The sequence below is a fragment of the Camellia sinensis genome, chromosome 14 (assembly GCF_055761805.1).
Source record: "Camellia sinensis isolate YWXY chromosome 14, ASM5576180v1, whole genome shotgun sequence".
Lineage (NCBI taxonomy): Eukaryota > Viridiplantae > Streptophyta > Magnoliopsida > Ericales > Theaceae > Camellia > Camellia sinensis.
The window spans coordinates 88143705-88215793 of NC_138974.1; the positions used below are offsets into that span (position 1 = coordinate 88143705).

The 72089-nt window shown below is 38.2% G+C and overlaps 3 protein-coding genes across 6 annotated transcripts; 1 reads left to right on the top strand and 2 right to left on the bottom strand.

Annotated features, from left to right (window-relative positions):
* The first annotated feature begins 11560 nt into the window (after positions 1–11560).
* Positions 11561–18496, top strand: LOC114308815 (uncharacterized). 4 transcript variants are annotated; one of them, XM_028254484.2, is made up of 4 exons: positions 11561–11855; positions 12144–14461; positions 16173–16480; positions 17939–18496. In XM_028254484.2, exons 2-4 carry the CDS (start codon positions 12189–12191, stop codon positions 18256–18258), a joined length of 2901 nt encoding a protein of 966 aa, XP_028110285.2. In that variant the 5' UTR covers positions 11561–11855; positions 12144–12188; the 3' UTR covers positions 18259–18496. The 4 variants fall into 4 exon arrangements, with proteins under 4 accessions (XP_028110285.2, XP_082761939.1, XP_082761938.1 ...); XM_082905813.1 differs by having other exon boundaries at positions 12144–14380; XM_082905812.1 differs by lacking the exon at positions 11561–11855 and having other exon boundaries at positions 11875–14461.
* A 2426-nt stretch (positions 18497–20922) lies between these two features.
* Positions 20923–29329, bottom strand: LOC114308816 (pleiotropic drug resistance protein 2-like). Its single transcript, XM_082905814.1, has 19 exons — positions 28837–29329; positions 28023–28143; positions 27541–27629; positions 27087–27171; positions 26661–26951; positions 26484–26574; positions 25060–25960; positions 24685–24949; positions 24428–24587; positions 24244–24327; positions 23998–24143; positions 23459–23791; positions 23058–23348; positions 22887–22970; positions 22645–22778; positions 22313–22540; positions 22017–22188; positions 21653–21907; positions 20923–21497 (listed from the first exon to the last, which is right to left on the bottom strand). Exons 1-19 carry the CDS (start codon positions 29208–29210, stop codon positions 21219–21221), a joined length of 4383 nt encoding a protein of 1460 aa, XP_082761940.1. The 5' UTR covers positions 29211–29329; the 3' UTR covers positions 20923–21218.
* A 12584-nt stretch (positions 29330–41913) lies between these two features.
* Positions 41914–56168, bottom strand: LOC114308805 (pleiotropic drug resistance protein 2-like). The gene is made up of 19 exons (XM_082905815.1): positions 55795–56168; positions 52886–53006; positions 52387–52475; positions 51932–52016; positions 51510–51800; positions 51333–51423; positions 45841–46741; positions 45467–45731; positions 45216–45369; positions 45026–45109; positions 44780–44925; positions 44214–44546; positions 43832–44122; positions 43663–43744; positions 43431–43566; positions 43095–43322; positions 42759–42930; positions 42396–42650; positions 41914–42241 (listed from the first exon to the last, which is right to left on the bottom strand). The coding sequence occupies exons 1-19, from the start codon at positions 56166–56168 to the stop codon at positions 41972–41974; spliced, it is 4368 nt and encodes a 1455-aa protein (XP_082761941.1). The 3' UTR covers positions 41914–41971.
* Positions 56169–72089: the final 15921 nt, after the last annotated feature.

Below are 72089 nucleotides of genomic sequence, written 5' to 3' on the forward strand. Positions count from 1 at the left end.
GGGATTCGAAGTTTACATCAAGGTTTTGGCAAAGTCTACAGACCGCACTGGGTACTGAATTGAGGCTGAGTAGTGCCTATCATCCTCAGACAGATGGACAGTCAGAAAGGACCATCCAAACTCTGGAGGATTTACTGAGAATGTATGCCCTTGATTTTCAGGGAAACTGGGAAAGCCATTTACCTTTGGCTGAATTCGCCTACAACAACAGCTACCATTCGAGTATTGGTATGGCGCCTTTCGAGGCATTGTATGGCAGAAAATGTAGATCTCCGATTTGCTGGGCAGAAGTTGGAGATGGGCCTTTGCTTGGACCCGAGATTGTTTATGAAACAACTGAGAAAGTGAGACTGATACAACAGAGACTGAAAACTGCGCAGAGCAGACAGAAGAGTTATGCTGATGTCAGAAGACGGGACAGAGAGTATGAAGTGGGTGATCACGTTTTTGTGAAAGTGACACCAATGAAGGGCCAGACTCGTTTTGGAGTCAAAGGCAAGTTAGCGCCAAGATACGTCGGACCATATGAGATTATTGAGAAAATTAATCCGGTGGCGTATCAAGTCGCGCTCCCTCCTGAAATGGAGCACATGCATAATGTTTTCCACATTTCGATGTTAAGAGATTATCTCCGGGATCCCTTCCATGTGATTGAGCCTACTCGAGTAGTGTTGAGTGATGACTACACTTACGAGGAACGGCCTATACAGATTGTAAATAGACGAATCAAGAAGTTGAGAAACAAAGAGATCCCGTTGGTGAAAGTCGACTGGCAGAACCATGGTGGCATGTATGCCACTTGGGAAAGGGAAGACGACATGGCTAAAAGATATCCTGAACTGTTTCCACTGAACCCTGTTTTCTTCCAGATTGAAGGTAACTCGAGTTTAGAGGACTAAACTCTTTATAAGGAGGGGAGACTGTAACAACCCTCACACTGTTTACCGATTAATGACTGATTAACTGCTAATCACTGTTAACCGAGACTGACTATGACTGATAATTGAACTGAATAAACTACGGAACTGGCTGACTGAAATTGGAAACCGAATTGATTGAGTATATGTTAGTTAAATTGCATTCTATCTGTTTGACTGTATGATTATCTGTTCATGCTTATATGTTTAGACTGTAAGTTGAAGGCCTTATCGGCGGCCGAATCCACAATTGATTGATGTTTTATGATCATCATAATTAATGTGAATTTATGGTATATTTATCTGAAAACTGATTAGGTATGAGTAAATTAGATTCAATTGAGTTAATTGCAATAGTTGGTCTTATTTACCAAACTAACCCTAGTGATCCACTATCTCACACATATGAGAGCCTTACACTTGAATCAAAACACATTTTGCTCAGCCATTCTCCTTGCCTTGCCGACTAGGGAGAGAGAGTAAGAGGAGTAGAGTGTTTCAACTTGATTCATCTTTAGAATTGCTTGGAATTGGAGGATTTGAGAGGAGTTCTTGCTAGATTGAACCTCAAGACTAGTAATTAAGGAACCTAGGTATGTATTTTCATCCTCTTGATTGTGTCTTTAAGTTGATTCATGCTTGGTTCATGTCTAATTGAGGAGCTAAGTCATAATTTAGTTCTAGCATGTTGAATTGGAGCTTAATTGTTGCATGCACGTCCATGTTTTGAGTGTGGGCCATGATTTCATCATGTTTTGGAAATAATTGGCTCTTTAGAGCATCAAATTAAAGCTTTGAATTGATTTGAATTCATGCATGTTTGCATGTTCTCCATGTTCATGAAAATGGTTTGAAATTGGGTTTGAATTAAACACCCTTGGGCTTTGATTTCTCAAATTGAGCTTTGAACTATGATACTCTATGTGTTTTTAAATGTTTTCCAGAAAATGGGCCCAAGAGGATTGGTTTTGATGCATTTGAATGTGAGTTGGAGCTTGGAGGTGCAATCTGGAATTCCCAGATTCTGCACTTCCGCTCGAGCGGGGGAAGTGCCGCTCGAGCGTGGAATTCGAGCATCCAGTATCTCTGCACTGTTTTACAGTCCGCTCGAGCGGAGGATTGGACGCTCGAGCGGAGTCATGTCTCAAGCTCGAGCGGGTGTCGAGCGGAGATTTCACCCATCCAGTACTTTTACAGTACGCTCGAGCGGGAAAGTTGACGCTCGAGCGTGTACCTTTGTCACATGACTGCTCGAGCGGGGAAACCTGTGCTCGAGCGGGACCCTGTTTTTCTGAAAATCTTGAAACAGTCTTCTGATCACATCTTTGTATCCTATTCCATTCTAGGCATTCTTAGGCCTAGTTTAAGACATCCTGTTGAGGATAGATGTAGAACACACCGAGGCATTAAGGGTTAAATTGTGTTATCTCGCAACTGTGTAGCTTAGTGTGTTCAATCTGTTAACTGTGTAGGGTTGGCGACTGGGGAGGCACGCTCTAGCATACTGTAACCCAAACTCTGTGAGTAACAACTGTGTAAAGATATGTTCAAAATGATTATCTTCTGAACAATTGAACTGCACTGCTTTCTGAACTGTTACTGTTAATTGAATGAATGTATGTCCTCTATTCTGAACTGTATTGTGGCATCCTTAGCAACTACTGTTACTGACTGTCACTGTTACAGAGATCTCTGTCGGTTCCCTCGTGGAACCACTACTGTTTACTGATTGATGGCCATCATTTACTGTTCGGTCTTTTAAGACCTACTGTTTACTGTACTGTTATGCTAATGGATGTACCACATATGACTGTACTGACTGAAATACTGATTGAAATGAACTGTTTTCATTACTGTAAGGACATTCATTCTAAACCCCTTTACGCTTTATGTTATTCACTGGGCTTTAGCTCACTGCTCATATATATATGTAGGTGTACAGGCACCGGACCAAAGCTAGAGGCGTCAGGGTTATTCCAGTTTTGTCAAGCCAACCACCGTGCCTCACTGCGAGGTTCCGAGTTCGCCATGCTATGGCTTGGGGTGTCTTTTCCCCCGCTGGTCCCTGTTACTGTTTTGTATTACTGTATAGACTGTTAGCCACTGTACTGTACTGTTATCAAGGGATTAGATCCATGTACTGAATGTCTGTAAATGCTTGTCTAGCCTGTACTGTTGTGAATATACGAATGCATGAAAAATCTTTTTGGCATACAGACTGTCACAGCTCAATGGACATTATTTATTTACCGTAGTGGCTTCCGCCAGGCCCTGTACTCTGTTTTACTGTACTACTGTTCTGCAGGCCTTCGGTAATCTCGGATTACTGGCCGGTTACGGTGCTAAACCCATAGGGCCGGGTTTGGGTCGTGACAGTCACTTTGCGATTCCTGACACATTGAGGAAAGTATTTTTCAAAGAAGGCTTCTTTAAATTAAGCCCAAGTCAAAGCAGTATTGGTGTTACGAACAAGCATCCACCACCGTCTAGCTTCTTCTTGTAAAGGTAGCCAGCAATACCTTGTATGCTTCGGAACACGGAAACACTTCAAATAATTTCTTTGTTTCTAGAACCCATGCTTCGGCCTTTAACGGTTCAAGGCCTCCCTGAAAGGATGGTGGCTTCATTTTACTGAACTTCTGTGTCAAGGCAATTATATCCTCATTAACATTTTGCTCCAGTTGAACTGGAGGAGGTGGGGGCTGTTGGTTCTGTTGTAGCCTCAAGGCCTCAGTTAACAGTTCAACTGTTCTTTCTAATCTTGCCATCCTTGCCTCAGATGATTCGGATTCATCAGCATTTTGTGCATTGTCCATTTCACTATAGGCAATATGGTAATAATAAACATAGGAAATTGCTTACTTAAGCACACTAGCATATTAGCACATATATTCATGTCATGGCCACACACACTTTCATGCTCATGCGATGCCCTATTTACTTTTCTAGGATATCCTATAGCTCATTTGGACACGTGTGTGCGGTATAATTCGTGCTTGGTATCGCTCTGATACTACTCTGTCACGACCCAAACCTGCTCCTATGGGTTTAGCACCGTAACCGGCCAGTAATCTGTGATTACGAAGGCCTGCTTAACAGTAATGCCAGTAATACAGAGTAAAGGGGCTGGCGGAAGCCAAAACAGTAAATAAAAGATGTCCAATGAGCTGTGACAGTCTGATGCAAAAAGACTTTTATGAACAAGTCACATTCGTAACCAAAACACATTTACATACCAAATATACATACATACAAGTTAGGGATTCAATCCTTATGCCATAACTGTACAGTAGGAGTCTATAACATCTATTACAAAACAGAGACAGAAGGGTGAATCCGAACACCCCAAAACAGTCGTAGCTTGAAAGGACTTGGAACCTCGAGGCGAGGTACAAAGGTTGGCTTGACAGAACAAGAGTTAACCCAACGCTCCTAGCTCCAGTTTGGTGCCTGGACACCTACATACATATATATAAATAATGAGTTAAAGCCCAGTGAATAACAGTTATGTAAAAAGGTTAAGAATGAATGTCCTTGCAGTAATTAAACAGTCATATCAGTCACTTAGAAACCGTAGCAGTCATATGTGGTGCATCTCATAGCAAAACAGTACAGTAGGTCTTAACAGACCGAACAGTCAGTCGATGGCCATCATAACAGTAACAGTAGTGGTTCCAAACATAGGAATCAACAGAGATTTCTGTGTCAGTAGCAGTAACAGTATAGTAACAGTAAATTGTTATGGATGCCACGAATACAGTTTACAAATAAGACAAACATTCATTCATTAAACAATAACGTTTTAGTAAGCAGAACAGTTGATCATTTAGAAAATAATCATAATTGAACATATCTTTACAACATTGTTACTCACAGAGCACTGGGCTATAAGCAGCTAGTAGGCGTCCTCGGGTGCCAACCCTACACAGTTACAGAACGAATACATACTAAGTTACACACTCGGGAATCAACAACTTAGTTCCTATCTTGACTCGATGTGGTTCTACATCAATATCCTCATTAAGATGCCTTAAACATGGCCTAGGAATGCCTAGGATGGAAAGAGGATGCAAGGATGTTGTCACACCCCAAACCCGCCCCTAAAAGTTTGGGCATGACCACCTCAGAAACGGACATAAAACCTGATATATATAATATATGGGGCCTGAATGGAAGCATTTACTATTATCAAATAACATACTTATTAACATCCATCGAGCTAATACTAACATGCCAGGATCACATACACATGCTCAGCCCCCCCTTACTGAGTATATAACCAAATAGTGGTAAAGAAATGGGTCATATACATACATTTAAACATTAGGTAAACAATTGAAGTGCAAAAGTACAAGCCAAAATCTCAACAAAACTTCACAGAAATGCATGGCTTGGTTTGGGTGCCTGGACACACTGAGGTTGATAATTGAAGGGCGAGCATCAAGGGTTAAGACGGACTTCCAAAGTGATTACCTACAGAACAGACATAACATAAAATGAGCGAAGCTCAGTGAATAATAGTACATAAACAATTTAATGCTCATCTTGATTTATAATGCATATCAGTGCGTATATAAATAGAGAGGGCATATGGTTAAGTTGATTCTGCATTAATTCCAGAACGGCCTTAGGCCCAGTCTTCAAACCCTTGAACAGAGTGGCATTAAGCCCTTGAACATAATGGCATGAAGCCCTTGAACATGTTGGCATTAGGCCCTTGAACATAATATGTATGAACTCAAGAGGTGTCTCGCACGGATTCTAGAGGTGACTCACCCTGTAGTACTTAGTTCCGTACAGCACTTTGTTTCATACCAGAGGTCTTATACAAAATGGCCATAGGCCTAACAGAGTTCACAGATTGGCCATAGGCCCAATTCTTATATGTATGGACTCAAGAGGTGTCTCGCATTACAGCACTTTGTTCCATATCAGAAAACAGTTTATACAGAACGGCATGAAGCTCTTATCATGCGTGTATGAACTCAAGAGGTGGCTCGTACGGATTCTAGAGGTGACTCGCATTGCAGTACTTAGTTTCCGTACAGCACTTTGTTTCATACTAACAGATTATACAGAATGGCTATAGGCCCAAATATTAATAAATTGGCCATAGGCCTCACAGATGTCACAGAACGGCCATAGGCCTCATAACTTTCACATCGGCTTTAAGCCTAGTTCACATGTGTATGGACTCAAGAGGTGGCTCGTACGGATTCTAGAGGTGACTCGCTTTGCAGCACTTAGTTCCGTACAACACTTTGCTCCATACCAGAAATCATTAGAATGGACTAATCCCGGAGTTATACAGTGACATACAGGTTCTTTCATTCATTCACATGAGTCAACATAACTAATTTACGTTTAATTGAGTGCTACTGATATTTACCAATAAAGGTAAGAGTGTATTACAGATTAAACGAGTCCAGAGATACATAGATACCGTTGTCTCGTAATGCACTTACATTCCACTTGTTCATCATGAATCCATACAACTGACTTACAAATAATAGTGTGTTAGTATCCATTATCAACAATAAACAGAATGTAGTACCCAACAATGCTCTTAGATTTTCCCATGGTTTCTCATAAGGTGACAAAATTGTCCCACAATAATAGAACAATAATATTAACGATAAACAAAAGGTAAATGTTCCATTACATTAATAAGAGTGGAGCCATTCACATCATAACGTGAGTCACATAATCGTGTTATTGACATTCAATTCTTTCCCCGGATTGAGTCATTCAGAGGTTAATCTGTTATGTAATATAATTTCACAATGGTTATTAACGTACAAAATAACCCGTAGTCTTATCCAATTATTCGTTGTGATGATCCACTCTAGGTGGATATCTATATCATATCGGTGTGTGCCAAATCCTTCAATGTTTACATAAGTTCACACCAATTCTCACTCCACATACATGTTAACTTAATTGTTCACGAAGAACAGAATGTTAATAATAATAATTATTAACGGTAAATAATGTACATTTATAGTACTATTACTCACAGTGGTAGGTCTCTGATAGTGGTGGAACGATGTCCTCATCTTAACCTACAAACATAATGCACATAGCAGATTATGAGAATACAACCAATCTCTTTTTATTCCTTACTCAATAACTATGGTGGTTCTAGACTCATTAGTCCTCCATAGGTTATCATAAAATAGGAGGAATCGATAGGAGAAAGGTTCATGCGAAGAAACGGTACAAACTTGATAAACAGAAAGTGAATAGTCATCACTAATTTAGGTATAACTATTTATGTACTTAGAATTTTGGAGTGAGACCACACCATTGGAAACTAGACTTTCGGGGCTTGATTTTAGGCTCAAGAATCACTCAAAACGGAGTCCGGATACAAAAGATATGCTTGTTCAAAGTTATAAGGTATAAGCTGAAACAAGGTTGGCCGCTCGTGCGGCCCAATTCCGCACGAGCGGAAGAACCCGGCCGCTCGAGCGCCCAAAAACAGAATGAAAACCTCTTTTTCTTCTTCATGTCTGCTTGTGCGGTGCCCATGGCCGCTTGTGCGGTCTGGGCAAAAAAAAAACCAGTCCGAAATTCACACAAAACCCAACTTAGAGAACACATAGCAAGGTTCAACATAGATCAATCTAACACAAACTAAAGCTCAAAATGACATGGAAACTTAATCACAAATCAACTTAAGCTCTTAATCACTTTGAATTCATAATTATAATCAATCATAATCCAATTCTATGGAATTCCTCACTTTCTCACACACACACACACACGCATATATAACCATGTGGTCATGAAATGAATTCAAGCTTAATAATAGAAGAAGTAGAATGAAATTCTCAGTAGATGATTCAAGTTAAGTTCAAACAATCAATTAACCCCAAGCACACACACACAGGGCCACAATTACAAACCCTAAATGACATGAATCAAAAGGAAATTCTTACCCCACTCCATGACTAAGGTTACACAAGATGAATTAAATTTATCTTGAGCTTGATTCTCTTAATTTCCTCTCAATCTCCCTTTTTCTTGATGAATTTCTCCTCTTCCCTTCAACCCTCTTCTTCTCTAAGTTTTTCTCTCCAGGAGATATTTTTAGGTAAGGTTCTTGACTCCAACATGTAAGGAACATAAATATATATGTATATCTAAAGGCAAATAAGGACAAAATTCAATCGTTTAATCATCCCAAATTAAAATTTCACAGAAAATCTCATTATAGCTTAAAAATCATGCAGATTCCAAATGTCAAATCAATTCCGGATTATCAAGCCTCTAAGGCTCTCAATTTCTGATTCAAACATTCTACTTGTAACAGATCTTTTTCCTTATTGAACAAATGCACATTCATAAACATAGGATTCACTTACTTAACTTAATTTAACATGGAATTTCACAATTAGCATTTAAATGTGCAGGACAAGGGACTGAAAATATATCAGAAAACATGTACGAGGGTCGGGATGCACTTTAAAACACTTTTCAAAATTTGTTGAAACAGAGGTCCACGCTCGAGCGTGGCTTTCTACGCTCTAGCGGACATGCAGACAAAGGAGCTCCGCTCGAGCATGACTTCCTACGCTCGAGCGGACTGCAAATTTCATGAAAAGTACTGGATGTATGCAATTCACGCTCGACGGACGCTCGATCCCTACTCGATCGTGAGACTCAGGTCCTCGCTCGAGCGTGAACTTTCTCGCTCGAGCGGACTGTAAAACACATAAACTTCTGGGCATGTGCATTTCATGCTCGAGCGTGACTTTCCACGCTCAAGCGGAAGTGCATGTACTCAGAGTGTACGCTTGAGCGTGAAGTCCTATGCTCGAGCGTAGGTCCAAAATCTGGAATTTTCAGATTGAACCTCAAGCATGAAATTCAACTTTTAAAGCTTCAAATTCGATCCCCTTGGGCTAATTTTCTGGAAAATTCTTGAAAACCCATAATACAACATGTTTCAAAGATCAATTTGTAAAATCAAAGCCCATAGGTAAGTCAATTGAACACAAAAATTAAGTGTAAGCACGAAGAACATTGCAAGATCAAACATGCATGAGTTCTCATGAACTCTAGTGTTTCAAAACAAGATCAAATGTAATGTTGAGCTCAAAATCATGATGAATTCATGGACCATAACAAAAATATGAACTTGCATGTGGAAATTCTCATGAAACAACTCCAAAATTCAAGAATATGCACATGCATGCAAGGAGTAACTCTAAATTCAACATTTTAAACCAATTCTTGACTTAGATCACTAATTTACCATGAACCATGCAAGAAACAATTTAACTACATAAACCAAAGGATGAATTCTCTACCTTAGGGCTTGAATTCCAAGTATTGAAGCTTCAATTACACAATCTCTCTTCAATTTCTCCTAAGTTCCAAGCCAAACTTTGTTGAATCAATTCTTTCCTTTCAATTCTCTCTCTCTCACACGTTTGGTCTCAAAGATGAAATGGATGGCATATCAAACATGAGTGAAGTAGAAAAAGAATGGTCTTGAATCAAGTCACTAAGTGGCAATTGTATAACTATTGCAACTAATGTAATTTAACTTTATTTAATCTAATTTAATCGTCCCAAATCAAATTTTAATTAAACCTACCATAAAATCATATAAATCCTAATTAGCATATAACACAAATCAATTTCTGATTCGGTCGCCGATAAGACCTTCAATTTGTAGTTCGAAATTAAAACATGAACAGATTCATTCAGAAATCAAACAGATAGAAATGCATTTAAAACAATACACTCCTACAATCAATTCAGGATTTCATTCTAATTAGTTACTTATCATGCTTAATTAGAGATTAGTACTAATCAGAGGTGAGGGTTGTCACAGCACACATTTATGTCACTTTTATAGGCTCGGCTATGAGCATTGTATATGATTCAATTCCAAGACATCTGATAAGTCACGTATTCAAACAATGAAAGTGAAATTGACATCAGTTAGTATGACGAGCCGAACCCAAATGCATGTGAGACGAGTGTATGCGAACATGAGAAATGCTAAAACACATGATGCTCTACACTACCATTATAAGCGGAGAAATAAAAGGGAGAAAGAAATAGGGTTGGAAGACATACGCACTTATTACATATTTTGCTCTCGTACAAGAGGGTCTCAATGAGCGTCCAATTGTCCGGATTAAAACTACTTATTACAAGTCCGACCGAATGAATAATAAATAAATAACTAGCTTTAATTTATTACAACAAGGATATTGTAACAATAATAATCAGAACACTAATTACAACAATATGATATTAACAATAATAATAATTATAGCAATAGTATGAACAATAATATTACAACATTAATGTATATAAAAAATGCACAAGGATTGAATGCACGCCAATGAAGGTCATTTGCAGAAACTTCTATGTCTGCCTTCTGTGCAATTGTTTTGTTTCACTCTCAGCCACTGCCCTCTGCTTCTGCCAAAAATGCACTGCTTACCAATCACTGGAGCCCGACCGGCCCCAAATAAAGCCCGCCATGCCCTATTTTTGTGTAAAACCCTGTTTTTGTGCTCTAAAGTGAAAACAATGCAAACAGAGTTATTCTGAACTCTGTTTGTCCTTTCTACTCTTCTCTGTCATGGAAAGGTTCGAGAGAAGAACAAAGTCATTGCCAAAACCTTCAATTAGCAAATTGATTGCATGATGAGTTAGGACATGATTTTGGACAAAAATCAATTAGTGCAATGAATCGATAACCACCCAATCCTCCTATCATGGAGTAAGCTCAAAGAGGGAGGAAAAATGCTTCAAGGCTCATCGAAACATCATGAATTGATGTAAAACGACCTTTGACACAAGAGACTCGGTATAACGTTCGGCCAAACCCAAGCAATATAACTTATGTTCTTTATGTTGGTTGGTTCATTTTAAGCCAAATTCATTAGTCTTTAAAATTTTTTAAAAAACTGATAATGTTCTCGATTTTATTGGATAGTTGAATCAAATCAATAAGTAAAAAGATAAAAATATTTAATTTCATGCTCTTTTTTTTTCCCATCAGTTAGTAAAATAATTATTTGAAACATTACTATACAAAATTGATAATGTTTTTAGTTTTAAATATTGAGAAAAACTGATAATATTCTCAGTTTTACTAAATAGGACTTATTAGTTCAAAAAATTTTAAATAGAACTTAAGCTACCATATTATTTATAAATATGAATTTTAAATAATTAACTCTAATTATAATTTAAATATAATATTTTAATTTATTTTTTTATTGATTATTTTAACTCAAATTACACTTTGCATACATTCCTAATAACGGAACAAATTAGATAGAGTAATGTTAAAGATTCCAAAAATTTTATTAAATATTTTATGTAGGAATGACACCCATACCATATAAGTGTCATGTGAGTCATGCACACAATCAGACATTTAGGGTTGGTTTGGGATGTTTTAAAAAAAGTATACTTTTTGATTTATTGGCTTATATGGGTTAGATTTAGATTGAGTTTGATGTGATGTGTTAGAGAGGTGACATGATTTAAATAAGATAATGTGACTTAAATAGGATAGTGACTTTTTGACTTTTTGTATTATTTAGTTTATGTCAAACCAACCCTTAATAGAATTTTTAATAAAACTTTTTGAGATGTATTTTTGAATTAGGTAAAGGCCTCTGTGATCTCGACACGTATCCCCACAAGGGACACATGCCCACAATCTATTAGTCACCCTCCCCGCTAAACTAGCCTTTAATAACTTCCATAAATAAATAAAATCACGCCAAACAAAATTTGGGATTCCATTCATGAATCAAATTTGAAGCCTTGTTTATCCCTGCAACCATTCGTTTCCCTTTCTCTCTCTATATCTATCTATCTATCTATCTATCTATTCACATATGAGCAAACCAGAATCTGAATCGATAGCTTCTCGATCTTCTTCTTCACCCCCAAAAGGTTTGAAATCACACTAAATATTATGTATATGTATCGTACAATATGAAATCATTGATTGAAAAATTGCAATCTTAGGATTTGGTTCCTTCGAATCGCATAAACACCTGTTAGATATTGCTTCGAATTGGCGTTGAGTATGGTTTTCTTCTTCTTCGGTTAGGGTTTTCTCTCTCCTAGGGTTTTTTTCTTCATTTTATGTAAAATCTGAATCTTAGGGACTGCTGGTTCTGATATATTAATATTAGTTTCCTCAAATATTCTGCGTTTCTGTATTTGGTGTTATTGAAGGAGACAGATATAGAAAGATTGTTTCTGTATCTAGTTCAGCAGTGAATGATGAGAGAGAAGAGGTTAGGAGGAGACGTTAGACTTCGGTCTCCGCCTCGTGTAACTTTGCAAGGTGGACGGGACTATTCGCTGCCGCGTGGGCGATCACGAGACCATAGAACTGGGTCTCCAATTCGATCCAGTGTGCAAGGTCGGGACTATTCGTGGCGAGAGAGGCATTCACACTTTGTTCCAGGTTTGAATGAAAGGGAGAAGTCGAGGCGGGTTTTGGGTAGTGAGCATCCCAGTGGTTCATCACAGAGAAGAGATTATAGTAAGCATTTGGATGGAGATGGAGACGGGGAATTGCAAAAACTGTCCCAGTTTAACGAAGCTTTGTCACAAAGGGACTCACCGTCCTTGAAGTTCCAGTGGAAATATCTTTTAGACGAACACAAAAGAGTGAATGATAATGTAAATCACAGCTCGAAGAATTTTCCTGATTGTGGTGTTGGTATTATTAGTAGTACCAGAGTGAATACTGAAGGGAATTATCAGGGCATTGGATTTGCAGATATGGCCCGCTCTGGGATGATGGTGGCGAAACCCATACATATGGAAATCGGAAGGGACAGAACTTTCCCTGGATACCTTCCTCCAAGTGGCACTTGGAGAAGTTCTGTAGACACAGATAGTGGTGGCCTTTTATTGCCATCACAAAAATTGAATAGCACTCTTGACAAGGACGAAGACATTCGATTCCAAGCCCACCTGCCTGCTGATAAACTACCAGCAAGAGAATTATTGAAGGAGGAAGATATTTCTAAATTCTACTCAAGGGAAGAGAAGACCCACTGCCACTCAAGGGATACTTCTCATTATGCAATACCATCATCTCAGTCCAAGACGTCGACCACTGTCCCTTTTGGAAGTTCAATGAATGATTACCATTATTCCGGTGGCAATGGTTACCCCATTCGTTTGGATGGATTCAGTAGGAGTTCAGGATTGCTTAATGATCCTATTTCCCATGAGGCGTATACTCATGATTCACATTCCAATTCCTCCAGAGACCCTACCTTGCACCTAGAAGATATGACAAACTACATGAAGGTTCAGCTTAGTCCGAAGGAGGGCACACAAAGGGGTTATGCTTATTCTGAAGTGCAAAGAAGTGAGAAGAGCGATATGGGTTCTCTGACTGATAAACTTTATGGGAAGATGGTGAGTATTGAAGATGACTATGGCTATCGAGAGTCATTAGGACCTAGAATTGTGGAACCTATCATAGACAGGATGGTTGTTACAGAAAGTTCTGGTAGAGAGCGACTGATTGAAGGCAGACTACGGGACTATCATCGCTCTTCACAAGAACAGCCAATTTCCAATTATCCTGATGCAGCTAGATCATCATATGCAAGTAAGAAAGAGGGAGAAGATTTGGGTCCTAGGAGTGTGCACCTTGAGTATGAAAGAGAACTATATAGAGGCCATGAAAACATTTACTCTAGCGAAGACCATGGTTATGGAATAGATGATCATCTTCATTCTGATGAGGAAAGATTGAATATGTCGTTGATGGAAGATTATGATCTTTGGTTAGACGGGGTTGATGATAACCATCAAGACAGATTCATAGTAGAGGAACTAGGCTCTCTTGAGCACCCTAAAAGGATGCTTAAAAGGAAATGGGATGTTGACAAGAAACTAATTAGGCAGAACCCAGGAAGTAAGTTCTCAAGTAACAGGAAGATCACCGGAAAAATTCATGATACTAAGTCAAATAAGCCACTGTTGAGTTCCTCACGATACAGAAATGTTGGAAAAACTTTCAATGGGATGGTTGGTCATAGAAATTGTAACTCTAATGCATCTGGTAGTCTGTCAGCATGTAATCCAAGGCGTTTAAAATATAGTTTTAGAGATATAAAGAAGAGACTGGGGCCTGTTCCTCAACATGTTCATATTCCACAGCCTTCAGCAAAAAAAATCAAGCTGCAGAAGTCCTTGAGAAACAATCAAGATGCTTATCATGGAAGTATTCATGCTGAAAGTATTCATGCTGAAGAGGGAGGCCCTTCAGAAGCTAAGCTCACCCCTGCAAGGTCTGAGCCACCTGAAAACTCTAAGGAGTTTAAGCAGCTGGTGCACAGTGCATTTTTCAAATTTGTCAAACAACTGAATGAGAATCCAGCGCAACGCAGAAGATTGAAAGAGCAAGGAAAAATTGGTAGTTTAAAGTGCAGTGTTTGTGGCAGGTCTGTCTTCTACATTACGGTGTTTTTTCCTCCACCCCATTGTTTGATTGAAATTATTCCTACTCATTCTGCTGCAATCAAGTAAGTACGATTTAACCTGATTATGGTTTCTTCAGCTTATGGGAACTCATGGTGAAGGTTTGCATCAACTTAAGGGTTTTGCTTCTGTTTTTCATGAAACTTCACTGTTTCATGAATATTTTAAATGTGGGAAGTATTTGAATTGCATGATTGGTAGGATCTCTTCTATTTGATGGGAGGTCAACACTGAATTTAAGATCATGAACACTTCGTTTAAGGGAAATGCCACTGCAATACAAGATGTTGGAAGGTTCTTGGTTTTCATTATTTGCTCGATGTATCATCTATGTTGCTTTTGTGCATCCAATACTCTTCCTGTGGTTGGCATCTGCTCATAAGAACTGGGTCAGGGATGACTCGTGTGTGTGTGTGTGTTGTTATTGAATTTTATAATGCTTGAATAACATAGATTAGTGAAAGCGACTCCATATGACTTTCAGATTGAGTGAATGGAAATGATGGGGTTGCAAGAAAGTGAAAAATAAATGGAAGCTAATTTCTCTTTCGGCTCTGATTTGAGCATGAAGAGGAGGTGTGACATTAAAAAAAAAAAATTTGTATAGAAATTGTGGCCATTGTGTTGTCATAGTACTATTGGCAGTGGTGGCAGGGTTGGCATGATGATGGTTTTGGTGGTAAGGTAGCACTTCTTGGGTAGCACTGAGTGGTATTGCTGGAGAGAAGGAGGCATAAGCAAACAAGAAGCCATCTTGTCATTTAGAAGTTAAATTGGGAAATGTACAGTTATAGGCTTTTGTTTCTTTTCTTTTCCCATTAGGTACTTATGCCTAGAAGTTAAGAAGGAATTTTTTTGCTCCAGCAGTTTTTTCTTTTCCAAATTATCAAGTAGTGGTTGAGATCTTCATTGCTCACCTGTGTCAGTATTTGGAGAGTATCATAGAGGGGAAACTTATGTAGGCGAAGTAGGGATTCTAGTCAATATTACTTTCATTGATAACATTGGTAGAGCTATGAGTTGGGAAAATGGAGACCTCATGAACTATTGTTGCCAATATGTTTTTGGTTGGAGAAATAACTGTTGTTAGGTATTCTTTGATGTCCACAGTTTCAATCAGGTGGTTCTTTTCTACCGCTGGCTACCAGTTATTTTGTTTGTTTCTTTGATTGTCGAGGACTCTTTCAGCAACATTCCATATGAAAAGAGGGTTTGATTGATGATTGTAATTTGGTTAGCCATGCTGCTTCAGTTTTTTTGTTTTGTTTTGTTTTGTTTTGTTTTTATTTTTATTGGGACAGTTGTTTGTTGTTAGATTAGCTCCTAAGGGAAGTTGAACCCCCAGCCTCTCCCTTGCAAGCACCTAAGTGTTGCCTCCATGCCACAAGGACATGGGAGCCATGCTGCTTTAGTTACCTCAGTTGTCTTACCCTTACGATTTATTTTTCTCTTTAATTGCATTTGGAAAGCCGTCTTTGATCTTGTTAAAACTGTCTTTAGTCCCTCAGACAACAATAGGTTATTAATGGAGAATGCTAGTGATATGAGTCAAAGTTGTACTACCCTATTAGAAAACACATGTTTCTTTCTAATGAATTGTGGATATTTGAAACAAGTTAAAGGATATTTTTTTGTCCTTCCATTTTCCACCTATTCCTTTTAAGAATGGTGCTTGTGTAGTTTGCCCTGCACACTTTTTTGTTTGGTTTTCAGTACTTAATTATTGATTATTGCAATGTGTGCCTGTTGTTTCAGCGATTCCAAAGTGTTTCTAGATACAAAAAGCCTGGTGATGCATGCCTGCACGGCTCCAAAGGTTGGTTTCAGAGCGCGCCATTTGGGTTTCCACAAAGCAGTTTGTTCCTTGATGGGATGGAAGAGTGCAGAGATCCTTAACAGTCAGTGGGTTCACCAGGTATTGCCCAATGCTGAAACGGTGGCTCTGAAGGAAGACTTCATTATCTGGCCTCCAGTTGTGGTCATTCATAATAGTTCGGTAGGAAACATTAATCCAGATGGACGTGTGATTGTATCCATCGAAGAGCTTGAGGCTATACTAAAAGGTAAGACGCTCATCTCGATGATCAGTCCTATTGCAGTTGCTGATTTTCAAATTTGTATTGTTAGGTTTCAATACTACATAGTCTTTCTCCTGATATGCATTTTTTGATCCAGTGTTACTAGAAAACATGCTTTTTTTGAACCAGTGTTACTGGAAAAAGTCTAATACCTTATCAATTTAAATTTTGATATGGACGGTCTAAAACATAGTGCGCTTTTGTTCCAAATGGGTGAATTTAGCAATCTAAAGTGATTTAAAAAGCACGAGCACTTATAAGAAAGTAGCGTGTCTGTGTCGGATACCGACACTCATTGGACACTTGTGTCCAACACTCATCAAAATGTGTCCTATTTTTTAAAATGGTTTTTTAGATTTGGACACTTTTCGGACACTCATATTTATTGCTTAAATACACGTGTCCACCGATTAGACACATGAAACTAATTATAAGTTTGAACAAAATAACTTGGGGTACAATAATAGAAGAAAAATCATGTAAATTTATAAACTAAGTGTTATATTACATTTTTTATTATTTTTAAATGATATATTCATATATATGACATATAATAAATATATAACATTATATATTTCAAGCGTGTCCCTCACGTGTTGTCCTGTAGTTTTCGCAAATTGGTGTGTCAACTTTTTTGTGTCACGTGTCTGTGCTTTGATTTTAGATTTTTTTTTCCCAATATATTCTTGTCCTTGGGAAGAAAGAAATCAATACAGGAATTAAACCCTAAGGAGAGTGGAGTTTGGCATAACAGAATGTACGAAAATGGATCATAATAGTCATATAAACTACCTATTATTGGATGTCTAATTGCAAAAAAGGTTTTTTCTCTTGTTTTTTTTTTTTTTTTAAAAAAAAAAAGAAAAAAAAAGAAGGGACAAGCTCTGGGGGTACCTTAAATTCTAGTAGTATAATCTAAACAAGTCTTCCCCTAACATATCACATTTTAAAACATGTGGCATACCATGTTCCCGTTCCCGTTCTTGTTCCTTTCTCGTTTCCTCTCCATGTACCAGAATGATTCATTTTCCAAGTAACATAGGTTTGATCCTTAAATATATATCCTCATTTACACTAGAAATCACTGTTAAATCTTGGTCAGTTTGCAATTTTTCCTAGTGATTCTGCAGTTTAAAAGTTGTCAATTATGCCCCCATATCGTTTTATTATGAAGAACTCTACTGTGACACATGTAAGCAAGGTTTCTATGCTGTGCCAGTACACTATCCATTTGGTAAATTTCTCATGCTGTCACAGATCCAAAAATGACTTGTTGCATTCCAACCTTATTGCGTACCATACTTTTTCGCACATATGTTAAATTGTAGAAATAAGGCATTGTGGCTTATGGGGTATCACTGTTTTGTTTTATTTTGTTTGATCGGTTGTTTGTTATTCTTTACTAGTTTCTTATTGTTGTTTATACTTTGCTATCTATTGTAGACATGGGTTTTGGGGGAAAGACCAAGGTGTGCCGTGGGAAACCTGCAAATCAGAGCATTATGGTGGTGAAGTTCAGTGGCACATTTTCTGGGTTGCAAGAAGCAGAGAGGCTTCACAAGTTTTTTTCTGGCAATGAACGTGGAAGAACTGAACTGAAGCAGGTCACTCCTAAAAACAACAGTAATGCTGATGATAAAACGCAGAAAGCGAACAAGGTGGAACGTGTTTTATATGGTTACCTGGGAATTGCGGAGGATTTAGATAAACTTGATTTTGAGACTAAGAAATGGTGTTCTGTGAGGAGCAAGAAGGAGATCTAGTACATAGCTGATGCACCTCTAAAAACTGAATGAAAGAGAGTAATTGCGTTGATAGCCTTGAATATAAGTAGGGTATAGATGGTTTTTGGCAATGTGCTAGTGAGTCGAAAATTTGGATCAGGTTAAATTTTGTTTTCCACTAGCAATAATCTTATGAAACAGCTCTTTTTGACTTTGAAGCTGTACAATCATGTTATGGTCTTTTAATCAATGGTTAGAATTTCTAATTTCATAGTGATATTTAATAGCCACTGAATGGGGAATTGGTATGTTTGTGCCATTTGTATTCCTTAGTTACTGTAGATAGAATCTTGACATATGTGATTGCCTGTGATTTGAAGGTAATTGATTATTGCTTAAGCTTTAGGAGGCTATTGAATTTACCCATTTGGGGGAAGGATTAGTTCATAGTTATTCTTCTAGTTAAACCTAGGCAACTTGTTCAATTGTCATGCAAGTGTTCTTTAAAGACAAAAAATACAACCACGTGGCTCGAGTCTCATTGGCTATCTTTAGGGATTGCAAGACTTGTGTCCATTAAGCTTGGGCTATCGGTCAATTCCTTGTCATTATGCTTTTGGTGAGGCTGGGGCCAGGCTATGGCTGAGCTCATCTTGAGGGAGCGATTCTAGAATCATCCGGCAGACCCCACATTTGTGGGCTCGTCTGTGCCCCTCGTATCTACTTCTCTCGCAGGTAGGGACTTTCATGTTCACTTTTAGGAGTGAATATTGGATATAATGTGCCGGTATCGTCATCCGATAAGTAATCTCGCTTTGCAGTGGGGATCAAAACATTGTTGGTTAATGGAAGACGAGTTTGGTTCATCTAAACTCATTTGTAGTTTTTTATTGGCTAGTGATACTATGTAGGATGATATCACCATTACACTATTTTTTCTATTTCTAGGGTTGTCACATACTGATTAATTACTCCTCCTACCCATTTTCACACAACAAAGAAAACGAAAAACAAAAAACAAAAAATACAAAATTCTTAACATTTTGTCTATGGTGAAGAATGTAGTGCCAAGTGTTTCTTCATTTTTTTTCATGACCTACTAGATACTTTCTGCAATTGCAGCTTATATTAATTACTATACAAGGGATATAAAGTCCAATAATTGTACAAGTATTTTAGTATTTATGTTTTCAGTCCATGTAGAGAGCTCTATAAACTGAAAATATACATCCAACTTTGTTGTTTCTAAATGAAATGAAGTGAATGAAGCCACTCTGTTCTTCTAAAGAAAGGCTATAGTTTCTTTTTTTTTTTCTTTTTTCCACTCTGATTAAAACTAAACTAATTAGCACTCATCCTTGGCAATGAATGAGTCTAAACATTCTAATACAGTCTTCAGAGTGGAAACGAAGTATTTCATCTTCTTTTGAAGTTAAGGAACTTGATGCCATAACCAAAGACAAAGAAGAGGACCCAATCAACATGGGCAACAAATTACAGATACAAGGAAGCCAGCATTGAAATTGATTTGAATTTTACAGATACAAGGAAGCCATCAATTATTGTAACATCATGCTACCAAAACTAGTCATATAACACGCATCACAAGGCAATTTTCTGAATTCTTTGCTAAATCAAACTACTCCAGGGAAGTGCATTCAGCACGGGATTCTCTACTCTCAAATTTCTCGGTCTTTTTGTTCCATACATTTCCAGTTGTGGACTTGTGTGAAAATATCAACACATAAGAAAACACAAGACATTATCCTATACTGCAACGGACTAATAGTTCTGGGATATATAGTCCTTGAACTATTTGGTTGAAAATGATGTGTATCACTTGTTTGTTTTCTCATGGAATTAAATGTCTAGAAATAATTATTTTAGTAAATCTCATGTTTGATTTGAAAAAATTAAGTATATTATTTAAATTGTTTAGGCAATACTGCATTTGAAGTATATTTTATTTTATTTTACAAAGACTACTTTTAATTTTATTTAAATATGACATTAGAAGTATATTTTTATATATGATTTCACTAATACAAAAAAAAAAAAAAAAAAAGAAGAAGAAGAAGAAGAAAAGTAAGAAAAGATTTTTATATATCATGAGATTAATTTACACCTGTTGAAAAAAATTAAACATATTAAAAAAGTGAACGAAATAAATTTTATATATATTTGAGGGTTAATTTCATCATTTAACTAGTTAATTCCGTCATTTAACTAGTTAATTCGGAGGTTGGTTAAGTCTGCTCATTTCTATCCCACACCCCCCATGGGATTGAATTATCCCACATATGGGGTATTATTAGTCCGGCCTTCATTTTTCCAACCAAACATTGGATTATCCAGTTTGTTGCACATGGAGTCCATTCCCATGCCCTAATCCCACCAAACAAACACCCTCGAAGTGTATTAAAATAGAGAAATTTGGAGACAGAAAATCCATAACTGATGTGTTAGTGCTTATATCATTCATCAAGAACAGAAATGCAATCCCTATATGTCCATTGCATTAATACACATCGGACAAAAAGACAGGCAGAATATGTTCTGTTTATTACAGGAAGTGATTTGATACCAGTACTGAGAAAAGAGGAAGAGCAAGCATTGATTCCAGGTCACAAAACATCAAAGGTAACTCACAGAGGGAGTGAACCTTCCAATCAATACCAAGACAGCATAGGGGCAATGTTGACGGAGACAATTCGAGTCCAATATTGACCAATAGGTACAACAGATAACTTTCTAGGAAAATTACATTTAAAGAACTTTTTAGGAAAATTACATTTAAAGAACAAATACAAGTATGCTTAGAAAGAATACACACCAAACAAAGCCACAGAAAAGAAAGGTGAAAGAAAATATTACAAAAAACAGAGAGGCTATGGTCTTCTTTTCTCCTCTCTCATTAGTTAAACTAGTATACAGTCATCATTGCAATATGTGAATCTCTAAACATTATAATACAGTCTTCAGAATAGAATGAATGCTCTCTATCTCCTTTGGAAGTTGAGGAACTTAATGCCATAAGCGAAGACCAAGAAGAAGAGAAGGACCCAACCAACATGAGCAACTACTACAGCTAAAAGGAAGCTATGTTCGAAACCCATGTTTACTTTAAGGAACATCTTCACCGTCGTGAAGTCAGTTCCTGCTTCGCTAGTCACTGAAAGAGGACTGCTCTTGTCACCCACTTGAGATGTGAAAATGCCATAGATTGTCCAAGCAACCGGAGAACACCAGTAGTACCACCTCCACCATATCGGGATAAGCTGCAATGATTTGAGCATAAAGTGTCATTATTAAGATAACAATGGCATGATTTCAAGTAAAAAGATATATGTGGTGTGACAAACAAAATCCCAAACTTCCTCATATTTGTATATATGTTGCATTGAAAATAGCATTTCATGTTAGAGACACATACCGGCCTGGGGATGAGGAAACCGGAGAACAAGTTCCAGAAGCTGAAGAAGAAGGACATGACAATAGCAGCAATTTGATGGTTAGGAGTCAATGCCACAACCATCATTCCGTACATGGAGAAGTAGGTAAAGCACATGAATATGAAGTAGTAGAAATAGAAGAACTTGATTGCTGTCAATTCATAGCCAATCATCAAGTGAAGGATAAGAGCATAAATAAAGGTCTGAATTGCCACATAAATTGTTTCTATGGCCACCTGAAATAGAAAAAGTACTGTGTAAATATTGAATGTGGGAGACCATACATACATATTATACTAAGTAAAAAGAAGAGAGAAATATGATGCAATGTCTTTTATCTGTTACCTGAGCAAACGCGTAAGGCAACTCTGAATACATTCCAGCTGCTCTTTCACGGTAAAAGACTGTTCTCTCAACTGCTACAACGGATTGCACTGCAGTAGCATTGGAGGCTCCAAGGAAAAGGATAGCAGAATAGGTAGCTCCAAGTAAGTTAAGCAGGTCTTGTTGTTGGTGTCTGTTGACCAAAAATTATACAGTTGATCTCCGTGTTAGTATTCACATCAGTTGATGATAATAATAATAATAATAATAATCACCCCAAAAATGTGATAATTAGAGTGCAGAAATTAAAGACATACATTTTGCCTCCTTTACCCAAGAAGATAACACCAAAAATAACACCGATGGCAATTGTCATAAAGAATCTGATAGCATTGTACTGTGAGTTCCTCCAGTATGACCAATGTTGTTTCCAGAAACAAGCCAGGCATTGAGTTAGGAAGGACTGTGAGTATTTGGTGGGGAAGTAGAGGTTCTTGGTACCCGGTGCTGGAGTGCTTAGCTCCTTGATAAGCTCCAGATTTTTCCTGGAAAATAAAATCATGAGAAAAATCAAAACACACTCAGACAAGGAGAGGGATAGAGAGACAGAGTGAGAGTGTAAAGGACACGGTATTGTTTATATACATACCGGTACAGGTCAGAATTAGCATAAATTTCTGCAAAGTCAACATCAAGTTGTGCCTCAACTGAAGTTGCGCTGACGTCCAACATCCAGGTAGCTGGATTGTAACCCTCTGTAATCTTAGGAACCCCTGGAACAGCCTGCAAGAGAAGTAAGGTATTGTCAAATTTTGATTCATCATACTTCGAACTTTCAAATTGATAATAGATGACTCTTCAGAAACTAGCTATGGAGAAAATGAATCTGACCTCAAAATATTCAACAAGCTTGTGAGAATGGCGACCGAGAGGTCCAGCATATATCACATTCCCTCCTCTCTTCATCAATAGAAGCTACAAGGAAGAAAATATTAATGTCAATTAGAGTGCACAAAGCAATGATGATGGTGATTTGCAGAAAAAATAAAATCGAGTTCATACCTCATCGAAAGCTTCAAAGATATCTATGCTCGGTTGATGAATGGTGCAGACAACAGTTCGCCCTGTGTCCACCGTGTTCCTCACAGTACGCATGACAATTGCAGCAGCTCTAGCGTCAAGACCTGATGTCGGCTCATCCATAAAGATGATGGAGGGATTAGCAACCAACTCAACAGCAATGGTGAGCCTCTTTCTCTGTTCAGTTGAAAGACCATTTACTCCTGGAAGTCCAACCAGAGCATTTTTCAAGGTGTTGAGCTCAACAAGATCCATAACTTCGTCCACAAACATCTACCATAAGAAAGGAACCAAAATTTTTGCATTAATTGGACCAGTATTAGCATAATGTAGACCACATTGAAATGTCATATGGTACAGACTCAATCAATTAAGCTACATACCTGTTTTGTTTCTGTCTTCACATCCTTAGAAAGACGCAGCCAGGCAGAGTATAAGAGAGATTCATGGACAGTAACAAATGGTGAATGGATGTCATTCTGTTCACAATAACCACTGACTCGAGCAAAAGTTTCTTGATTCTTTGGGTAACCTGAAACGCTTATGTTCCCTTCAATATACCCTCCGGTCTTTCTCCCTGCTAACACATCCATCAATGTGGTCTTTCCGGCACCACTGACACCAACTAGTGCTGTTAGAATACCAGGCCTGAAAGCACCACTGACATCCCGTAACAGTCGCAGACGATTTTCTTCGATTCCCTGACTCTTCATTTCCTGATATAGAGAACCAACTTTTAATTTTGAAACATGATGGATTGGAACTTCAAAAATATTGATAAACTTATTTAAATGGAAAAAAGTTGAATTGGAATATTTTCTCATTACAACCAAAAGTGCAAACAAATTAGTATTTACTTAAATTCATGTCAATTTTTAATTTTCCTTTGGAAACTATGAATCTCCGGGTTGAAGAGACTTACTGCAGGCATATCCACATAGTAATTCACATGGTCGAATGTAAGTGAAAGGGGCTCGAAAGGCAAAACCATTCCTCTTTTAGCTTGATCTGCTCCATTTACGATTGAGCTGGCACTCCCTTGAGGATTTCTTACAGCCAAATCAATATCTGTAATTACCCATGAGTTGAATTAGTTGAGCAAGAAAACAGAATGAATGGTGAACTACCAAATTAGGGTTTGCAAGATGCAAAACTCAAAACCACGAACTTTCACCGTTGGATGCTAGTTGCCGCCTACTATTGTTTTGATCATCTTCCTCTTCTGAAATTACAGCCTTAGAATCTCCAAAAGCTGAGATACAATAACAAGAAAAATGTAAAAGATCAGAATATGGGTTCTTTTGTAACAACATAAACAACACAGAATGAATAAGCAAGAAATGTTAACTTACGATTTAGGTACGTCAGTGCAGCAATGAAAAGACCATTAAAAAGCAGTGAATAAGCAAGAAGCGCTCCAATACAAATCCAGTACCAATATTCCTCCTGGTAGAGCCCTCTACCCTTGAGAATAATCTTTCCAATTGTAGGCTCGCGACCAACAATGATGGGCTGTTCCAAGAAAAAATATAAAATTAAATAAGCTCGTATATTGTCCTACTGGAAAACAAATGTTGAATTATTACAAAGAATTAAGGGAAGTACTTACAGTGTTCCATCTTTTATCGAGAAATTCATTTATCGCAATGGCATTTTGTCCATACATCATAGGAGAAATATAGTAGCCCCATATCATCCATGGTTTAATGTCATTTTTTGAAACAACGAAGCCTCCAAGCACGAAAACCAATAGCAAGGTGAAGGAACCCATTGTGTTTGCAACAACCGGAGTTCTTCCAGCACCAGCAAGGAATCGGAAGAGCGAGAGAGCCATCTGATGTACACCGAAGAAGGCCAGAAACTGTTTGAGAAACCTGAACATTTTGAAGATACGTCAAAAAAAAAGATAATTAGCTTTCGAAGTCCAGTGATTGTCAAGCCAATAAAACAAATCTTAAGCTATTGTAAAAGAACTTCAACTTACCTAGTAAAAGATGGTGCAAACCCAATTGTGTAATAGGTAAGTACGATCCATATCGCAGATTCCATGAATGAAACGGGAATTCGGAGGAGCCAAATTGGCAAGCTAAAAGCCCATGCAGGGAAAAACAAGCTATCCCTCTGTTTAAAGAACACGGGAAGCCTGAAAACTGTCATTGCAAGCTCCGCCATCCCATTGAACATTATATTAATAAGACTGAAAAACAATGCTCCCAAATACTTCGAAGCACCTTCTACTGTTCCAGTTTTCATCTCTGTTCTTAAGAAAACTGTCATTGCAATTGTGGCCATGATTGTTATCTGAGTAGTTTTGAATATGTATACGAAAGAGTTGCGCTTCATCAGTAGCCACTCCCTCGAGAAACATGCCTTGAAGAGTTCCAGATTGGAAATGCCATAACTTTCTGTCACCAACGCAGCAGGATGGGCTTTGGACTTGTCATAAGGAATTCTAAGGTCTTCAGACATCTTTTGCCCAATGTGGAAAGAGTTGAAGGCCTGCGCAAAGTCATTCACCGAGACATATCTGTAAGGTTGGTTCTTTTTGAACCAATATTGTTCTTGGTCTTTCTTGGAAGTTACTTCTTGGAGAAAATCTGCAATTCCTTTCCTTTCAGGGCATTTGAATCCCATATATTCAAAGAACTCAAGAACATTCTCGCGTGGACCTTGATACACAATCTGGCCTTCTGAAAGTAGAATAACGTCATCAAAGAGATTAAATGTCTCAGGCGCTGGCTGCAACAGTGAGATGACCATGGTCACATCCATTGTATGAACCATTTGCCTCATGAACTTAACAATCTGAAAAGTGGTGGAACTGTCCAGCCCTGTCGATATTTCATCCATGAAAAATGCTTTTGCTGGTCCAACCAACATTTCTCCTGCATTCACGACAGAACATTCAGAAAATAGTTATGAAGTAAAAACATAGTAGGATGAGCTTTTTTGGGTGAATATAATAGGATTAGTTTGACCTAAACCACAAGATACATATCCTGAAGTTCCAGTTAGAACATTATAAAATACACAGAAGGATGATTTCTGCCCTCTTGAGGAAAAAATTATGAAACTTTTTTGTTATTGCTACCACAACACACATAGCCCACTTTGGGTTTAAAATCTTGATTTCATGATCAATGGTTGTGAAAGATTAACCACGACGTGCTTTTAGATTCATGATCAATCTTGATTTCATGATTAATCTTGGTTTCTTTATTTTAAATTCAAAATGGATAAGAAAATTTTAGAACTAATAATGGTGTAGTAGTCATAGACCGTTGCTTTTAGATTTTGAAGTCGAGTTGCAACCTTATCATCCCGTCTAGGAAATGGCAAGGATCAATATCCATCCATGAATTTCTTTCTATAACATTTCTCAAAACTCTTTATTGAGTTTACACATACCCGTAGTGACACGCTTCTTTTGTCCACCAGAAATGCCTCTTCTCATGTTATCACCCACCATAATATCAGCACAAATATCCAATCCAAGTATCTGTCAAAGGATGATAAGATTTTAGCCTTGTGAAATAAGAGAACATAATATACAAGCTTGACAATGTAATTATGGAAGCAACAGACCTTGAGAACATAATCTGTAATCAAACTGGTTTCTTGGCCAGACACAGCTGTGGCTTTCATGAATGCATCAATCTCAGGGTCGGGCTTAATACCTGCTTCTTTCTCTCGTCTTGACAACTCTACCAGCATTTCATACCTCGTTCCAACTCCCAAGCAACGTCCCGAGAAATCTAATGTCTCGCGAACAGTCATTTCACCATAGTGAAGATCGTGCTGGCTGATATAAGCACTCGTTCTCTGAGGAACAAATTCCTTAAACTCTCTGCCACAGTAGGTGACTTTTCCAGATATCTGTCCACAATCCCAATATAATCAAACTATCAATATGTTGAAAAAAATACCATGTAGGAACAGAAATGAATACATGGGATGAAACAGAAAATTGGGGAGAGAAACAAATGGGAGAATTTAGGGAGCATGACAAACCTTTAGATTGTCATCAGATTTCCCTGCGAGTGCCTTTAGCAATGTCGTCTTTCCGGAGCCAGGTGGCCCAAGAAGTAGTGTCATCCTGACAAACAAAAAAATAATCGTTTAATGACTGAAGAATATTTGAGAAAATGCCTAGTTGGTTGTGTTTTAGTTTTTTGTTTTCTATTTTCATTTTCTTGAAAGCATAGAAACTTGTTTGGCGAAAAATCTTTTGATAATTTTTTTTTAGAAACAAGCCCCTTTCTTGAAAAATTTCAAAAACTGTTTTAGCACAAAATGAAAACTATAGGTGTTTTGAACTTTATATTGTATTCATTTCTAAAATCACAAAGAAAAAAATAAAATGAAGGCATTTGGATTATATTTTTGGAGACCAAAACTTTCTAGTTTCCAGTAGATCAATCAATCAAGTAGCATTAATCTAAAATTGAGGAATTAATGAACCAACCTGGATGGTTTTATGATTCCATTGACATCGTGAAGTATCTTGATAACCCTTTTCTTAGATCGAGAAAGCCGAACCATTCCAATGATTCCCTACTCACATTACAATTCAACATAAAGAGAACAATCTTCAGATATCACATTATTAAATTTAAGATGATACACTACACTCACAGAAAGTTTTTTAAGCGAAAATAAGCAAATTTTCTGCATAGTTTTCAATCCACACAGCAGATATTTGAATTTTACATGTGCTTTTAGTGATAATTTCTGTGAAATTGTAAACTAAGAACAAAACTCTCTGCTTTTTTTTTATCCAAACAGCCATTTCAAAATTCACAAGATATCAAAGAGTAATTTGAATTGCATCTTGAAGTTGAACAAAGAGTGAACCTGACTGAATTCATATGAAAAAAAAAAAAAAAAAAAAAAACAAACAAACAAACAAAAATGAGTTTGAGAAATAGAAGAGGAAAGTAGTAGTACCTCAATAGCATTCATAGTGGAATTGACGAGGGTTGGAAGAGCTCTGGAGCCAACATAGGCATCTCCTGCCACTGATAAATTCTGGAACCTCACTTCAATCTTTGGAATTTCTATTCCCACTCTGTTTTCATCAAAACCCAACACTCAATTTAACTTCAATAAAATAAATAAAAAAGAAAAAATACAAGTAGAGTAAGTCACCACTCATGGATATAGTCAAATTTTGTTCATATACTTTCAAAATGTATGGATAAAATGAAAATTTTCTTGTCCTCAAAATGAATATGAGATTCATGGTTTTTTTTTTTGGATCAATCGCAATTATGTTTTGTTTATACACTTTCCAAGTATCTGATGTTCTTATGACTATTATTAATAAAACTGAGTTTGTGAAAATAATAAAATATAAATTAATATTTATTTTAATGATACATCAATAAATATTTTTAAATTTTTTTATTTCTTTATTCATATTTGTGTTTATACAAATTTACATATTTAATTACTTAAATTTATTAATAATTACTTTATACTATGCATTTGTGTGTGTGTGTGTGAGGTCAAACTCAAATTTGATTGGTTTATATAATTGACTTGATTCAAGAAGATCTCAAAATTTTTAGTTATCTGACAAATTTAAGACCAACTCGTTTTTTCATTTTCGCTAATCCGTTTAAACAAAACTATGATCCAATCCAAACTATCACTTTCTTATCCTTTTCAATCATTTTCTCATCAACCAAACGCTAATTCACTTTCCAATCCTTTCAAACTTGAATTAAATAGAGAGAGAGAGAAAAAAAAAAAAATGAACCTGTCGGTACGATCTCGGAGGCGATTAAGAAACCTCTCATTGTCATCTTCAACAACTCTAAGAATGCTCTCCATGAGCTGCTTCTTATCTTGAGTATCAAGGTTAGTCATATCAACCTCATTCCGAATGACTCTACCATTGCTCGTCACCTGCTGTAACATCCCTCTCCTCACCCGATCATAAGTCGGCAACCTCTCAATGGCAGCCCATTTCAACTCCTCCTCATCATCCACCTCCTGCCGCCGTGTACTGTTCCCCTCGAACACGTCCGATGATCCCTGCCATACCTCCCTTATACTCCCAGACTTCCAACTCCTGCTCGCTCTACTACTCGCCGCTCTCACCAATTCATCTGCCGCGAATGGGGCAGCCATTTCAGAAAAAAAAAATTCACTCAAATATTCAAAACTGCACTGATATCTCAATTTGTAATGTGTTTTTTTCTTTTTTTCTTTTTTGGTAATGTGTTTGGAAATGAGAAACTGTGGCCAGGTAGTTTGGAAGACAAGTGGTTAGTTAGAGGCTTTATATATTGGAGGAGATAGGGGTTGCGTTGACTTTAAAAAGAATATTTTTTTCTGTCTACAAAATTTTTAAATGTTGTGTATTTTATTCTGGTCAAAATAGGATTGTAGAATTGCAAAATTTATATTCGGAGGCGTTCGGAAATGGAGGTTGAAACTAGAACAAGCGAGTTGTGTGTCACATCTAGACATATTTTATAAGGGTGGATGACTAGCCTTGATTGGTCACCCAAGAGAGGGAATATTTGAATGCAAGGGTGACGTTGGGTCTCTCCCAAATATTTTGGGCATTATTTTGGGTGTGGTGGTGCTCCAACTTAATGTGGTAATGAAAATTTTGACTTGGTAATTTTTTATTTTTATATAGGGAAATTTTTTGACCAAGTAGTTGGAACTGTTAATGTTGACTTATTTAATGTGTACATTATACGCTTGAGCAAAATGAAGTTAAAAAGATTGATCAAGCGTCCTAAATCTTCTTTAATAGTTGTCAAAGATAATTAGTTGTTGAATTAGGTTTTAAGCTTATATGAATGAATTCGCTAAATCCTCTTTATTTAACACACTCACAAAACTTGTGTAGATCTCATACTGGTTAATTTCATCAAAACTTATAAGTGTATGGATAAGGTTGTTAGTATCTGTAATATTGCTAATTTCTTTCATATTATTAGCTTTGTTATATTGAGGATTTTTCTTCCCCTTATGATTCTTCATTATATTAGTGGTTAGTAACTAATTGTTGGATTATAATTGTTTGTTTGATGTAATTCACTTCTCATATTTGTTAATATTCTGTCGATTGATAATAAAAAAAAGACTTTACATGGTGATGACTACGGCCCAATCCAACCATGGGCCCAACATCTGATTGCACCCCTGACGGGCCCAAGCCCAAGAAGACTTGGAGGCCAAGACTGCCAACTCTAACCAAAGGGTTGATTGCCCACAAACCACAGCAACAGCACCAAACTGAGGTTGAGCTCGATTGCTCAGATGGGACCATTGGAAAACTGACCTTATCATATGGTACTGCAATACTATTTAATACTTTTTTCAATCGTGGCATAAAATTATTATTGAGTTTGTTTCGCAAAACTTATTTACAATTTAAAAATAAAAACATCTCAATTATTTTCTTCTTCCTTTTTTTTTTTTTTTTCATTTGAGCTTTTTTTTTTAAAGAAATTTTTAGTCAAACTAATAAATTTCATATTTTTTTTTTTATTAATTGATGTGCATGTAATAAATAAATTTGAGAATTTAAAATATCACTCACTTGAATGTGATAAGTATCACATATAGGTGGTGTTCGATAAAGTTAAAAATTGAAAACTGAATACTGAAATTAAGTATTGAGAATTGAATGTTAAATTTTTAAGTTAAAAAGTTGTTTGATAAAAATTTTAGTGTTGAATTAAAAATAAGTTGTTTGATATGTATAAGATTAAATTTGAAATTTATTATTTTTAAATTATATATTTTAATTTTTATATTGTGATGGTGGTGGTAGTTGTGGTGGTGATGATATGATAGTGGTGGTGGCTGTGGCAGTGACTGTGGCATGGTAGTGGTGGTAATGGAAGTGATAGTGGTGATAATAAAATGACAGTGATACTTATGGTAATAATGACAATGATGGTGAAGGCGGTGGTAGTGGTGGTTGTGGCATGCAGGTGGTGGTGGTGATAGTGGTAGTGAGTTTATAATAGTGTATATCAATATTTATGTTTAGTATTTATAAATTCAGGCAAAATTAAGTACGTTTCATATGACTTATAATTTTCTTAAATTTTAGTTTACATTTCAAGAAATTAATTTTTTAAGTGATATCAATTATAATTATCAAATGAGTGTAATTTGATTACCACTTAATATATTCAACTTAAATGCTGAATCAGATTATCAAACACTCCTATAATGTCAATATGAATAATTTGTAAGATTTGTTAGAGTTTTTTTTTAATGATTAAAAGTAAAATTCTTGTCATTGTAACAAAAAAACAAAAGAAGCAAAAACTTATAAAATCACCTCTTCAATATTCATGTTACATTAAAATAATTTAACATTGCATTGTAATTTTTTTCACACAAGGAATACTTGTAGTGAAATTGTCAATTCATCAGTCATACATAGAGATGATAATGAGTGATTATGAATAAGTACAGAAAATCAGAATTCAATGGTTGTGATTAAAGCAAAAAATATAACAAAGATATCACTAAAATAACAATGCTAAACTAAGTAATTTGTCATCACTCATTGTTAAAATATAACAATAGTTGGAGTTTTAGCAAATGACTAATGCTAACTGGTTAATTTTGTGTATAAATTGGTTTTGTTATCATGTTGTGAGCCTTCAGTCTTAAACTTTTAAGTGGGTATGAATTACAAATCATGTATTTTTAACTCCCCTATAATCATGTTGTAATGAAAATTCTCTCTTATATATTTTTTTCTTCATACATTAAAAATCCAAACATGTCATTCAAATATTTTTGCCATAATTTCAAACTGCTTTGAAAAAACATTTATCCATTGTTTAAAAATGTTATAAAATTTAAGGTTTCATATTGAAATCTATATAAAGTACAATGATAACACTTTGTAAATGTGCAATTTTGTTGTTTATTTAAATGCAGTGAGTGAAGCCACTCTGTACTTCTAAAGAAAGGCTACAGTTATCTTTTCTCCACTTTTATTAAAAAAAATTAAACTAATATTTTATACATTCATCCTTTTGCAATGAGTAAATCCAAATATTGAGTGAAATGAAGGTTTTCTATATCCTTCAAGTTTAGAAACGTAATGCCAAGAGCAAAAACAAAGAAAACAGCAGGTACAAAGAAGTCCAATGTGTTCTGTTCAAGGAATGCATTCTGCACGGGATTCTCTATCCTCAAATTTCTTTGATCCCTCCATCCCTTGCATTTCTTGTTGCAGACTCACAATAGTACGACACAAAAAACTTGAGTCATAATCTTTTGACGGGAAGTGCATTGGAACATAGATCATTGAGCATAAAGGATTCATGATCATGACTCATGTGGTCTTGGTACCACACCAATAACAAAAATGAAATCCATAGATGTCTATTGTGGTAATACACATAGGAGAGGGAATGAACCTCCCTATCATTTCCAAGAAAGCATAGAGGTAGCGTTGACAGAAGCAACTTGTATTAAATATTGACCATAAGGTACAACAGAGAACTTTTTGGGAAAATTACATTCAACGAATAGATATAAATATGCTAAAAAGGAATCCACACAAAAAAACCACAGAAAAGAAAAAACCAAGAGAGGCTATGGTTTTCTTTTCACCTCTCTCATAAACTAAACTAGTTTGCACTTGTAAGAGGAGCTAATTTAAGCCCACTAAATTATTTAGGCCCAATAGCCCAAGATTAGTAGGCCCGAATTTATCGCAAGTCCAAGAATGGTGGGCTTGGATTTATCGCCGTCAAACGGGCTGAATAGCTCTAAGCCTCGAAAGGGTTCGGATCCACGAACCTAGAGACTTGCTCGGGCCCGGACTCGAAAGGGTATTAAGCAAGCCTAGAGATCCGAGGCACTCGGACTCGAAAGGGTTCGGATCCACGAACCTAGAGGTCCGAAACACTTGGCTTCGAACGGATTCAGACGCAATCTAGAAGTCGCTCCGTTAATGAGTCCCAGAACACTTGCGGGCTCGGAGCTTTCCGGGATCTACGCACCAGAACCATGGGCGTAATGGAGTTCGAACAAAGGACCCGATCTCGAGGACGGTGAGTGGAGATAAATTCACTCTTCGGTTAAACTAGCCTATACCCGGGTCGAGGTGGCACGACCCCGGGGGGTCCATGAGACTCGGCAATATTTTGCGGCAGGACGTCCTCTGGGACTACCCCTGACCCTTTGGGATGATTGGGGATCATTGGTTAGGTGTGGCTAAGAAGAAGGGTTCGCCGAGGGATTGATCTCCTCTTCGGGGTTTTCTCATCCTCGGAGAAGTCACCTCCTCGGAGAAGTCACCTCCTCGGAGAGGTCACCTCCTCGGAGAAGTCACCTCCTCGGAGAGGTCACCCCCTCGGACAAGGTGGTTAGAGAGAATATCCCCCATGTGCCTTGCACATGGGCTCCATCCTACATCATGAGGTGCCTATAAATAGCACCCACCCATAGCTTTACAAGGGATGGATTTTGGAGATTTTTAACTCTTGGGAAAGAACTAATTTCCCTTCTCCATTATCAACCTTGAGAGTGAAAGTGGGAGATCCCTGGGAGAGCCTTGCCATTATTCTCTCTCTAGCCATTTTGCCTTCTTCTTCACCCAATCTCTTATCTCCATCATCTCCTTTGTTGTCGTGTTCCTAAGTTGAGGTTATTGAAGAATCTAAGCCTCTCATCATATTCTAGAGAATTCGAAGTTGTTCTTCAAGGATCTTCTAAGATCTTCGAATTTTCCAACTCCTTTCTTGAACCCTCTCCTACATTTTGGCGACTCCACTGGGGAGGCGGATTGGTTAATGGTCTCAACGAGATCTGGAATCCACACAACTCCAACAAGGATGGCGGGAGAAGATGAAGTTCACCCACAAGGATCCTCTAATGGTGGTGATGATAGAACCATGGCTCCAGATCAACCACTTTTGCTTGAAGCCATTCAAGGACTTCAAAATACTCAGCAAGAGATTCTTACCACTATTCAGAATCTCACTCACACCATGTTAGTGATGAGTTCTAGTTTTGCATCGGCACCAAACGGAAATCAAACGGGTGGTGGAGTTATTCCCGCCGGAGCGCAAAATCAAATCCAAGGAGAAGCAGGCCCCAATCAACCTGTGGCTCATGGCAACACAGCCACAGTAACACATGCTCAAACCACAGTAGGCGGCAGCAGTTTGCCTATGCCCGAGCTCCATGGCGTGCCGAGCCAAGATCCAATGGTGACTAGGGGAGTTTCTGGTGTAATGAACGGCACTCCAACGACTGCTGGTGTCCAGGAAAACATAAGGAGCATGATGGCGCAAAAGGGAGCTATGCCCGTACCTAATCTTGTTACGCCACCAGTGAATGTTACCCAAGCACCAAGCGGGCCTCCTTTGGTGCCGACAACAAATCTGCAAGCACAACCCGGTATAGCGGCGCCGTGTGGTGGACTCTACGGGCCTCAATTCAATATCCCATCACCAACTGGCTTGTCTATAGGCGCTGATGGCCAGTATCGTCAAATGTCCTCACCAATGATGAATTCGCAGCACCAGAATGGCCAAGACGCCCCTAGCTCAGTCTTCGGGTACATAAGCCAAGTCCCGGGAATACCACCATCAAACTCTCTCCCTCAACAGTTTCTCACTCTCGCCGATGTGCAGGCCATGTTCGATCTCGAACGGGGCAAGAGGACCTTACCCTCTTTGCCTGATCCAGACGTCAAGCCGCCTTACCCCATTGAAATGCTGAGCTATCCATACCCTGAGGGATATACAGTGCCGAAGTTCATCAAGTTCGACGGCAAACAAGGAAATGCCCGAGAACATGTTGTGCGATTCATCGAGACTCTAGGTATTCATGGTTCAAACCACGTCCTCCGACTGAGAGAATTCTCTAAGTCCCTCACCGACCGAGCATATAGTTGGTATGTTAATTTGGCCCCAAACTCTGTCCGAAGTTGGGAGGAAATGGTTAACAAATTCCACTCCAAGTTCTTTCAAGTGGTGGAGAAGGTGACCACACTTACATTGTGTAAAGAGAAGCAACAAGAAAGTGAAGACATCATTGACTACGTCAAAAGGTTTCAGGACAAGGCCGTGGATTGTCATGAAGCAGTTGAGGAGAGTTATCTGGTTCAAATTTGTCTAGAAGGGGCATTGAGCAGGTACAAAATGTTTCTAGTTAATCACAAGCTACCCACCTTCTCGGCATTAATAGAAGCAGCTCGGAACATTAGCATTCCTCAGGCTCAGGAGTCCGGATTTAAAGCCAGTTACAAGACTGGTTTCAAATCGTCTCGTGGACCTATTGTTGCTGCTGCCTCTGCCCCAGATACCCGAAATTCACAAGGAGGAGGTCATAGAGGCCAGAAGAGAAAGCAATATAATGGTGAAAAGGGGAATGTTTCTTATCCATGTGGAGTCGAGGAAGTGAAAGCTCTAGTTAAGGAATGGGTGGCTGACGGAGAGTTAAAATTGCCTTATGTTGAAGAAATGCCATCAAAAAAGGACCGTGAGAGCCCTGAATTCTGTGTCTACCATCGTACATTGAAACATCCGACAGAGAAGTGTTGGACTCTCAGGAAAATCTTCAGAGATAAAGTCGAGGCAGACGAATTAAGGTTCAAAAAGCAAGGGACTCAAGACATCCGAGAACAACCATATCCTCAACACCGAGGCAAGGGCAAGAATGTTGCTATGATAGCTTATGAAGGCCCGATGATCGAGGCTATCGCCAATCTCGATGACGATGATTGTTATTTGGACGACATCCTCGAGTCAGAGGGTGAGCAAGTTTACTATAGAAGTGCTCTCGATCCAGAGGGCAGAACATTTATGACTCATGGCGAAGATCCCTTTGATCCAGAAGGAGGAGAAGAGTACTACGGAAGAGGAGGACACCACGTTTATGTGGCATCTTATTTTGAAGAGACCGAGGAGATGGTTAACTACGAGCCTCCAAGAGTGGAAAAAGATCCGGATCACTATGCCAAAACTTTGCAAGACTGTGTAAAATTCAAGCAGTTCTTTAACCAGTTTGGACTTTCCAAGGAGGCAAGAACAGAAATCACCAAGTCTATCATTAATATAGCCGAGGCACACCATGAGGGATGCATGTCGACTGAGGGATCTATCCCGAGGAAGGCAAAAGAGCAGTCTAGTGCCATTACTTTCTCCGAGGTTGATCGGAAGTATCCTTTTTCTCACAATCGCCCGCTTTATGTGGCTGCTTTTATTAACGGGGTTGAGTTCAAAAGGGCCTTTCTAGATAGTGGAGCCTCTATCAACATTATGACTCGCGCTACTTTAGAAAAGGCCGGAATCTCTGAAGAACGCATTGTAAAGCAACCGATAGTCATCACTGGCTTCGGTGGAGAAAGGAGAGTTACTATCGGATGCGTAACAGTTGATTTAGCCGTTGGAGAGATTCGCTCGGCCACCAAGTTCCATATTATCGATTCTGAGACAAATTATCACATCATTCTAGGGAGGACCTGGATGCATAGATATGGGGCTGTACCATCGAGTTATCATCAGTGTGTTAAGGCAAAATGGGGAAAGAAAACGGTGACAATTCAGGCTACAGAAAGGCCTTTCGAGATCCATGAAGCTCATTATTCTGATGCCATCTACTTCACCGAACTGGCTGTCGAAGAAGTTCCCACCACCTCTAAGCCTCGAGGGGTCAAAATTCCTCGTTGGGAGGATATCAAAGATGACAAGGAGCTGATGGCAGAGTCAAGTAAGCAGGCAATGTCTAGACCAGAAAGTCCGCCTATTCCTCGGAAGGTGATGAAAGTTCGAGAAGGAGGCAAGATGGTGTACTATTTATGATGGTGCATGATGGCCACAACCCGAGCAGCTGGTGAAAGCTTTCCAAATGATCTTGCAACTCTAGGGGCAAATTTCAACATTCCGTAGAAGAAGTCTATCTATGACATTTACAGTTTGCATTTACTACATTGTCCAAGAAGTTCTATCTTTCTTATGTCATGAAGAAATTTATTTCCTCCATATTATGTATCTCCATTAGAAGTTATTTTCTCTACATTGTATATTTTCATGGTGTTATGTTGCTTGAAACAGTTTTCAATTTTTGTTGCCCCTCAAAGAAGAAAGAGAAATAGTAGACTCAGTTACCAACCTGAAGGGAGTTTTCTTGACATAATAGAAGTATACTTCCACTCGGACTTCCGAGAGATAGACTTGTCTCTGCTCGGACTTCTGAAGGAGAGCCTTCCGAGGGACAACTCTTGCTCTCATTAGTGCGGGTCTGAAGAACAGCTCTTGATTTCATCAATACGAGCTCTGAGGATCTTTCTTTTCAAAGTAGAGTGGACTCTTACTCGAACTCCCGAGGGATAGCCTTTGCTTCCATTAGCTACCGAAATAGAAGTGCGCATCCACTCGGACTTCCGAGGGATAGCCTTGTTTCTGCTTAGACTTCTGAGGGAGAGCCTTGTCTCCTGCTCGAACTCCCGAGGGATAGCCTTTGCTTCCATTAGCTACCGAAATAGAAGTGCGCATCCACTCGGACTTCCGAGGGATAGCCTTGTTTCTGCTTAGACTTCTGAGGGAGAGCCTTGTCTCCTGCTCGAACTCCCGAGGGATAGCCTTTGCTTCCATTAGCTACCGAAATAGAAGTGCGCATCCACTCGGACTTCCGAGGGATAGCCTTGTTTCTGCTTAGACTTCTGAGGGAGAGCCTTGTCTCCTGCTCGAACTCCCGAGGGATAGCCTTTGCTTCCATTAGCTGCCGAAGTAGAAGTGCGCATCCACTCGGACTCCCGAGGGACAGCCTTGTTTCTGCTCGGACTTCCGAGGGACAGCCTTGTTTCTGCTCGGACTTCTGAGAGACAGTCTTTACTTCTGTTGGTAGAAGCTTGGTAGACTCGGTTATCTTCCAGAGGAATCTTTCTTGCCAAAGTAGGGTGTGTGCTACCTTCGGACGCTCGAGGGACAGTCTTGCTTTTGTTCGGACTTCCGAGGAACAGCCCTTACTCTCATTAGTGTGGGTTCCAAGGGCCCCGAGGACGTGGATTTCAATCAAGAATTTATTTGTCTGAAATAGTAAAGCCAACAAATGAGACAAACAATATCAATTTCAGATCATGATTCAGGCATTATCAGAATGGGGCGACATCAACAAATAATAATTATCTATTTAAGCTACAACAATTTTATTACTCTGAGCAAGTTCATGAAAATGCAACTATCAAGTTTTTGTCTCTCCGGGCTGGTTCCTCTCGAGCCAACGTAAAACTACAACGGTCACACAAAATTTTGGCATCAGCTATGTATTTCCCAAGCATCCACAAGTTAAACAAACAACAATATATCATCTTTATTATTCAACAAGAGGAAGAGGGAGCCGAATTTCATACTCACAAATTTGGGACTGTTAGAGGGGTGAAGTCCGAAGCCGATGTTGGAAATTCAAGTTAAAATCAGAGAGGTTTTACAGACTGTAATCAACAAGACTGGGCTAGGCTTGGCAGGACCACACACATTGCGTTGAGTGGGCGAACGTGCGTGGTGGGCGTCGGACAAGTTCAAGCCGGAAGCAACACTGGTACCACAGAAAAGTCAGCAACCACACACGTTGCGTTGAGAGGGCGAACGTGTGTGGTGTGCGTTGGAACCGTCGAAGTCAACAGTAATTGGAGCTGGAACCAGTGAGTGTAAAGCAAGGCCAAGATCTATGTATTCGGAGCTTTGAAAAATGTTGCTAAGCCAGGAGGGCACACCAACGACGAGCTGAACAGCGTTAGGCAAGATCACACACGACGCGTTGAACGGGCGACGTGTGTGGTTTACATTGGACCGCCGAAGCCGGAGGAAGAGTTTCAGCAAAGAGAGGCCGATGGTAGGTTGGTTCGGTCTTGGCGCAAGGTATCAAGCGTGACATCATTCCTATCACATCTCCACCATTGACATCAATATTTCAAGGCAAGCATCAAATATTCTATTTACGTTAGATTTGTCAACATGAATTTCAAGACTACATTTCTTATGCAAATCAAGATTCAATAGAAGCTTCCGTTATCTCAAGTTCAAAATTGGTATACAACAATGCCCACAAATCTCAAAAGCCCAAATCAAATTTCAAGCATACACTCACAAATCCAAAGCAATGAAGAGAATGAACTTTGTTGAATCAAGACCAAAACCCATCAAAATGAGGGGTTCAAAAATGGGTTTTCAACAAGTGCTTAACTCACAGATTTAGGGGCAGCATAGTGAGGAGACGGGTTATCAATCACAAGCGGTGTAGGCCGAGAATGGCGCACGAAGCAGTAGATGAGGAAGGAAGCTAGGCAAACCGACGTCGCGTTGAGTCGGCGACGTGGTCGGCATTGATTAATCACGGTTAGAACCAATGGTGGTGGACTTCAGTAGATGTGAAAGTAGGACCGAGATCTGTGTGTTCGGAGCTCTAAAAAAAAAAAAAAAAAAAAAAAACATGGCTGAAATGGGACATCGACGATGAGTGGAGCTGGCATTGATACGAGCTTGCCATGGTTTGAGTCACTACATCGGCTGTAATCGGAACTGTTGCAACCAGCGGACAGAAGTACGGCGAAGGTCGAAGGCGCAGGACATGGCGGTTGCGCACCCGGAGTTGCGGCAGCAAATGGTGTGCAAGCAAGGATAGCCCGTTGTTGTTGTAGAGGCAAAACGAAACTCTGCTGCAAAAAGAGGAGTGAAGTTTAGATTATTATTTTCTTAAGGAAGATGAAGCACAGAAAAGAAAATAAATAAATAAAAGAGATGCCGTGTATGCAAGGAGTTGGTGTCGGCCTCTGTCATTGCAGAACAGAGCTACGGTGGGCCTGGATCTCTGCGGGACTGCATCATTAAATTGAAGTAAAGCACCGATGGTAAATAGAGCCTCTGGTTTGTTGAAGGAGCGCACAACATTAGCCTCTGATTTGTTAAAGAAAAAAAAAAAAGAAGTGCTGGGTTGGTCTCTCGATCTAGAGAGAGAGGCGCCGCTGTGCAACAAAACAAAAAAATAAAGAAAAGAGAGGCTACATTGATTAGGGTTGCTATTCTTATCTTTGAATAGAATAAAAAAAGGGGTGTGATACATGGCATATCCCAGTTCACGGTTTTCCAATTAAAAAAAAAAAAAAAAAAAAAAAGTGGGTTTCCACTTTTGTAGAGAGAGAAATCACATGGGTCATCATGATATAGGACCTGTTTGTTTTCCAATGGAAAAATCATTTTTTGGGTTTGAAGTCTCTGGAGAGAGAATGTCTAAAAAAAAAGCAATATGTTTATATATTGTAAAAAAAAGGGGGGTCAGCTTTCTGATTTGTTTATTCTCGAAAAAAAAAAAATATATATATATATATATATATATAAAATAAAAAAATAAAATAAAATAAAAAAAATTATTATTATTATTATTTTCTTTGGCAATTTAGTTGTTGCTGTATGAATTACATGTCCAGGTTGGTTTGGTGGGGCATTAAACAATTCAAGTTTTGATTTTCTTTCCAAAAAAAAAAAAAAAAAAAAAAAAAAAAAAAAAAAAAAGTTCCAAAAAAAAAATAATAATAATAATATTAGTTGTCAATTTTCTCTGTAATTTACAGTGAGTCCTCAGTTTTTATCCATAGATTTTATCAAGGCCAAATATTCTCGAAGACATGATGTGAAGCATGGCTGATGAGGTGAAATTATGCATGTCCGAGAAAATTACAATTTCTCATACACGCAAGGGGCAAATGTAAGAGGAGCTAATTTAAGCCCACTAAATTATTTAGGCCCAATAGCCCAAGATTAGTAGGCCCGAATTTATCGCAAGTCCAAGAATGGTGGGCTTGGATTTATCGCCGTCAAACGGGCTGAATAGCTCTAAGCCTCGAAAGGGTTCGGATCCACGAACCTAGAGACTTGCTCGGGCCCGGACTCGAAAGGGTATTAAGCAAGCCTAGAGATCCGAGGCACTCGGACTCGAAAGGGTTCGGATCCACGAACCTAGAGGTCCGAAACACTTGGCTTCGAACGGATTCAGACGCAATCTAGAAGTCGCTCCGTTAATGAGTCCCAGAACACTTGCGGGCTCGGAGCTTTCCGGGATCTACGCACCAGAACCATGGGCGTAATGGAGTTCGAACAAAGGACCCGATCTCGAGGACGGTGAGTGGAGATAAATTCACTCTTCGGTTAAACTAGCCTATACCCGGGTCGAGGTGGCACGACCCCGGGGGGTCCATGAGACTCGGCAATATTTTGCGGCAGGACGTCCTCTGGGACTACCCCTGACCCTTTGGGATGATTGGGGATCATTGGTTAGGTGTGGCTAAGAAGAAGGGTTCGCCGAGGGATTGATCTCCTCTTCGGGGTTTTCTCATCCTCGGAGAAGTCACCTCCTCGGAGAAGTCACCTCCTCGGAGAGGTCACCTCCTCGGAGAAGTCACCTCCTCGGAGAGGTCACCCCCTCGGACAAGGTGGTTAGAGAGAATATCCCCCATGTGCCTTGCACATGGGCTCCATCCTACATCATGAGGTGCCTATAAATAGCACCCACCCATAGCTTTACAAGGGATGGATTTTGGAGATTTTTAACTCTTGGGAAAGAACTAATTTCCCTTCTCCATTATCAACCTTGAGAGTGAAAGTGGGAGATCCCTGGGAGAGCCTTGCCATTATTCTCTCTCTAGCCATTTTGCCTTCTTCTTCACCCAATCTCTTATCTCCATCATCTCCTTTGTTGTCGTGTTCCTAAGTTGAGGTTATTGAAGAATCTAAGCCTCTCATCATATTCTAGAGAATTCGAAGTTGTTCTTCAAGGATCTTCTAAGATCTTCGAATTTTCCAACTCCTTTCTTGAACCCTCTCCTACAGCACTCATCTTTGAAATAATATCTAAAAATTCTAATACAGTGTTCAGAGTAGAATGAAGTTTCTCTATCTCCTTTGGAAGTTGAGGAACTTGATGCCATAACCAAAGACGAAGAAGAAGAGGAGGACCCAACCAACATGCGCAAATACTACAGGAATGAGGAAGTCATAATCAAAACCCATGCTGCTTTTAAGGAATTCCTTCACTGTAGTGCCTGATCCATCAGTCAAAGTAAGAGGACTGGTCTTGTCACCCACTTGTGATGTGAAAATGCCATAGATTGTCCAGGCAACTGGAGAACACCAATAGTACCACCTCCACCATATTGGGATAAGCTGCAATGATTAGAGCACAAGTGTCATAATTATGATAATAATGACATGATTTCAAGTAAAAAGATATATGTGGTATGACAAAAACAGTAACAAAACTCCTCATACAGGTATATATGTGACGCTGAAAGTAGTATTTCACGTTATAGATACATACCGGCCTGGGGATGAGGAAACCAGAGAACAAGTTCCAAAAACTGAAGAAGAAGGACATGACAATAGCCGCAATTTGATGGTTAGGAGTCAAAGCCACAACCATCATTCCATACATGGAGAAGTAGGTAAAGCACATGAATATGAAGTAGTAGAAATAGAAGAACTTGACTGCTGTCCATTCAAAGCCAATCATCGAGTAAAGGAGAAGAGCATAGATAAAGGTCTGAATTACAACATAAATTGTTTCTATGGCAACCTGAAATAGAAAAGTACCGTGTAAATATTGGATGTGGGAGACCATATATACACATTCTTCTTAGCGAAAAGAAGAGAGAAATGTGATGTAATGTCTTTTATCCTTTACCTGAGCAAATGCGTAAGGCAACTCTGAATACATCCCAACTGCCCTTTCACGGTAAAATACTGTTCTCTCAACTGCTACAACAATTTGCACCGCATTAGCATTGGAGGCTCCAAGGAAAAGGACAGCAGAATAGGTAGCTCCAAGCAGATTAAGCAAGTCTTGTTGTTGGTGTCTGTTGACCAAAAATTATACAATTGATCTTCGTGTTTGTATTGACGTCAATTGATAATAATAATAATAATAATAATAATAATAATAATAATAATAATAATAATAATAATAATAATTACCACAAATGTGATAATTAGAGTGTAAATGCCAAAATTATAGACTTACATTTTGCTTCCTTTGCCCAAGAAGATAACACCAAAAATAATACCGATGACAATTGTCATGAAGAATCTGATAGCATTGTACTGTGAGTTCCTCCAGTATGACCAGTGTTGTTTCCAGAAGCAAGCCAAGCATTGAGTTAGGAAGGATTGCGAGTATTTGGTAGGGAAGTAGAGGTCATTGGTACCTGGTGCTGGAGTGCTTTGTTCCTTGATAAGTTCCTGATTTCTCCTGGAAAAGAAAATCATGAGAAATATCAGCACACACTCGGAAAACGAGAGAGAGAGAGAGAGAGACAGTGATAAAGTGTAAAGGACTCAGTACTGTCTATAAACATACTGGTAGAGGCCAGAATTGGCATAAATTTCTGCAAAGTCAACATCAAGTTGTGCCTCAACTGAAGTAGAGCTGACGTCCAACATCCAAGTAGCTGGATTGTAACCCTCTGCAATCTTAGGAACCCCCGGAACAGCCTTCAGGAGAAGGTATTGATTCATCATATTTCGAACTTTCAAATTGATAATAGATGACTCTTTAGAAACTAGCTATGGAGGAAAATGAAAACTGAAGTCAAAATATTCAACAAGTTTGTGAGAATGGCGACCGAGAGGTCCAGCATATATCACATTCCCTCCTCTCTTCATCAATAGAAGCTGCAAGGAAGAAAATATTAATGTCAATCAGAAAGCACAAAGAGACGATGATGTTCATTTGCAGAAAAAATAAAATCGAGTTCATACCTCATCGAAAGCTTCAAAGATATCTATGCTCGGTTGATGAATGGTGCAGACGACAGTTCGCCCTGTGTCCACCGTGTTCCTCACAGTACGCATGACAATTGCAGCAGCTCTTGCGTCAAGGCCTGATGTGGGCTCATCCATAAAGATGATGGAGGGATTAGCAACCAACTCAACAGCAATGGTGAGCCTCTTTCGCTGTTCAGTTGAAAGACCATTTACTCCTGGAAGTCCAACTAGAGCATTTTTCAAGGTATTGAGCTCAACAAGATCCATAACTTCTGCCACAAACATCTACCATAATAAAGAAACAAAAAATTTCGCATTAATATAGACCACATTGAAATCTCATAGTGGCACACACTCAAGCAATTCAGTTACATACCTGTTTTGTTTCTGTCTTCACATCCTTAGAAAGACGCAGCCAGGCAGAGTATAAGAGAGATTCATGGACAGTAAAAAATGGTGAATGGATGTCATTCTGTTCACAATAACCACTGACTCGAGCAAAAGTTTCTTGATTCTTTGGGTAACCAGAAATGCTTATGTTTCCTTCAATATACCCTCCGGTCTTTCTCCCCGCTAACACATCCATCAATGTGGTCTTTCCAGCACCACTGACACCAACTAGTGCTGTTAGAATACCAGGCCTGAAAGCACCACTGACATCCCGTAACAATCGCAGACGATTTTCTTCGATTCCCTGACTCTTCATTTCCTGATATAGAGAACCTACTTTTAATTTTGCTACATGATGGATTGGAACTTTAAAAATATTGATAAACTTATTTAAATAGCAAAAAGTTGAATTGAAATATTTTCTAATTACAACCAAAAGTGCAAACAAATTAGTATTACTTAAATTCATGTCAATTTTTAATTTTCCTTTGGAAATTTTGTGTTATGTTATCATATTCTCAAAATATGAATCTCTGGGTTGCAGAGACTTACTGCAGGCATATCCACATAGTAATTCACATGGTCAAATGTAAGTGAAAGGGGCTCGAAAGGCAAAACCATTCCTCTTTTAGCTTGATCTGCTCCATTTACAATTGACCTGGCGCTCCCTTGAGGATTTCTTACAGCCAAATCAATACCTGTAATTACCCATGAGTTGAATTAGTTGAGCAAGAAAACAGAATGAATGGTGAATTACCAAATTAGGGTTTGCAAGATGCAAAACTCAAAGCCACGAACTTTCACCGTTGGATGCCAGTTGCCGCCTACTATTGTTTTGATCATCTTCCTCTTCTGAAATTACAGCCTTAGAATCTCCAAAAGCTGAGATACAATTTGTTTAACAAGAAAAATGGAAAAGATCAGAATATGAATTCTTTTGCAACAACATAAACAACACAGAATGAATATGCAAGAAATGTAGACTTACGATTTAAGTACGTCAGTGCAGCAATGAAAAGACCATTAAAAAGCAGTGAATAAGCAAGAAGCGCTCCAATACAAATCCAGTACCAATATTCCTCCTGGTAGAAACCCTTGAGAATAATCTTTCCAATTGTAGGCTCGAGACCGCCAATAATGGGCTGTTCCAAGAAAAAATATAAAATTAAATAAGCTCGTATATTGTCCTACTGGAAAATAAATGTTGAATTATTACAAAGAGTTAAGAGAAGTACTTACAGTGTTCCATCTTTTATCGAGAAATTCATTTATCGCAATGGCATTTTGTCCATACATCATAGGAGAAACATAGTAGCCCCATATCATCCATGGTTTAATGTCATTTTTTGAAACAACGAAGCCTCCAAGCACGAAAACCAATAGCAAGGTGAAGGAACCCATTGTGTTTGCAACAACCGGGGTTCTTCCAGCACCCGCAAGGAATCGGAAGAGAGAGAGAGCCGTCTGATGTACACTGAAGAAGGCCAGAAACTGTTTGAGAAACCTGAACATTTTGAAGATATGTCAAAAAAAAGAAAATTAGCTTTCGGAGTCCAGTGATTGTCAAGCCAATAAAACAAATCTTAAGATGTTGTAAAAGAACTTCAACTTACCTAGTAAAAGACGGTGCAAACCCAATTGTGTAATAGGTAAGTACGATCCATATCGCAGATTCCATGAATGACACGGGAATTCGGAGGAGCCAAATTGGCAAGCTAAAAGCCCATGCAGGGAAAAACAAGCTATCCCTCTGTTTAAAGAACACGGGAAGCCTGAAAACTGTCATTGGAAGCTCCGCCATCCCATTGAACATTATATTAATAAGACTGAAAATCAATGCTCCGAAATACTTCGAAGCACCTTCTACCGTTCCAGTTTTCATCTCTGTTCTTAAGAAAACTGTCGTTGCAATTGTGGCCATGATTGTTATCTGAATAGTTTTGAATATGTATACAAAAGAGTTGCGCTTCATCAGTAGCCACTCCCTCGAGAAACATGCCTTGAAGAGTTCCAGATTGGAGATGCCATAACTTTCTGTCACCAATGCAGCAGGGTGGGCTTTGGACTTGTCATAAGGAATTCTAAGGTCTTCAGACATCTTTTGCCCAATGTGGAAAGAGTTGAAGGCCTGTGCAAAGTCATTCACCGAGACATATCTGTAAGGTTGGTTCTTTTTTAACCAATATTGTTCTTGGTCTTTCTTGGAAGTCACTTCTTGGAGAAAATCTGCAATTCCTTTCCTTTCAGGGCATTTGAATCCCATATATTCAAAGAACTCAAGAACATTCTCGCGTGGACCTTGATACACAATCTGGCCTTCTGAAAGTAGGATAATGTCATCAAAGAGATTAAATGTCTCAGGTGCTGGCTGCAATAGTGAGATGACCATGGTCACATCCATTGTATGAACCATTTGCCTCATGAACTTAACAATCTGTAAAGTGGTGGAACTGTCCAGCCCTGTCGATATTTCATCCATGAAAAACGCTTTTGCTGGTCCAACCAACATTTCTCCTGCATTCAGGACAGAACATTCAGAAAATAGATATTGTAAGATAAATTGATAGAGAGAGAAGGAGAGAATAAATTGTATTGATGAATTATGTATATTGATTTATGTATTGAATGTGTTTTGTACAATGGTTCAGGAGCTCCTTATAAAGGAGAAAGTTTACAAACAATGCACCCAAAAGCAACCGAAAGCAAAGACATCATGATCAGCTAGGACACACTTTACAGCTAATAACAACATAGAATACACTAACAATATAATGCACTAACAGCCCCCCTCAAACTCAAGGAGGATAGGCACAAACCAACTTGAGTTTGAAGAGAGTAACAAAATAGAAAAATAAACTGACAAATAAAATAGGATAGGAGACACTGTATGGTCGTGTCAGACCGTTGTAGAAGACTGTATGGTTATGGCAGACAGTTTATGGGGTCATGTCGGACCGGTGTAGAAGACAGTTTACGGGGTCATGTCGGACCGTTGTAGCAGACACTGTGTGGTCGTGTCAGACCGATGTAGAAGACAGTTTATGGGGTCATGTCGGACCGATGTAGAAGACAGTTTACGGGGTCATGTTGGACCGTTGTAAAAGCTGACCGGAATCAATGTCGGGACAGTTTACGGGGTCATGCCGGACCGTTGTAGCAGGACAGTTTACGGGGTCATGTCGGACCGTTGTAGAAGACAGTTTACGGGGTCATGTCGGACCGATGTAGCAGGACAGTTTACGGGGTCATGTCGGACCGTTGTAAAAAGGTTGTGGTGGTGCACCAAGGGGGCGACTTAGGGAGTGCGCCATGAGCGACTTATACATGATACTGTGTATAACCCCCCCTCAAACTCAAATAGGTGTGAAGATAGAAACCTATTTGAGGTTGAAAAGGGATTGATAAAGCTGACAGTTGTAGTAGACACTGTATGAGTGTGTAGATAGGCTGCCCAAAAAATATACATGTAGATATATATCAAGCCCTCAAAAGTCGTACCCTCAAAAGGCGTGCCCACTTTATCAAAAGATGTGCCATGAAAAGGCGTGCCAGTTTGTCGGCGTCAAGAGGCGCGTGATGCGCGTGGCTGCCTCGGCTATATAACCAAGACTGAACCTGAGGCTGAGGCAGAGGCTGAGACAAGAAACCTGCGAATTTCTCTGAAAAACTCTTCGTTGTGCTGAGAGAGAGAGTCTGTAACACTCTGTTGCGAGAGATAGTCTGTAATACTCTGTTGCCCAGAAAATGGCCTCGTCTTCCCGGAGTCTGCTTACTCTCTTTCCCGATCTTAACGAGTCAACAAGAGAGATAACGGGGGCGGTGTCCCGTGAACCTCAACCAAACACCACTGGGTTTGCTCCGTTGAACTTTCCGATGCAGTCGGTGGAGCAAAAAATGGCAGTGCAAACGGATGTGGAGGCGAATCAGTATACTTTGAAGGCATGTGTGGAGTCCATGACGGCGGTCACAAACCTGTCGCACCGCCTGCAGAGTAGGACAAATGAGGTGCAGCAATTAAACTCCCAGCTGGCTCTGCTCCAACGCATGTATAAGGATGCGCGAGCAGAGATAAGCGTGCTAAGGGCAGAAAACAAGGAGCTGAAGCGGAAGGCCACCGTGATGTTCCGATTTGGAGGGCCGCCATATGCTGCAGTGGAGGAGCAGGGAGGAGTGAACGTGCTCGGCGGCGTGGGAAGGATGGATGCAGCGCCGGGAAGGGATACCCAAGAGAAAAGCAAGAAGAAGAGACCTGCAGTAGAGTAGAGAAGAAAAAATCCCGCTGTGGGTGTGGTTTTTTTTTTTTTTTTTTTTTTTTGTAAAATTGTGATCGGGGTTGATCCCCTGATATGAATAAAATGAGTTTGGTGTGCAGTTCGTCTTCTTCGTCTGTTTTTTTTTTTTTTTTTTTTTTTAATGTAAAATGGAAGATAAAATAAAATAAAGAAAGGGAAAAGGGGGTGCAAAAGGGGAAGGAAAGTTGGCATGGGCGGTGGGGTAATGTTTAAAAAGAAAAGATAAAAAATAAAAGAACGGTTTGAAAAATTAGGGATGGTGTGTGAATCTGTGAGTGGATATGGTGTAGGATAAGATGGTAGAATATATTAGAATGGGGGTGGTGGGAACGTGGTGTTGTTTGAAGAATAAAAAAAAAGAAAAGGGGTCTCTTTATGCAGGTGCATGTCGGCCAGTGGAGGTAAAGATTAGTAAAAGAAAAAGAACGGAAAAGAGAGGGCGTAAAAGGAGAGAGAAACCGAGGAATCTAGAGAGAGAAGAGAGCTGGGTTCGGTGGGTGGAGGTAAAGATTAGTAAAAGAAAAAGAAAGGAAAAGAGAGGGTGGAAAAGGAGAGAGAAACCGAGGAAGCTAGAGAGAGAAGAGAGCTGGGTTCGGTGTGTGTGTATGCATGGTAGTGGTGGTGGTGTTGTGCATGCCGAGAGGGAGGGAGGTGGAGCTTGTGTGTGTATGTGTTCAGCGTGTATGCATCTGCTGGGTGTCCCTCTTGGGTGTGTGAATGTGTATCAATATGTATGCTTCGAGTATAGTTTCTCAAGATGTCTTTTCTGTCATCTGTGAAAAAAAAAAAAAAATGTTTTCATCATTTCCACTCGCCATGGCGGAGGAAGCTTCGAGTAGTGGTGCAGCATGTTGGAGCAACATAGTGAAGTCCGGCACGACGTGAGTGCGGCGGCGGATGGAGGTGTCACGCTGGCCGGAAAGGACGAAGCAGGTGGCGAAGAGCTTGATCTTCTTCACACCTCAACAGCGCTGCAATCTGTTATGGGGTTGGAGAAAATGGTGGCTTTCACTCACCCTTGTCTGTAATGCCTCTCAAGTCAGATGGATCTCTCTGTATCATGGAAGCTCTCAGTAGATCACAACCACCCACTGCACCACCACCTGACCCACAGTGATCTGGGTATTATCTGAGTCTGCAAGTTGGGGCTCCCTGGTTTCTTCTTCTCTCTGCTCCTCCAATGGTGTCTGTTGGTGGCCATTTGATCGTCAGCCCCACAAGGTCTGCCATTATTTCCCAATGAAAACTGGATCTTCTTCTGACTATCAACCAAAGGAAAGTGTTGAGGTTCTACAAGCGATGAAGCATCTATATCATTGCTTTTGTAATCAACAAATGATCTGGGTTGATCTCTCTGAACATCAAAAGGTTTAATACTTTCTTCATGTGTATGTGTAACGGTGCCAGTCATCGAAGGTGGTGTGATTGACGAGTCTACTTGATTTTCGTTTACAACAGGAACTGTATTCACTGCCTGTGAATTGTAATCCCCAACTCTGAGACCTTGACTCCCAAAAAGCTCATCTTGGGTCTTCGTGAGGTCAAGTGCAGGACCCGGATTTGATGTTGTGATTTTTTGATGTTTCTCTTTGAGGAACCAATAAACGCCTTGGCCTAAGGTTATTCGACTGCATTGTGTTGAGAGGACGGTGGCGCTTGAAGGCAGCTTGAACATTCCGGACGAAGCCTGAGGTAGAAGATGACGAAAGGGACGAAGAAGACGACGATGTTGAGGTGAAGGAACGGGATAGATTGGAGTCGGGGTTGACCCGACGGACGAGATTGCTCTTCGTGGATGGTGATGGAGATAGCGAGGCGGGCAGGTTAGCCTCCCTGTCCATCGACAGAGCTCAGAGGCATCTCTGATTCAGAAAGGCAGCACAAAGAAAGTTAATCCGAGGGTCCAGAGAAGGGTCCAGAGAAGGGTTTGGATTGATGAGAGGAAAAGTGGGATCCAACGGTTGTGATCGGATCTGGTGCTGCGGTGGTGAAGTCTTGTTGAAGAATCTGCCATTGAAGAAGAAATTAGAGATTTTTGGGTTTGTCCGGCGGGCGGCCAAGGCGAAGTTGCCGCCCGCCGGTGAAGCGAAATTACTAAGTTCTTAACCTAGCTCTGATACCATGTAAGATAAATTGATAGAGAGAGAAGGAGAGAATAAATTGTATTGATGAATTATGTATATTGATTTATGTATTGAATGTGTTTTGTACAATGGTTCAGGAGCTCCTTATAAAGGAGAAAGTTTACAAACAATGCACCCAAAAGCAACCGAAAGCAAAGACATCATGATCAGGTAGGACACACTTTACAGCTAATAACAACATAGAATACACTAACAATATAATGCACTAACAGATATGAAGTAAAAACATAATAGGATGAGTTTGACCTAAACCACAAGATACATATCCTGAAGTTCCAGTTAGAATATTATAAAATAGTTACATAGTTAAAATACACAAAAGGATGATTTGTGCCCTCTTGAGGAAAAATTTATTGAACTTCTTTGTTTTTGAGACCATAGCACACATAGCCCACTTTGGGTTTAAAATCTTGATTTCATGATCAATGGTCACGAAAGATTAACCTCAACATATCTTTATTTTAAATTTAAAAATGCATAAGAAAAAATTTAGAACTTATATTGTTGTAGTAGTTGTAGACTGTTGCTTTTAGATTTTGATGTCGAGTTGCAACCTTATGAAATAAAATAGAAATCTTCATCCAGTCTAGGAAATGGCAAGGATCAATATCCATCCATGAATTTCTTTCTATAACATTTATCAAAACTCTTTATTGAGTTTACACATACCGGTAGTGACACGCTTCTTTTGTCCACCAGAAATGCCTCTTCTCATGTTATCACCCACCATAATATCAGCACAAATATACAATCCAAGTATCTGTTAAAGGATGATAAGATTTTAGCCTTGTCAAATAAGAGAACATAATATACAAGCTTGACAATGTAATTATGGAAGCAACAGACCTTGAGAACATATTCTGTAATCAAACTGGTTTCTTGGCCAGACACAGCTGTGGCTTTCATGAACGCATCGATCTCAGGGTCGGGCTTAATACCTGCTTCTTTCTCTCGTCTTGACAACTCTACCAGCATTTCATACCTCATTCCAACTCCCAAGCAACGTCCAGAGAAATCTAATGTCTCGCGAACAGTCATTTCACCATAGTGAAGATCGTGCTGGCTGATATAAGCACTCGTTCTCTGTGGAACAAATTCCTTAAACTCTCTACCACAGTAGGTGACTTTTCCAGATATCTGTCCACAATCCCAATATAATAAAATTATCAATATGTTGAAAAAAATACCATGTAGGAAAACAAATACATGGAACAAAACAGAAAATTGGGGAGAGAAACAAATGGGAGAATTTAGAGAGCATGACAAACCTTTAGATTGTCATCAGATTTCCCTGTGAGTGCCTTTAGCAATGTCGTTTTTCCGGAGCCAGGTGGCCCAAGAAGCAGTGTCATCCTGACAAACAAAAAAATAATCATTTAATGATTGAAGGATATTCGAGAAAATGTCTAGTTGGTTGTGCTTTAGTTTTTTATTTTCTATTTTCATTTTCTCGAAAGCATAGAAACTTGTTTGGCAAAAAATCTTTTGATAATTTTTTTTTAGAAACAACCCATTTTCTAGAAAAATTTCAAAAACTGTTTTAGCACAAAATGAAAACTATAGGTGTTTTGAATTTTATATTGTGTTCATTTCTAAAATCACAAAGAAAAAAAATATAATGAAGGCATTTGGATTATATTTTTGGAGACCAAAACTTTCTAGTTTCCAGTAGATCAATCAATCAAGTAGCATTAATCTAAACTTGAGGAATTCATGAACCAACCTGGATGGTTTTATGATTCCATTGACATCGTGAAGTATCTTGACAACCCTTTTCTTAGATCGAGAAAGCCCAACAATTCCAATGATTCCCTACTCACATTACAATTCAACATAAAGAGAACAATCTTCAGATATCACATTATTAAATTTAAGATGATACACTACACTCATAGAAAGTTTTTTAAGAGAAAATAAGCAAATTTTCTGCATAGTTTTCAATCCACACAGCAGATATTTGAATTTTACATGTGCTTTTGGTGATAATTTCTGTGAAATTGTAAACTAAGAACAAAACTCTGTGCTTTTTTTTATTTTTATTTTCTTTATTTTTTTATACCCAAACAGCCATTTCAAAATTCACAAGACATCAAAGAGTAATTTGAATTGCATCTTGAAGTTGAACAAAGTGTGAATCTGACTGAATTCATATGGGGAAAAAAAAAAAAAAAAACAAACAAACAAAAATGAGTGTGAGAAACAGAAGAGGAATGTAGTAGTACCTCAATAGCATTCATGGTGGAATTGAGGAGAGTTGGAAGAGCTCTAGACCCAACATAGGCATCTCCTGCCACTGATAAATTCTGGAACCTCACTTCAATCTTTGGAATTTCTATTCCCACTCTGTTTTCATCCAAACCCAACACTCAATTTAACTTCAATAAAATAAATAAAAAAGTAAAAATAGAAGTAGAGCAAGTCACCACTTATGGATGTTGTCAAATTTTGTTCTTATACTTTCAAAATGTATGAATAAAATGAAAATTTTCTTGTCTTCAAAATGAATAGGGTTGAGGAAGAAATTGTATAATTTGTAATTTGATCCGGTTCAGTTCAATTCGGTAGGTTTGGATTAGGTTTTTGAATCCGTGATTGGAAATTCAAAAATTCATAAGCCACGGATCGGTTCCGAATTGAACTCTATGGTTTCGGATTAGAATCGATCCGGGCCGTATACAAATAGTCTATATTTATACTATAGACCCCTCCCACATAATATCATTTCTTATTCCATATAAAAGCTAGGGGTGTAATTTTGGCCCGGCCCATCCCATGTCGGGCCTTGCGGGTTCCCGTCAAAATATCAGGCCAGAAAACTAGGCCCAAGCCCAAGGATATTCGGGCTCTGGGAAGGCCAGTGGGTCGGGCCCTTGGGCTTGGGCGAGCCTAAACAATTTTTTAATTTTTTTTAAAATTTTTTTCACCAAAAATTTATTATTTTTCATTAAAAATAATATTGGACCTTGGGCTCGGGCCGGGCTTTTGGGCGGGCCTTGAACGGGTCGATGGGCCGGGCTTGGACGGGTCGATCCGGTTCAGTTCAATTCGGTAGGTTTGGATTAGTTTTTTGAATCCGTGATTGGAAATTCAAAAATTCATAAGCCACGGATCGGTTCCGAATTGAACTCTATGGTTTCGGATTAGAATCGATCCGGGCCGTATACAAATAGTCTATATTTATACTATAGACCCCTCCCACATAATATCATTTCTTATTCCATATAAAAGCTAGGGGTGTAATTTTGGCCCGGCCCATCCCATGTCGGGCCTTGCGGGTTCCCGTCAAAATATCGGGCCAGAAAACTAAGCCCAAGCCCAAGGATATTCGGGCTCTGGGAAGGCCAGTGGGTCGGGCCCTTGGGCTTGGGCGGGCCTAAACAATTTTTTAATTTTTTTTTAAATTTTTTTCACCAAAAATTTATTATTTTTCATTAAAAATAATATTGGACCTTGGGCTCGGGCCGGGCTTTTGGGCGGGCCTTAAACGGGTCGATGGGCCGGGCTTGGACGGGTCGATCCGGTTCAGTTCAATTCGGTAGGTTTGGATTAGTTTTTTGAATCCGTGATTGGAAATTCAAAAATTCATAAGCCACGGATCGGTTCCGAATTGAACTCTATGGTTTCGGATTAGAATCGATCCGGGCCGTATACAAATAGTCTATATTTATACTATAGACCCCTCCCACATAATATCATTTCTTATTCCATATAAAAGCTAGGGGTGTAATTTTGGCCCGGCCCATCCCATGTCGGGCCTTGCGGGTTCCCGTCAAAATATCGGGCTAGAAAACTAGGCCCAAGCCTAAGGATATTCGGGCTCTGGGAAGGCCAGTGGGTCGGGCCCTTGGGCTTGGGCTTGGGCCTGGGCGGGCCTAAACAATTTTTTAATTTTTTCTTAAATTTTTTTCACCAAAAATTTATTTATTTTCATTAAAAATAATATTGGACCTTGGGCTCCGGCCGGGCTTTTGGGCGGGCCTTGAACGGGTCGATGGGCCGGGCTTCAAAACGATGGCCCAGGCCTTGGCCCAAGGCCTCGGACTGGTCTTGGGCTTGGGCCTAAACGGGCCAGGCCCACCTCGGGCCGTGGACGGGCTTCGGGCCACCCACGGGCCATGGACCAAAATTACACCCCTAATAAAAGCTAAACCCTTATTCTATGTTGCTAGTGCTATGCTTTTGTTTGTTTGTTGCTTTTGTTCATGGAGTTTTGTTGCTTTTGTTTGTTTAAAACCAGTTTTATTATTATTTTTGTTTGATGCTATGTTTAGTTTTAATACAGAGGAGAACTCTGCTTTGTGTAATGTGTATTCAGTTTTATTGCTTTTGTTTGTTGCTTTTGTTTGTTACTTTTGTTTAATGCTATGTTTATATTTTTATAAAATTAAAATATTCTATATATTTTTTATTATTTAATTATATGAATCCATAGTCCTAAATTGATCCAATCCATGTTTAAACGAATTGGTTCCACGATTTAAACGGATTGAATTGGTTTTAATTTTTCACAAACTGTAAATAACAGATTGATCCTGATTTTATCTTAATCTAAACCAATCAGAACCATGCTCAACCCTAAAAATGAATATAAGATTCATGATTTTTTTTTGGATCAATTGCAATTATGTTTTATTTATACACTTTTATAAGTGTATGATGTTCATTTGACTATTATTAATAAAACCGAGTTTGTGAAAATAATAATATATAAATTAATATTTATTTTAATGATATATCAATATATATTTTTAATTTTTTTTTATTTCTTTATTCATATTTGTGTTTATACAAATTTACATATTTAATTACATATTTGATTACTTAAATTTATTGATAACTCCGTCATACTTTGCATTTTTTTTTGTGTGTTTGTGTGTGTGGGGTCAAACTTAAGTGTGATTGGTTTATTTAATTGAGTTGATTCAAGGAGATTTCAAAATTTTAACTTATTTGACAAGTTAAGACCAACTCGTTTCTTCTTTTTCACTAATCCGTTTAAACAAACTATGATCCAATCCAAACTATCACTTTCTTATCCTTTTCCATCATTTTCTCATCAACCAAACGCTAATTCATTTTCAAATCCTGTCAAACTTGAATTAAATAGAGAGAGATAAAAAAAAAAAAAAACCTGTCGGTACGATCTCGGAGGCGATTAAGAAACTTCTCATTGTCATCTTCAACAACTCTAAGAATGCTCTCCATGAGCTGCTTCTTATCTTGAGTATCAAGGTTAGTCATATCAACCTCATTCCGAATGACTCTACCATTGCTCGTCACCTGCAGTAACATCCCTCTCCTCACCCGATCATAAGTCGGCAACCTCTCAATGGCAGCCCATTTCAACTCCTCCTCATCATCCACCTCCTGCCGCCTCGTACTGTTTCCCTCGAACACCTCCGATGATCCCTGCCATACCTCCCTTATACTCCCAGACTTCCAGCTCCTACTCGCCCTACTACTCGCCGCTCTCACCAATTCATCTGCCGCGAATGGGGCAGCCATTTCAAAGAAAATTCACTCAAATATTCAAAACTGCACTTATATATCTCACCTCCACAGATAGACCGAACTCAATTTGTAATGTTTTTTTTTTTTTTTTTTTGTAATGTGTTTGGAAATGAGAAACTGTGGTCACGTAGTTTGGAAGAGAAGTAGTTGGTTAGAGGCTTTATATATATTGGAGGAGATTTTTTGTAATGTGTTTGGAAATGAGAAACTGTGGTCAGGTAGCTTGGAAGAGAAGTAGTTGGTTAGAGGATTTATATATTGGAGGAGATGGGGGTTGCATTTAAAAAAGAATATTTTTTTTCTGTCTACAAAACCTTTTAATGTTGTGTATTTTATTCTGGTCAAATAGGATTGTAGAATTGCAAAATTTTATATTCGGAGACGTTTGGAAATGGAGGTTGAATCTAGAAGGAGCAAGTAGTGTGTCACATCTGTTGGAGAATTTTCCAAATGGCTTTTCAAAATTAATTATTTAGTTTTTGAGTGGTTCAAAATCTTTATTTTTTTTTTTGAAAGGCTTGAAATAAGTTTGGGGATTTTGTCCCACATCGGAAAGAGAGAAAAATATGCATACTTAATAAAGTGTTAAACGAAATATTCCTTTAAATATGAAATTGTAGGATGAATGCTAGTGTACATGCATTTACACCGGAAGGATGGTGCACCATGTGCGCTTGGCGTGGGCAGTGGGTTGTGTGGTGTTTGATGGCGCACTTTGCACTTAGCATGGATAGGTTGGAGTGATATACAGATGAGATGGCACCCGATCGTGACCAGGTATGATCAATCAACGCATCTATTCGGTGGAAGAATGATCTACACCATAGATTGTCAATCCAACAGTTAGATCTAATTGAATGCGATCAAGGGACATGACCATTCTATTCGATCAGACGCATCAAGGCCTATAAATAGGTTGCGAAATCAGCCATTTCAATCCATCCAAATTTCATAAAGCATTCCTGCAATTCTCTCTCCCTCTTGATTTAGAATTTTCGATCAAGAGTTTTTCTTAAGCAAATTTTTGCTTTTTTTATTGGTAATCAAATTCTGTAAACTTGATTATCAGTGTCTTGGTTTTCTTGATTATATCAAGAGTATTCTGATCTACTGTCGTCAATGCAGACGCCAGTAGACGTGATCATGAGGCACGATGGTTGGCTTGACAAAACAGAAGTCAGATAGAAGCCCTTAGGCCTGGTCTTGTACACGCTTACCTACATATATATATATATATATATATACAAACAGTGTGCTAAAGCTCACTTAATAACATTAGGGTAAAGAGGTTAGTGAACGAATTCTAAACATATCATAAAATAGATCATAACAGAATCAATTCTCATATCCAAATATAATAATGGTACATCCCATAGAACATATCACATCTTTTTCAGCTAGAGTAATCGGTTCTGGATACCGATTAAACACATATCACCATAATGAAGTGGCTAACGAGATCTTGTAATCACATATATGTCATAGACTCTCATTAACATGTCGTCCCCCATGACTTGGAACTACCTATGGTTGCCATAATAGATTTCAAACATAGAACATTCGTTCACATAAACAAATATCATTTCAAAAATCATAACTTATCAAATCACATTTGGAACGTAATTCATATGAATATATCTTTACAAAAACATTACTCACAGTGGGCTTTCAAAAACGGTCAATCAATCTTCGAACGTTGACCTACAAACACAAAAGTACATAGCACAAAACATGTCTCATCATTACATATTCATATGGCCATCACGACTTAGCTTTCGTTACATTGGTTTCTTAGTCAGTCCATTTCTCATAATTTGTACACGTGAATCACATTCTTGGATTTGTCTCATACTTTCTAATTCAATTACTCAAGTCATTTCTTAGCTTAATACTCTTTAATGACTCATAAATCATGCCTAAGTACGCTAAGAAAAGGATGGGAATGAAAATATGAACACCGAATATCCTTCAAAAATATGTTGAATTTGGCCTAGCCGCTCGAGTGCATCTTTGGTTGCTCAAGTGGACTACTCTGCCTGCAAAAGTACTGGATGGGTGAAAAATACGCTCAAGCGAACAACTCTTACGCTCGAGCGGTCCGTGAACATACAAAGGGTTCGTTGGAGCCACCAAGTGGTAACTCGAGCGGTCTATAAAAGACTAAAAACTACTGAATGTTCAAAATGTTCGCTCGAGTGGCAAATCCATCGCTCAAGCGGTTTGCAAATTTTCTGGGCTTTCAAAACAGAGTCTTGAGCTTCCAATTGCAAATTCAAAGGCAAAACTCATGCATGGCTTGTCTTTAAATCTTGAAAACTTATCCATAAACATGAATACATGATCCTTTACAAACCCTTTGCTCAAAACTCATGAATTTAACCAAAATTGGGCTCAAAATTCCCATGCATGTAAGTTTTATAAACCTTTTTTCTCAAATCCCATGTTTTTAACAAACTTGAGCCCTAAGTTCCATGCATGTCCAAAACTCTTTTTCAAAACATGATTTGAAGAGGTAAAATGTGATGATTCAAACATGAGTCAAACATGCATGTGCCAATTACCCATAATTTCTACATAAATGGTCAAAATCAAACTTGACATAGCAAAATTCAACATGTTTATGCATGTATGTAGAATTCTTTTCCTAATTCCTTTCCAAAACTTTATAAACATGGAATTCACTTACAAAACTTAGTCTAATATATATGCATGTTCATTTCATGCTCTAAACTCAACATAGATGATGAAGCTCATAATCAAAATGATAGTCTAACACTTATATATATATAGATACATGTATAGATTCAACTCTATCTTGGTCTTCTATAACAAAATACATGCAAGAGATCATGTTAACTCCATTGGTTCAACATTAAAACACATCATCTACAAGAATTGATGACCAACAACTTACCTAGAGTCTTTAATTAGTTAGATTCTTGCACAATCTTGATCCTACAAGCAATGATCTTCAAGTTCTCTACACAAATACACTTTCTCTCTCTACAAGTGAGCTCTCTCTCTCTCTCTCTCTCTCTCTCTAAAACTTGATTTTCATATTTTCTCTCAAATTGGTGGAGTTGAGTTCGCAAATGAGCTAAAGGCTCAAACAAAACACATTTATATATATATAATTGCTTATTATATTAATTAAAACATTAGACTTGCCAAACGAAACTTAATTAATCAAACTGAATTAATTTTTAATAAAATTTTCCATATGATTCTAAAAATTTTGAATAACATATTGATGTAACCAATTCTGGTTTTGGATGCCGATAAAACTTTCAATTTTCAAATCAATGTAGAATTCCAAACAGATATTTCTACGAGTAACAGATAAAAAGCCAAATGGCATACAAAATACACAATAAACAAATGATTTATTTTAATCCCTTAATTAACATCCTTAATTATGGATTAGTAATTAATTACGGATCGGGATTGTTACAGTCTCCCCACCTTAAGAAGTTTGGTCCTCCAAACTTGAGTTACCATATATATATATATATATCAGGTGCTGATCAGATGTCATAGGTTCATACCGTTTTCTATTTTTTGTAGGTGGTTTCCTTTCATTTAGCTTGTTATAGAGATTTGATTCATATCCCAATCATTCAATGATTTACAGTTCAATTTAGTATCTGATTCAACAATCCCTCACGGATATTCGAAGTCATCCAGAAGTTATCGGGAATACAAGGCAAATTCGTGTATTAACCCCATAGTAGTAAACGCAATTCTGAAGTAATCATTCACATATTGTTCATCAGCCTCAGTTCCGACAGATTCAATTGTATTACACGTTGACACAGAGCAGTCATTCATAGAATATACCGATTTCATATACTTCCAAGTAGTCAAGGTTTACAATCAAACTAGTCTGCAGTCAACAAGTCCTATACTATCAAATTCTAAGTACAGTAATACAAAAGCAATTATTCTGTAAATCAAACAATCTCATGGTAGTAACGGTAATACTAGAGCAATTAATCACGTGTCATACATACAGTATTCCCAGAGCATAAATTACCAAATCGTATAATCTCATTTGCGTGTGTTCCTAATCAGTTATAAGCATATGGTTAAAAGCTGTATATAATCGCACAGTCTACTATTGACAGTTCACATTCTTCATAGGTGTTCAAAATTGATTCAAGTTCTCTGTCGATTAGTTCCCTTAGCAACACAACATGGTCATTTAGTCATAAATGATTCATAATCCCCCCATAACGTAATCAAATCAGATAGTGGTTCTCAACATAGGTAACGGTCTCTTTAGATCAAATTAAATGAAAGTCCTATCGGATCACATCAGATGAAAGTTCTATCCAGTCAGATCAAACAAAAGTTTAGAGTGTGTGTAATCAAACAAAAGTTCTATCAGTTCAAACAAAGTTCTATCAGATCAGATAAGATAAAAGCTCCATCCCCATGATTTTCAAATGAAGTACATTTGGTTTTATAGTTGATACTCCATTCGCTTAGGTACATAATCAATAGTTCCACAGTTGTTCTAAGTTCATTAGTTCTCAAAATCACATCAGAGTCATGTATCATGATAGTTCATATCAAAGTGTTTCAGGTCATATACAATGTGGCATTCTCCAAATAAGTTCACATGTAGGTGCACAGGCTTGCAGTTGTTCATATTAAGAGGTAAGTATCATAGTCAATATAGGCCCTATTTGGTAGGGCTTATTTCTAGCTTATTTCAGCTTTTAGCTTAATTTAAGCTATTTTGATGTGTTTGGTTGAGCTTAACAATACAGCTTATAACTTTTTGTAAGTCAAAAATCAACTTATTATTTGAGTGAGGGAGAAGAAGCTTAATTTATAAGTCAAAAATCAGTTTATGTTCACAGTTATAAGCTATAAGCTGTTAAACTATAAGCTATAATCACTATCCCACAGCTCTACCAAACGGAGCCATAGCAGTTTCCAAATAACACTTTCATGTAGGCACACAGTACACAATAATGTATCATACAAAGTTCCTTAGTGACACATAATAGCGAGTTGTTATGCAAAATTTCCAGATCAGTCATATAGTCACTAAAGCATAGGTTTACTATCTGGGGTGTTCAAACAAGTTACAGAATCACAGAGTCATAGTCTCGATGGTCTAGTTAATAAAACAAATAACATGACAAATCACCCTGAGCAAAGGTATAGTCATATATGTGCATGTCCAGAATCTAATAACATTCCTAGTACGGATTCACAAGGTCGATGTACGGATGAACACAAAACAACTCCCCAGGTACAATGGTTAAGGCAATGATTTTATGATACAGGAGATACAAAAGAGTGTGTCGAGTTCGAATTAATTAATGTCCCAAGCAAAGGTATGCATATATATATATATACAAGTCCAACATTTTCCACATCATAGGCAATTTGTGAATTCCGTAGAGTTTCATAAATGTTCAATAATTAGAGTTCTATCCCATCAGTTCTAATAACATTTCACACATTAGTAAAAAAAAAAAAATCAGGGCATGAAGCATAGGTTCATGATGCTAATAATTTAGTTGGTTCAGTCAACATATTAACAATTCATCTCATGCCTAAGGTTATACGAATTCCCAAATCTATTTTCACACATACATTTGCACATAATCAAAATAGTACACGCGTCAGTCATTTCAGTATTTTGAGCATTTTTTGGAACTAGGGTGTAAACCCTTTCTTGCCTAAGATTGCTCCCCTCGGAGATAGAAGTTGTATTTGTTCTAGGTACAGGAATAGAACCAGTCATACTAGCATTAGGTCTATTGTTGTTCGGATAAGCTTGCGGGCAAGATTTAGCCAAGTGTCCTTTATTTCCTCATCTAAAACAAGCTCCTGATAGACAGCGACAAATGCCCCAATGTTATTTCTCACATTCTTTTTCAAATAGGTATATCATTGTTCACATTACTTCCCCGACTTACATTGTCAAAAGTTCTTGTCTTAGATTTTTCATTCACGAAGGTCATCGAAGGTCAGTTCAACTTTTTGTTTCTTTTGTTTCTTACTCTCACATTTAGTTAATGATGACGACTTTGACATTTTCAAGGCTGCTATGTTTGCCTCGGACATTAAGGCCCTATCAAGAACATCCACATACTTTGACAATTTTAAAACGCGAACCTGCTCAAACACATCTAGGTTAAGCTCATCTTCAAATTTTCTAGCCTTTTTTGTAGTCAATGTCTATCATGTGTGGTACATAATGGGCTAGTTCAATAAATTTTGCCTCATATTCTGCCACAGTCATATCACTCTGCTTAAGTTGCTCAAACTTGGATACCTTCCTATCTCGGATGCATTGGGGAAAATATTTTTCATAGAAGAGTTCTTTAAATCTATCCCATGTCATACCCTCATTATCATTTCGTACTAACATCTACTATCTCCTAGCTTCTTCTTTGAGTGTGAATGTTGCCAACAAACCTTTCTGTGCCTTAGTACACGAAAATACTTCAAATATTTTCTCAGTTTCTAAAATCCAAGCCTCGGCTTTTAGCGGTTAAATACCCCTCAGAAATTCTGGTGGCTTCATCTTATTGTATTTCTATGTTAAAGTTATCATATCATTATTAACTGGTTCCAGTTGTATCGGGGAAGGTGAAAGAGGTACATGTATTTGCCTTTGTTGTTGTTGCCTCACAGATTCATTAGGGCTTCAGCCATTCTTTCTAGCTGATTAATTCTAGCATTGGAAGTTTCAGATTCGTCCATGTTGCTTGTTCTTTCCATTTGTCTATATGTAAACTGAAACAATAATAAGCATAGGAAAGGTTCTCACAAATTTCAGTTTCATTTCAGTTCAGATATGTAGGTCATATAACTTTCACATTCACATATTCACGTTCACATGAGTTACACATACAATATTGAAATCAACATTACATGTTGTTTCACATAGCTTCTTTATTCATGTTCATAGATTTTATTTTCATTTTCTTGTCATTTAAAATATGTTCATAACAGTTCACACACTCACACATGATAATGCAATGTCCCTATTTTTTTTCTAGGACATCTTATAGCTCATATGGACCTGTGTGTGCGGTATAACTCATGCTCTGATACCACTCTATCACAGCCCAAACCCGCCCCTATAAGTTTAGTGTCGTAACCGGCCAGTAATCCTTAGATTACCCAAGGCCTCTATATAGAATAACATACAAGTAAGGGACTAGCTAAAACAAGTAGATAAAACATACATAGTCCAATGAGCTGTGTTGACTTATATGAGATGGAAGTTTTAAACATTTACATACGTATAACATCATCATTCTCATGCCAACCATATACAATGAAACAAAAAGGGACTTAGCCCTGTATACAAAATAAACAAGGACATTAAGAGATCAAGTTTCAGGAACCTCCTCGTGAGGCACAGTGGTTGGCTTGACAAAACAGAAGTCAGACAAAAGCCCTTACGCCTGGTCTTGTATATGTTCACCTATATATATACATATACAAACAGTGAGCTAAAGCCCAATTAATAATATTAAGATAAAGAGGTTAGTGAACGAATTCCGAACATATCATAATCATAAAATAGATCATAATAGAATCAATTCTCATATCCAAACATAATAATGGTACATCCCATAGAACATATCACATCTTCTTCCGGCTAGAGTAATCGGTTCCGGATACTGATTAAACACATATCACCATAATGAAGTGGCTAACGAGATCTCGTAATCACATATATGTCATGGACCCGCATTAACATGCCATCCTCCATGACTTGGGACTACCTATGGTTGCCATAATAGATTTTAAACATAGAACATTCGTTCACATAAACAAATATCATTTCCAAAATCATAACTTATCAAATCACATTTGGAACGTAATTCATATGAATATATCTTTACAAGTGGGCTTCAAAAACGGTCAATCAATCTTTGAACGTTGACCTACAAACACAAAAGTACATAGCACAAAACATGTCTCATTATTACATATTCGTATGTCCATCACGACTTAGCTTTCGTTGCATTGGTTTCTTATTCAGTTCATTTCTCATAATTTGTACACGTGAATCACATTCTCGGATTTGTCTCATATTTTCTAATTCAATTACTCAGGTCATTTCTTAGTTTAATACTCTTTAATGACTCATAAATCATGCCTAAGTACACTCAAAAAAAGATGGGAACAAAAATATGAACACCGAATGTCCTTCAAATATATGCTAAATTTGGCCTGGTTGCTTGAGCGCATCTTTGGTCGCTCGGGCGGACTGCTCTACCTGCAAAAGTACTAGATGGGTGAAAAATACGCTCGAGCCAACAACTCCTACGCCCGAGCCACCAAGTGGTCGCTCGAGCGATCTGTAAAAGACTACAAAACTATTGGATGTTCGAAATGTTTGCTTGAGCGGCAAATCCTTTGCTCGAGCGGTTTGCGAATTTTCTGGGCTTTCAAAACAAAGTCTTGAGCTTCTAAATGCAAATTCAAAAGCAAAACTCATGCATGGCTTGTCTTTAAAGCTTGAAAACTTATCCATAAACATGAATACATAGTCCTTTACAAACCCTTTGCTTAAAACTCATGAATTTAATCAAAATTGGGCTCAAAATTCCTATGCATGTAAGTTTTATAAACCTTTTTCTCAAATCCCATGTTTTTAACAAACTTGAGCTCAAAGTTCCATGCATGTCCAAAACTCTTTTTCAAAACATGATTTTAAAAGGTAAAATGTGATGATTCAAACATGAGCCAAACATGCATGTGCCAATTACCCATAATTTCTACATAAATGGTCAAAGTCAAACTCGACATAGCAAAACTCAACATGTTTATACATGCATGTAGAATTCTCTTCCTAATTCCTTTCCAAAACTTTATAAATATGGAATTCACTTGCAAAACTTGGTCAAATATACATGCATGTTCATTTCATGCTCCAAACTCATCATAGATAATGAAGCTTGTAATCAAAATGATAGTCTAACACTTATATATATAGATATATGTATAGATTCAACTCTATCTTGGTCTTCTATAACAAAATACATGCAAGAGATCATGTTAACTTCATGGGTTCAACATTAAAACACATTATCTACAAGAATTGATGACCAACAGCTTACCTAGAGTCTTTAATTAGTTAGATTCTTGCACAATCTTGATCCTATAAGCAACGATCTTCAAGTTCTCTACACATACACACTTTCTCTCTCTACAAGTGAGCTTACTCTCTTTCTCTCTCTCTCTAAAACTTGATTTTCAGATTTTCTCTCAAATTGGTGGAGTTGAGTTCAAAAATGAGCTAAAGGCTCAAACAAAACACATTTATATAGATATAATTGCTTATTGCAATAATTAAAATATTAGGCTTGCCAAACAAAACTTAATTAATCAAGCTGAATCAATTTTTAATAAAATTTGCTATATGATTCCAAAAATTCTGAATAACATATTGATGTAACCAATTCTGGTTTCGGATGCCGATAAGACTTTCAATTTTCAGATCAAAGCAGAATTCCAGACAAATATTTCTACGAGTAACAGATAGAAAGCCAAATGGCATACAAAATACACAATAAACACGTGGTTTATTTTAATCCCTTAATTAACATCCTTAATTATGGATTAGTAATTAATTTTGGATCGGGGTTGTTACAGACATGTTTACCGTGGTACTAAAATTTTGCCCCAGGCCAGCTTTCATCTACGAATTTACCTTATAAATCGACATCTGATTGTGACTTGGCCATACGTGCGCACGTTTTTGCCACCAATCTGACTGCATCCGTACGAATGTGTTCTCCCATTGACAATACATTTCAGATGACTTCTATTCACTATATTTCAAGTGAACGACATCAATTTTCAGTGCTGGGTTCATAGTCTATACCCAATCACCATTGACGACTTCAGTTGCACATATTTCTCAGGTGTCGACCTACACCGAAATTATTATTAAGTACTTCCTTTAAGGCCCATTCCTGAAGGTTTTCCTTAACACACCTTATCAGCGACTCTTTGTTGATCAAGTAGACAACATCATCTAGTCAGCATGTTGTATATCATGGACTTTACATCTCATGCTAACTATGATGTCCATACCTTGTCAGTTCCTCTACCTTATTGCCTAACCAAACACATGTTTCCATGCAAGATAGAGTCGCATAACATCAGTTATCTTGGCGTCCCCAGAGTCATCCGACTATGCTCTTATATAAGTAACTATTCCACTTAGCTAGACATTTGTCAATCTCATATTAGCTACATGTTCAATAAATTTTTCTAGAGACAACCCTTTGGTCATAGGGTCGGCCACCATCTCTTTTGAGGGTATATAGTCGACTTTAATTTCACCTCTCTCCACTATGTCCTGAATATAGTGATGACTTACATCAATATGTTTTCCCTTAGAGCTATTCGATCCATTTTTTATTAATGAGATGGTGGACTGATTATCACAAAACATATTAACCGGTCTGGCAAATATACCTAATTGTAAACTGTCAATAAATCGCTTTATCCAGACCACATTACTAACCGTTGTGCTGCAAGCTATATACTCAGCTTCCATAGTATTTTTTGCAATACAACTCTATTTCTTACTTAACCAAGAAATTGCTGTTCCACCAAATAGGACACATAACCACTAGTAGATTTTCTATCATCTATATCTCCTGCAAAATTTGCTTCAGTGTATCATTTTATTTCTATATTATACAAACCAAAATACAATTTTAAACCCTTGGTACCTTTTAAATATCTTAATATTCTTTTAACTTCTTGCCAATGCTCCTTACCTGGATTGGATTGAAATCGACTTACCAATCCTACTACATGACAAATATCAGGCCTAGTGCTTGTCATAACATACATTAGACTGCCTACTGCCTGAGCATATGGGACATCTCTCATTTCCTCAATTTTAGACTTATTTTGAGGATTCATATTTTTACTAAGACTTTGTCACTTGCAAACAAGTGTGCTTAAAGAATAGCAATTATCCATATTAAATATTTCGAGCCCATTTTTCAGATATTTTTCTTGATCTAGATATAATAACTTTGAATTTCTATCTCTTGAAATTCTAATTCCTAGAACATAGGTTACAGGACCCATGTCTTTCATTTCAAATCTAGATGCCAAGAAAATTTTAGTTTTTATAACCATATATGGACAATTTCCTGCTAATAATATGTGGGAGACAGAAAAATATAGGTACTAGCTTATTGGGTCTAACCCAAACAAAGCCTACAATGGGTCCAGCCCAAACAAATGTCACACCCCCCATCTATATAAAGGGAGGGGGGGGAACCCAAGTGGAAGGCATGTATCATCTCTCTCTACAAAACACACACCCCTTCTAATATATATATACTATTTACTTCTTGATTCCAGGACTAACTTCATCATCAGAGTACTCTCGGCCGACAACGCCGGTTGGGTGGCACCGACTATGTTCATCATTGCAGATCTACAGGGGTGAAGCTCTTCTCTTTGTTGGATCTGTACAACATCCATGTGAAAGGATAATTCATGGTCTCACAATTGGCGCCGTCCGTGGAAAACGTCTACAAGAATTCAACGAAGGAGATGACAAACACCATACTCAAGATGCTCAGATCATCATTTCAAGTTACTAAAAACAAGACCCATGGTTGATCCTATCCTTCTCTTTTTTGTTTAAAGTTATTTTTTAAATTTCAATCTTGCTGTGCATATACATATACACAGATATATATATATATATATATACATTTATGCTCATAGATTTGGTCCAATATATATTGATGCTCCTAGGTTCGGTCCAAACATTTATTTCATATCGATCTCGACATTCTGTCTAACAGAGTAGTCGGCTCATATTCGTTGTATTTATTTTTACATTTTTGCACTTTCATTCTCGCTCTAAAAATGGGTTTCACATTTTTGTTGGTGTTAGCATCTTTTCGGCATTAATAACGGGGTTTATTGGCCAAATTCATGCATGATCTATATATTTATTTATTTATTCTTTGTTTCTCAAACTTATCTTGAAGTTGAATCTTAACATGTATACACGTGTACCTATGCTACAACAGTTAGTCTTCACTTTTTCTCTCTTTAGACTAAATTGACATAAATAAAGGCCATGAGTTGTTATCACAAATAATTTAATATTTTTTACTCCATAAAGTACGAGCCAATCTATATGGATCATGTTAAACTATATAAATGAGCCGTATAAATGTTTGGACCAATGCTCATGTTAATATGCTCATATTAATATGAGTAATATGCTTTCGACTCGGCTAATATATTGAATCGATAAGAAGTTGTCGAATAAGAAGTTTTTTATGCCGTACGGACATTAGATTTGCTCATGTTTCAATATAATGTTATTTGGTGCTCTGTTTGGTGCCGAAATCTAATGTTTTCGACTCGGCTAATATATTGAATCGATAAGAAGTTGCCGAATAAGAAGTTTTTTATGCCATACGGACATTAGATTTGCTCATGTTTCAATATAATGTTATTCAGTGCTCTGTTTGGTGCTGAAATCTAATGCTTTCGACTCCGCTAATATATTAAATCTAATGTTTGGTGCTCTGTTTCAACATTAGAAGTTGTCGAATAATGTTATTTGGTGCCAAAATCTAATGTTTCAATATAATGTTAATATGCTCATGTTTTTTATGCTGAATAAGAAGTTATATTCTGTATCAAAAAAAAAAAAAAAAACAAGAATAAGTTATTTGGTACTATGGCGAAGGAATATATTCGGCATATTCACAACTGTAGATCCATTCAATTCGTAACTTATTCGGCAACAGTATTCGGCTACTACAACAGTATCCAATTATTGACTCGGCTTCGGCAACTTACTCGCAAGCATACTCGGCCGCCCATATGTCATACAACATTGGACAATCCCGCCCCATTATCTACCTTATTCGGCTCACAACACTATATGTCAACTTATTCGGCAACATAATTCATCGGCATTATGAACGCTGAATGCATATGATCAACTCGGCTTATTCGGCTTTAGCAACTTATTCGACACTAATATCTCAGCTTGCCGAAATCCACATCTGAACATACCACAGGATTCGTATCGGCTCAAAGAGTCCAAAACTACCAACTCGAGGAGCCAAGAAGCAACCTAAGTCCACCGAAAGTTGTGAAACGGATCACACGTGCCGAAAACTGAAATTTCAAAGCTATCAAAATTCAAGTTTTGACCATACCAATGTGAAGTACTCATTGAGACGAGTCCAACGCAACAAACCGCGTCGAAATTGGAGCTAAAACGACGCCAAACGGGCTGATCAAAGTTTGCCCAGAATCGGCGAATTTACTGAGGACGACGAACCAGCAAGCCATGCAAGAGAAGTTATCCGGTGCTTTGCGGCGCACAATCTCAACCAATCTGAGCCATCAGCTCTATTTTGGCTACAACTACACCATCAGGAGTCCGATCACAGCGATCCAATGGTCATTTCCAACTATTTGGAGCCTTCTGAACACATTCGTACGGTCTAATTTTGCGAATTCTGAGTCATATATTGCGATCAATACATCAGCCAATCAGGAACATTAAATGCAAAATCAACGGTCAAATCATTTCCGATCGGCATGCAATTTTAGTAGCAAGATCTTGGGGCTAGGAAATACTCCTCCGTTTTCCCCGATCAGTCATTTCGTTACCTTGGCCATTTATTGCCCACTGAGGCATCTTAGTCACTTTTTCGCTCTCCATTTGGGGCATATCAGCCAATCAAGATCTCGGCACCTCTGCTATACTCGGCCAACTTGGTACACATTACAACCAAATTTACTTGAGTTACAGACTCTCGCTCATTTTCACACCGCTCCAAGCAAGCGCCAGTTTTGAGGCAACACATTATGCATTCGGCAGTCGGCAATTCGTATATTTTTGCGTGCTGTCATTTTACCAAAGCTGAATCTGCCCTGCAACATACGGCAATGGGGCACATCCAATTTGCATTCCTTCCGACTAACACCTGTCATTCAAAAGCAATGGGGCAAGTCTATACTGGACTAAACGCAAATCGAGCAATGCTAATTGGCCCAAAATTCTCGACAATTAAATAGTTGGATATCTACTTGGCAATTCCTTACAAGCGGAGCAATATTATTTGTAAAATATTATTTGTGTTTAACACGTTTACCTCATTCGGTACAGGCCATCGCTGACACCACTTAAAATCAACAAAAGTCTTCGAATACAGCGTAATCTTCGTATTTGGCACAGAGTGCCATCAGCAAAGGCCTATACCCATGCCCGGTGGTAATAATACCGCAGGCCTACACCCATGCCCGGGGGTAATAATACTGCAAGCCTACACCCTCGCCCGGGGGGTAATAATACCGTGGTCCATATTTTGGCTATATATCTACCTTACTTAATCTACATTATTTGGTTCAGGCAATCATTTCCGTGCTTGGTACATAGAAATATCACTAGCTCGGCACGAAAGTCCATATTTTGAAGTGCTCTTTGCACTCGACAATATACTACACCCTCGCTCGGGCGTCATAATACCGTGGCTTACAGCCCTTGCCCAGGGGTAACAATACCATGGCCCATCATTATGATTTGTTTGAAACTCATGTGATATAATTTCATCCTATGATAGACATATGTATATTTATACATACATTCAAGACATACGTACATGCATACATTCAATCATACATGCAGTCATTCATTCATACATTTTATTCATTTATTCAAAGTGTTCTTTATCAAAAAACCTAACAGCTATTTGAACAGCATAACTTGGCAAGAAAAAACTCTCATTCCTTCTACCGCAGACAATGAAAGTTTTGGGGCAATTGTGGGAGCCAGAAAAATATAGGTACTAGCTTATTGGGCCTAACCCAAACAAAGCCTACAATGGATCCAGCCCAAACAAATATCATACCATCTATATAAAGGGGGGGCATCCCTAGTGGAAGGCATGTATCATCTCTCTCTACAGAACACACACCCCTTCTAATATATATATACTATTTACTTTTTGATTCCAGGACTAACTTCATCATCGGAGTACTCCTGGCCGGCAACCCCGGTTGGGTGGCACAGACTATGTTCATCATTGCAGATCTACAGGGGTGAAACTCTTCTCTTCGTTGGATCTCTACAACATCCATGTGAGAGGATAATTCATGGTCTCACATAATATGTCATCCACATATAAAAACAATATTACTAACTTGTCATCATTTTTCTAGATATAAACCCAATGATCTAATAGACTCACAACATAGCCTATTTCTAAAATGGCTTGGTGGAATTTCAAGTACCATTGACTTGAAGATTGTTTGAGTCCCTATAGGGACTTCTTCAACTAGTAGACTTTATCCCCGTTGCCTTGGATCCGGAAACCATCAAGTTGCATCATATAAATTTCCTCTTTTAATTCTCCATTGAGAAAAGCTATTTTAACATCTAACTGATGCAATTCTAGATCTATCCTGGCTCCGACTGCCATTAGAATCCTTATTGAGGCAAATTTTGCAACAGGAGAATACGTATCTACGAAGTCTATTCCAGGTTGTTGAGTGAATCCCTTGGCTATTAAGCTAGCCTTGTATTTCTCCAAATTCCTATTTATTTTGAATTTCTTTCTAAAAACCCACTTGCAAGCAATGACTTTTCTTTCATTTAAGAGATCAATTAATTTCCAAACATCATTTTTCTTGATCGAGTCAAGTTCTTCATTCATAGCCTTAAGCCATTGTGTAGTGTCACTGCTATTCATTGTTTCATTGTAACTAGTAGGCTCATCTACCAAGTTATTGAGCTCTTCAATTTGAAAAACATAATGGCCTTTCAAAAACGTGGATGGGCGTCTTGCTCTCTTACTCCCACTTATCTCAGGATTCAAATCAAGTAAAACTTCACTTGGTGTTCTTTTCCCCCTCCTACTA

Bases quoted from the DNA above. Each gene is read 5' to 3' on its own strand.
- LOC114308815 (XM_028254484.2), top strand. From the start codon at position 12,189: ATGATGAGAGAGAAGAGGTTAGGAGGAGACGTTAGACTTCGGTCTCCG. The intron at 14,462-16,172 runs GTAAGTACGATT...CTGTTGTTTCAG, and splicing joins ACTCATTCTGCTGCAATCAA to CGATTCCAAAGTGTTTCTAG. The intron at 16,481-17,938 runs GTAAGACGCTCA...TATCTATTGTAG, and splicing joins GCTTGAGGCTATACTAAAAG to ACATGGGTTTTGGGGGAAAG.
- LOC114308816 (XM_082905814.1), bottom strand. From the start codon at position 29,210: ATGGCTGCCCCATTCGCGGCAGATGAATTGGTGAGAGCGGCGAGTAGT. The intron at 27,630-28,022 runs GTACTACTACTT...TAATGTGAGTAG, and splicing joins CCACTATGAATGCTATTGAG to GGAATCATTGGAATGGTTCG. The intron at 24,950-25,059 runs GTAAGTTGAAGT...CAAAATGTTCAG, and splicing joins TTTGCACCATCTTTTACTAG to GTTTCTCAAACAGTTTCTGG.
- LOC114308805 (XM_082905815.1), bottom strand. From the start codon at position 56,168: ATGGCTGCCCCATTCGCGGCAGATGAATTGGTGAGAGCGGCGAGTAGT. The intron at 53,007-55,794 runs GTTTTTTTTTTT...GGATGAAAACAG, and splicing joins CTCCGAGATCGTACCGACAG to AGTGGGAATAGAAATTCCAA. The intron at 43,323-43,430 runs GTATGTTTATAG...TTTCTTTTCCAG, and splicing joins GCCAATTCTGGCCTCTACCA to GAGAAATCAGGAACTTATCA.